We start from the raw sequence: 60,948 nt of genomic DNA on the forward strand, positions 1-60,948 counted from the left end.
GTGTGATATTAACACCTGTCGTCAATTGTACCATGTTCATTTATTCACTGTTACACAAGTCAATAACTGTATCAGCGTGATAGCTGGGCTGAAGTGGGTCTTACTAAAACAAAGTTTCTTTGGCTATTATAAATATGAAAATTTCATCAACAATGCCTTCTTGATGTAATTCGGATAATTTAAATTTTAACACTGTTGTTGCACAACCCCATAAGCTTTTAGCTTTAAACTTTATCAAGTATAAATAAAGGTATATCTATTTATGTCTCCATTACTGATCTAGTCATTGTCAGCAATGCACACCTTATACTGTACACCTGCACGTGAAATTAAGTGCGGATTTTAAAAGATCGTGGAGCAAAATAACGTAAAATTTAACATTTAACAAAATAGCATCTTAAAAGTAGCTTTTACTATGAAAAAAATAATAATTTGCAGTTTCTCAGTTTGTATTGTGTTTAAACGAAGACATCCTGATATAAACAGAAAACACCCGATTACATTAAAAAGTTCGCAAAAAAATAACATTTCAGTAGGAATAAATAAAGCACTTATCGATTTGAAGGTAATAACCTCTGTGCTTTCCCAGCGTAAGCTATTTTCTACAGCCGGAGATTTAAAGTTAGTTCGTTGAAAAAACTTAAAAGACATTTGCCGCATGTCCAAGAAGGTGCATGAAACGTTATCTGATTTTCACCCCAAACGATTAAATTTTTGTGAAACCGAAAAATGAAAACACAAAAAGGGGAAAATGTTTAGCTACTTTCCCTTGTACGATTTAACTGATTTGAAATATAGTTTAGATGACCCTTAGCTAGGGAGCATGTTTTGTTGTTGTTGTTGTTGCTGCTGCTGTTGTTTTGCGACCGCCTAGAAAATATTCATCTTTGTTTTCGCTCATAAAATATTGTATTCCAAACTTAACCCTTATCAACACTTGCTAGTTGACTCGAGATTCTTCCTATCAGATTACCTGACCGGAACAGAAGTTTATATAAACGTATATACTAGTTTTTATCTGACTGCATAATTAATTACTTACTGCTTCTATGTGATTTTGCATAATTACATTTCAGATTAAGATTTCAGATTTTATTATTTCACACTATTTTCAAATATTTTTCACTACCACACACTATTTTCAGAAATTTTTTAATTAAAATAAAGAAAATATTACAATAATAAAGCCAAAATAAAATGTGCTTAGTGACCAAAGAAGCATATGCTATCAAAGTTATAATTAGAAACTGCCACCAATAAAACATGGCTGTGCTCCAACCTAGTACGTACATATATATACTTCAGTTAATCAATTTCACTATGTTGGCAGTTCTTTGCCTTTCATGGCATTTCAAATTTTATGACTCCCACAAATTTATTACCTGCGATATGGTGAGTTAGATAAGGAAGTTTAAAAACAAGCTTAAATGACTAAAAACGAGTTTCACTTTGTCTTTTTTCTGACTTGATGAATGTGGGGTTATCTTCCAATGCAGCAGTTATCCTTATGTCCCGCAGAGTTATTTTCTCTTGTTCAAATTTTTCTTTGTTGTTTGTGTTATATGTTGCTAACCGTTTGCTGCTACACGAACTTGCAATTTCTATGAATTCACGACGGAAGCTTTGAACAAATGTCATACAAATGATTGGGTTTATTGCTGACGAGAAGCAAAGCAAGGACGTCCCTATAAACCATAGCACTTTCAAAAGCGAACAAGACGCTGTAACTTTATACTGCAACATAAGAGTTCCAAACAGTCCTGGAAGAAAGCAAATATAAAATCCAACCATAACACAGAAACTCATCTTAATTGCTTGCCGTTTTCTCTGATCTTTCTGATGCACTGCTCTGCATTGAAGAGCTTTGTCTTGTCTTCGCAGAGCCATTGCTATGGCGCAGTATAAAATCGTTATGGCAACCAATGGCACTATTTGTAAAAAGATGGTTCGCACCTTCGTAAAAGTAATAAAAAATGCATTACTTTTTATATAATTGCAGACAATTTTTTCTTCTTGTATCAATTCATACATGTACAAAACTAAACAATTTCCTACCATCGCCACTACCCAAGTGGAAGCGATAGCAAAGGCGCGAAATCTTGACGAGATAAGGTGGGCTTTCATTGGAAACACCACCGCCGCAAACCGATCTAAAGCGATCTAAACGAGGCTTTGTATAGAAACAGTAATCGAAACATCCCTCACATAGGTAATCAATTTACAGAAGACTAGCCCTGCTGCTCCAGTGATATGCCATTGCGGAGAACTAGTCGCTATCTGTGTTAGTTCTACTGGGATGTCTATTAATGGGTAGGCAAGGTCGGAAACAGCCATATTGACTATAAAATAATTTATCGTATTTCTCAGGTCTTTACGTTTGTGCACGATCGTGATCAGTAGAGCGTTTCCAACCAAGCTGGACAACAAAAAAATGGAGTAGAGGACAATTTTAACGATTTGGACTAAAAAGGAGTTAAAAAGAACGTCACAAGTCATATTCTGGAGGCCTGATGATTCGTTGCTGAAATTTGTAGCCATGTTTGTAGCCTTATGCACTTTCTGGCCTGGAGATGATTAAGGTTATGAGAGAAAGGTTGAAGGAAGGCTTCGTTCTTGCTTGTCCATTTGATTAAGAATATATTTCTTGTTGGCCACTGATTTTGTGGATATTAAATGCTGCCTGCTGGATCAGTGATCTAACTCCAAACAATTTCAAAGCTATTACCAATGCCGCAATGTACTATTGTTCAATCACTTTCAAAAATCTGGAAAGAGCTACCCTTACTATTTACATGCAGAAATTGCAAATAATCTACTATATATATTTTAATCAAGATTTCATATTGATTATTACAAAATTTTAATGAAGTTCTATTCTAAAATGGCAAATTGTTTTTCTCTGTATAAATATTCCCCGTCAAGAAACGGAAATTTTTTTTTAATTTCTTCAAAACCAAATTATAGTGGACTGTATTCAGACCACGACTTTAATGATAAATCTATTGTACCCTTATACACCTGTCGTCAATTGTACTTCATTAATTCACTGTTGCACAAGTCAATAACTGTATCAGCGTGATGGCCGGGCTCCAAAACATCTTAATTAAGTTTAATTTTATGAAACCAAAATATAAAAACGAAAAAAGCGAAAATTCTTTCCTTGATTTACCTTGTACGGTTTAACTGATTTAAAAAATAGCTTAGATAAGCACTATTTAGCTTGGGAACATATCTGGTTTCCTTTGGTTGTTGTTGCTTTTTTGCAACTGCCTAGGTAATATTGATCTTTGTCTTCACTCATAAAATGTCGCATTTAACACCCTATCAACAGCTCGATCAATTGACACAGGATTCATCCCAACAGATAACCTCACCCGAGCAGAGGTTTACATAAAAGTATGGACTTTTGACTATACTTGTTTGTCATTTCTTGAATGCATCGTCTTCTAGATTTTACCTGATTGTACAATTGCTTACTGCCTCTGTGATATTGCATTAGTAACTATTACCAGTAAACAGGGCTGTGCTTTGACCTATAACATACATGTATAATTTAGTCAATAACTTTCACAATGTCGGCAGTACTTTAGGTCTCCCGGAAAGTTATTAGTTTTGACAGAGTGCCTTACATACAGAAGTTTAATAGTGAGGAGTATAATTTGCTAAAAACGAGTTTGACTTTGTCTTTCTTCTGACTTGCTAAATGTGAGATTCTCTTCCATTGCAGCAGTTATTCTGATCTTTTGCAGAGTAACGCCATCTTGTTCACATTTTTCATTGTTATTTGTGTTATATGTTGTTAGCCGTTTGCCGCAACACGAACTTGCAATTTGTATGAATTCACGACGGAAGCTTTGAACAAATGTCATACAAATGATTGGGTTTATTGTTGACGAGAAGCAAAGCAAGGAAGTCCCTATAAACCATAGCACTTTGAAAAGCGAACAAGACACTGTTATCTCATACTGCCACATGAGAGTTCCAAACAGTGCTGGAAGAAAGCAAAAGTAAAATCCAACAATAACACAGAAGCTCATCTTAATCGCTTGCCGTTTTCTCCGATCTTTCTGATGCACTGCTCTGCATTGAAGAGCTTTGTCTTGTCTTCGTAAAGACATTGCTATACCACAGTATAAAATCGTTATGGCAGCCAATGGCACTATTTGTAAAAAAATGGTTCGCACCCTCGAAAAAGTAATAAAAAATGCAGTATTTTGTCTAGATCTACAGACAATTTCTTCTTCTTCTTGTATCAATTCATACATATACAAAACTATACAATTTCCTACCATCGCCACGACCCAAGTGGAAGCGATAGCAAAGGCGCGAAATCTTGACGAGATAAGGTGAACTTTCATTGGTAACACCACCGCTACAAACCGATCTAAAGCGATCCAAACGAGACTTTGTACAGAAACAGTAATTGAAACATCCCTCAGAAAGGTAATCAATTTACAGAAGACTAACCCAGTTTTACCAGTGATACGCCATTGCCACGAACTGGTCGCTATCTGTGTAAGTTCTACTGGGATGTCTATTAATGGGTAGGCAAAGTCGGAAACAGCCATATTGACTATAAAATAACTTATCGTATTTCTCAAGTCTTTACGTTTGTGCACGATCGTGATCAGTAGAGCGTTTCCAACCAAGCTGGACAAAAACATAATGGAGTAAAAGACAATTTTAACGATTTTGACTGAAAAGGAGTTTAAAAGAAAGTCACAAGTCATATTCTGGAGGCCTGATGATTCGTTGCTGAAATTGGAAGCCATGTTTGTAGCCTTTTGCACTTCCTGGCCTGGAGATGATTAAAGTTATAAGAGAAAGGTTGAAGGAAGGCTTCGTTCTTACTTGTTCATTTGATTAAGAATATATTACTTGTTGGAGCCACTGATTTTGTGGATATGAAATTCTGCCCGCTGGATCAGTGATCTAACTACAAACAGATTCAAAGCTATTACCAATGCCGCAATGTACTGTTGTTCAAACACTTTCAGAAATCCTTACGGTTGTCATGCAGAAATTGCAAATAATCTATTATACTTATTTTAATCAAGACTTCGTATAGAATATTATAAAATTGTAATGAAATCCTCTTTTAAAATGGCAAATTGTTTGTCTCTGTATAAATATTCCCCGTCAAGAAACGGAAATTTATTTTTTTAATTTTTGAAAATCAAATTATTATGGACTGTATTCAGATCACGACTTTAATGATAAATTTATTGTTCCCTTATACACCTGTCGTCAATTGTACTTCATTAATTCACTGTTGCATAAGTCAATAACTGTACCAGCGTGATGGCCGGGCTCCAAAACATCTTACTTAAGTTTAATTGTATGAAACCAAAAAATGAAAACACAACTGAAAAGCGAAAATTCTTTCGCTATTTTCCCTTGTACGATTTAACTAATTCAAAATATAACTTAGATAAGCACTATTTAGCTTGGGAACATATTTGGTATTCTTTGGTTGTTGTTGCTTTTTTGCAACTGCCTAGTAAATATTCATCTTTGCTTCTACCCATAAAATGTCGCATTTGAAACACTATTAACAGCTCGAACAATTGACACAGGATTCCTCCCAACAGATAACCTCACCCGAGCAGAGGTTTACATAAAATTATGGACTTTTGACTATACTTGTTTATTTTTTTGATTGCATCGTCTTCTAGTTTTTTACCTTATTGTACAATTGCTCACTGCCTCTTAGATATTGCATTAGAAACGGTTACCAGAAAACAGTGCTGTGCTTTGACCTATAACATACATGTGTACTTTAGTCAATAACTTTCACAATGTCGGCAGTACTTTAATTTACGTCTTCCGCAAAGTTATTAGTTTTGACAGAGTGACTTACATACGAAAGTTTAATAGCGAGGAATATAATTAACTAAAAACCAGTTTCATTTTTTCTTTCTTCTGACTTGCTAAATGCGAGATTCTCTTCCATTGCAGCAGTTATATTTATCTTTCGCAGAGTTACTTTCTCTCGTTTGCATTTTTCTATGTTGTTTGTGTTATATGTTGTTAACCGTTTGCTGCAACACAAACCTGCAATTTGTATGAATTCACGACGGAAGCTTTGAACAAATGCAATACAAATGACAGAGTTGATTGTTGACGAGAAGCAAAGGAAGGCACTCACTATAAACCCTAGCGCTTTCCAAAACGAACAAGACTCTATAACGTTATACTGCCACATGAGAGACCCAAGCAGTGCTGGAAGAAAACAAATGTAAAATCCAGCAATAACACAGAAGCTCATCTTAATCGCTCGCCGTTTTCTCTGATCTTTCTGATGCACTGCGCTGCATTGAAGAGCTTTGTCTGGTCTTCGTAGAGCCATTGCTATGGCGCAGTATATAATCGTTATGGCAACCAATGGCACTATTTGCAAAAGGATGGTTCGAACCCTCGAAAAAGTAAGAAAAAATGCAGTACTTTGTATATAACTGCAGACAATTTCTTCTTGTTGTAGTATCAAGTCAGTAATATACAAAACAGAACAATTTCCAACCATCGCCACGACCCAAGTGGAAGCGATAGCAAAGGCGCGAAATCTTGACGAGATAAGGTGGGCTTTCACTGGTAACACCACCGCTACAAACCGATCTAAAGCGATCCAAACAAGGCTTTGTATAGAAACAGTTAACGAAACATCCCTCAGAAATAAAATCAATTTACAGGAGGCTAACCCCGCTGCACCAGTGATGTGCCATTGCCAAGAACTAGTCGCTATCTGTGTCAGTACTTCTGGGATGTCTACTAATGAGTAGACAAAGTCGGAAACAGCCATATTGACTATAAAATAATTTATCGTATTTTTTAACTCTTTTCGTTTATGCACGACTCTGATCAGAAGAGCGTTTCCAACCAAGCTGGACAACAAGATGATGGTGTAGAGAAGAATTTTAACGATCTTGACTGGAAGAGAGCCAAAGCCAAAGTCACAAGTCACATTCTGTGGGCTTGATGATTCGTTGCTGAAATTTGTAGCCATGTTGATAGATTTGTTCATTAGCATTGCTTGAGGATTTCCCGATAATTCTTGACAATGGAGGCAGCTACTGAACAACCAAAGACAGTCAGATCTCGTACTATTATTCCATGACCTGCGCAAATGGAAAGTAAGGTCACTTAATTACAAATCATTTTTTCAAATGAAAATGTACAAATGAAAAGTAATCTCATTTAATTACAATACGGTTTTTTGATCTTGCCTTAAAGGCCTTTTAAATTCAAACATGTAGAATCTTTTGTAATTTTAACGTTAATTAAAACAGATCTAAATTAAAACATATCTTCAATTGCCAATTCTCTGTAATATAAATATTCCCTGTCACGAAAAGGAAATATATTGTTCTTCTTTTATTTGAAATTAAATTAAAATATATAATAAACAAACCAAGATCATAAAAAGGTCATGACAATACGAATAAATAAAGCACTCACCTGATGGTAAATAATCTGTTTTTTCTTAGGTTAAGTTATTTCCTCCAGCATTTAAAGTAAGCACTCGACACGCGACAATCATGAGCTCTTTCGACATATCTACAAATTTCAGCAACGAATCTTCTAGCTTGAAAAGTGAGACTTGTGAAGTTTTCGATAATTCCTTGTCTGTTAAAATCACTAAAATTCTTGCGTACTCCATAATTTTGCTGTGTAGTTTAGTTGGAAACGCTCTTATAATCATCATTGTGTACAAACGCGAGGAACTAAGGAAGACCATAAACTACTTTATCGTGAATATGGCGATTTCAGATTTCGTCTTTCCAGTAACAGTCATCCCCGTTAGCTTGGTGAAGATAGCGATGGGTTCACTACAATGGCCTATCCCTGGAACAGCAGGATTAATCTTTTGCAGACTGAAAAGCTTTCTGGAGGCTGTTTCGATTACTGTTTCAACAGAAAGCCTGGTTTGGATCGCTTTAGATCGGTTTGTGGCAGTGGTGTTGCCGATGAAAGTCCATCTCATCTCGGCAAGATTTCGTGCCTTTGCTATCGCTTTCACGTGGGTCGTCGCGATAGTATTTAATTCCTTTTATTTATATGCGTTTGAGTCGACAGATGAAAATGGGGAAATAATTTGTAACAATTTCTACAATACTTCAAATTTAACTTATACAAGAGTGTATACCGCCCTTTTCCAGATCACACCATTATTAGTCGTGACGATTTTATATCTTATCATAGCAGTGACTCTACGAAGACAAGACAAAGCTCTTCAATGCAGAGCTGTGCATCAGAAAAATCAAAGAAAACGTCGAGCCATTAAGATGAGTTTTTGCATCATGGCTGCATTCTACATCTGTGGTCTTCCAATGCTGTTATTTTCTTTCTTTTGGGAATATGGAGTTAGAGTCTCTTGTTTGTTTTCAAAAGTATTATTGAATGTTGCTTCGGTGATGCTTTTCTTATCGTCAGCAATAAATCCCATCATTTGTATCACATTTGTTCAAAGCTATCGTCGTGGCTTAAAAGAAATCTTCAAATCGTGTTGGAACAGCCGTTTAAAAACAAATGACATGGCTACCGGCGAACAAGATGAAATCGCTCTTAGAGAGATCAATGTAAATAAGACGGGAGAAAATCTCGCATTTACCGAGTCCTAAACAAACCACAGAGTCGGTTGTGTTTGTTCTGCATTTCCGAATAAAGTTTTGTTGATTTCTTTCACTTTTTTAAATTCTTTTTTCCAGTTCTCATGTCATGGCAAGCTTTAACTTTGTGGGAACGACATTTATATGTTATTGTAAATGTAAAGGCGCAAGTGACTAAATGCATTATGTATGTATGCACAAAAAATCCCTTCGCAGTTATACCTGCAGTTATGGCCCTTTCTTGTAAAAATACAGAAAGCAACAAGAATAAGATAAATCTAGTGTAAGGACTAAAGTAAAAAGGAACAAACAGTTCTGGTCAGATTTCGCTCTGTCAGAAAGAATCCGGAGTCAATTAAAGAGCTGTCAAGGAAGGTTCTGTAAAATTTGAAAGTAATGCGAGTTTTTATGAACGATGGAAAGAGGAACATTTTTTAGAAAAGAGAAAAATGTGACAGAGGTCAGCAAGCAAACAAAAACAACACACAAAAAAATGAAGAAAAATTAATATACCTTCGTAATTTATTTTTTCCCCATGAACTCATGGTGTAACAAATCGTGAGCAAGTCTTTACCTACTTTAAGATGGCCCGAACCTATTTATTTACGTGATAGTTGCATTTTTGAGTCGCGCTTTTTGGCAGGAAAGATTTCACCGATTTCTTCGAATTTTTGCGTCCTGAATGAAAAATGTTCGAATTTACGGAAAATGGCATTCGATTTACAGTCGTAATAAAAACTTTTCAGATTTGAACATATTTTCAAAATCTAGTTTTTACCAAAAATGTCCTTAAATTTAAAACCCTATGACAGATTTTTCCCAGACTTTAAAAAATATGCCTCAAATCTTTCAAGTTTTGTATCAGGAAGTTTCATGACAATCCTGACCATGCAACTCGCTGCACGAAATACTGGTAAAATTTTATCTAAAAATGCTACGCTAATGCAGTCATGTCAACTGATGCACAAATAGCTTGACAGTGCAGCCGGACTAAGGCACGAGATTTAGCGATTTCGCGCCTTTTCTATCGCTTCCACTTGGGTCGTGGCGATGGTAGGAAATTGTTCTGTTTTGTATATTACGGACTTGATACTTCAACAGGAAGAAATTGTCTGCAGTTATATACAAAATACTTCATGATTTATTACTTTTTCAAGGGTGCGAACCATCTGTTTACAAATAGCGCCATTGGTTGTCATGACGATTTTATACTGCGCCATAGCAGTGACTTTACGAAGACAAGACAAAGCTCTTGAATGCAAAGCAGTGCATTAGAAAGATCAAAGAAAACGGCGAGCCATTAAGATGAGCTTCTGTGTTATTGTTGGATTTTACATTTGCTTTCTTCCAGCACTGTTTGGGTCTCTCATGTTGCAGTATAAAGTTACGGCGTCTTGTTCGCTTTGGAAAGTGCTATGGTTTATAGTAAGTGCTTTCCTTTGCTTCTCGTCGACAATCAACCCAGTGATTTGTATGGTATTTGTTCAAAGCTTCCGTCGTGAGTTCATACAAATTGCAACTTCGTGTTGCAGCAAACGGCTAACAACATATAACACAAATAACAATGAAAAATGTGAACAAGAAAACGTTACTCTGCAAGACCAGAATAACTGCTGCAATGGAAGAGAATCTTGCATTTAGCAAGTCAGAAGAAAGACAAAGTCAAACTCGTTTTTAGTAAATTATATTCCTCGCTATTAAACTTCTGTATGTAAGTCACTATGTCAAAACTAATAACTTGAGACGTTAAGTACTGCCGACATTGTGAAAGTTATTGACTAAAGTATACATGTATGTTATAGGTCAAAGCACAGCCCTGTTTTCTGGTAACAGTTACTAATTCAATATCACAGAGGCAGTGAGTAATTGTACAATCAGGTAAAAACTAGAAGACGATGCAATCAAGAAATAAACAAGTATAGTCAAAAGTCCATAATTTTATGTAAACTTCTGCTCTGGTGAGGTTATGAATCCTGTGTCAACTACTGGTCGAGCTGTTGATAGGGTTCAGAATGCGACATTTTATGAGTGAAAACAAAGATGAATATTTGCTAGGCGATTGCAAAAAACAACAACTACAACAACCAAAGAAAACCAAATATATTCCCAAGCTAAGTAATGCCTATCTACTGAAACTATATTTGAAATTAGCTAAATCGTACAAGGGAAAATAGCGAAAGAATTTTCGTTTTTTTTTTCACTTTTCGGTTTCATAAAATTAAACTTTAGTAAGATGTATTTTAGCCCGGCCATCACGCTGGTACAGTTATTGACTTATGCAACAGTGAATAAATGAAGTACTTCACGACAGGCGTTATAATCAAAACTTACATCAGGGCACAACAGTTCTTTCATTAAAGTCGTGTGCTGAATATAGTCCACTAGAATTTGATTCTAAAAAATAAAATAAAAAATCAATTTACGTTTCTTGTCTTAATATTTATATAGAGAAACAATTTGCCATTTTAGAATGGGACTTCATTAAAACTATATAATATTCTGTATGAAATCGTGATTAAAATACGTATGATAAATTATTTTCAATTTCTGTATGACAAACATTAAGACAGCTCTTTCCGGATTTTTGGACGTATTTGAACAAAAGTACATTGCGGCATTGGTAATAGCATTGAAATTGTTTGGAGTTAGATCACTGATCCAGCGGGCAGCATTTAATATTCACAAAACAGTGGCTCCAACATGAAATATATTCTCAATTAAATGGACACACAAGAGTGAAGCGTTCCTTCAAACTCTTTCTTATAACGTTAATCCTCTTCGGGCCAGAAGGCTATTAACATGGCTACAAATTTCAGCAACGAATCATCAGACCTTCAGAATGTGACCTGTGACGTTTACCTGCATAACTACTTCCCAGTGAATATCTTTAAAATTGTTCTCTACTCCATTATTTTGTTGTCCAGCTTGGTTGGAAATGCTCATCTGATCGCAATCGTGCGCAAACGTAAAGAGTTGAGAAATACGATCAATTATTTTATTGTCAACATGGCGGTCTCCGACTTTGTCTACCCTTTAACAGTTATCCAAGTACAACTGACTCAGATAGCGACCAGTTCTTGGCAATGGCGCATCACTGGCACAGCAGGGTTAGTCTTCTGTAAACTGATACGTTTTCTGGAGGATGTTTCAATTAGTGTTTCTATACAAAGCCTCGTTTGGATCGCTTTAGATCGCTTTGTAGCGGTGGTGTTACCAATGAAAGTTCATCTTATCCCGTCAAGATTTCGCGCATTTGCTATCGCTTCCACTTGGATCGTGGCGATAGCAGGAAACTGTTTAGGTTTGTACATATACGAATTGATCGACGACAGAGAAGAAACTATATGCACGACATTTTACAATAATAAACTTTTAGTTAAAACTTAACTTTTCCTTATTGCACCATTGGCTGCCATGACGATTTTGTATTGCGTTATAGCAGTGAGTTTAGTAAGACAAGATAAAGCTCTTCAATGCAGAGCAGTGCATCAGAAAGATCAAAGGAAACGGCGAGCGATTAAGATGAGTTTCTGTATTATGGCTGCATTTTACATGAGTTTTCTTCCGATGTTATCATTTTTCCTCATAAGGCAATATGAAATTGCAGTGTCTTGTTTATTTTGGAAAGCGCTCTGGTTTTTAGCACCTTGCGCGCTTTGCTTCTCGTCAATGCTCAATCCAATCATTTGTATGTTATTTATTCAAAGTTATCGCCATGGGTTAAAAGAGATTTTCAATTCGTGTTTGAGCAAACCGTTAAGAACACACAACATGGAAACTGGCGAGCAACAGAAAATAAATCTTCAAGAGATAAGATTAACTTTAGCAGAATATTGCACTGAGGTAGAGAGTCGAAAGGAAAGACAAACTCAGCCTTGAACTTGACCATTTTTAATCCCAGATAACATGTACCGGTATTAGTCTCTTCTCTGTCATTTTCAAAACTCGCAATATATAACTGAAAATTGAACTGAAATTTGAAAATGTCATGAAACGCGAATTTAATGTTACGAAAAGTTGCAAAAAGCTATTAGAAAAACTGTGATTAAACAAGACTAGGAAGCATAAGGTTGGAGAAATAGAAACACCACGCATTTTTTACGGACATATTCAGAGAGGTATGGGAAAGTAAACAGATTCCTGAGGTGTGGAAGACGGGACTCATTGTCAAATTGCCTAAGAAAGGTGACTTGGGACAATGCAACAACTGGAGAGGCAGCACATTGCTCCCTAGTACCAGCAAGATCTTAGGAAGATCATCCATACAAGACCGGAAGCTGCGCTAGACGAGCACATCAAACAGGAACATGCAGGTTTTCGCCCTTTTCGCTATCCACTGGATAAATCACTATCCAGTGGATAGCGTGGTTTGTTTTGTCAGCACTTATCCACTGTATAGTGATTTATCCGGTGGATAGCGTAATCCACCCTTTGAACAACTGGGCCCTGGACGCTCATGCTCTGAACACATATTCATCCTGAGGCAAATCCCAGAGCAAAGTAAGGAATGGAACACCACTCTGTATGCCAACTTCATTGAGCTGGAGAAGCCGTTTGATAGCATCCACCGGGATTCCTTATGGAAGATCTTGAGGCACTATGGAATCGCCATCAAAGCTGGTAAATTGGTAAATGTAATCAAGATGCTGTACAATGACTGCAAGTCCCAGGTGATCTGCAACACAGTGCTGACAGACACCTTCAACGTGACCACCGGCGAGAAACAGGGCTGCATTCTTTCACCGTTTCTGTTTTTGCTGGGAATCGATAGGACCATGAGGCAAGTGACTGAACAGAAGACGAGGGATCAGATGGACGCTAACTAGTATCTTGGGAGACCTTGACTATGTAGACGATATTGTGTTGCTCTCTCATCGATACCAGGACATGCAGGTAAAGACCAACACCTTGCCAACTACAGCAGGAAGCTTGGGCCTCGAGATCAGTACCAAGAAGACCAGACATTTGGGGATGAATAGCAGAACCAGCGAAGCCATCATGCTGAAAGGGGAAGCAGTCAAAGAGGTTGAATGCTTTACCTTCCCGGGTTCAAAGGTGTCAACCATCAGAGATGGAGAGGAAGAGATTCTAGCTCGGATTTCAAAGGAGAGTCAGGCTTTTGCCTCTCTTCCGCGGAGCACTTGGAAAACCAGAAACATCAACCAGAAAACCAATATCAGATTCTTTAAGAGAAATGTCTTAAGCACTCTTTTGTATGGTGCAGAATCCTGGAAGATGACCAAGACCATTAGCCACAAGCTAGAAGTCTTCCAGAACAGGTGTCTGCGAAGGATTCTCCACATATTTTGGCCGAACAAAATCTCAAACTATGAGCTGAGTAGAACAACAAGAACAGAGCATCACACAGCATGTGCATCACAGCAAGTGCATCACACCAAGTGCAGCGAAGGAGATGAAGATGGATTGGCCATGTCGTTCGTATGGCGCCTATATCCCTTCCGAGAGTCGCCCTTAGCCAATTGCACTAACTGCACGAAGAAGAAAAAGCTAAGCTAAGGAAGCATAAGTTCCATTTGATAAACATCTGACAACTTTTAATTTGAAAGAAGAAAGTGGATGTCCACGAACAACCTTTTACAGTAGTCTAACAGGATATTCATCATCGTTGATGGATGTTGACTGGCCAGAAAACTGGCATTGTAAACTTTAAAATACTGGAATGCGATATTTTTTTTGGAAATGAAAAATTGATTAAACTTTTAAAACAAAGAATTTTAACACACGAACAACTGAGCCCAAGACAATAACAATACATCTTTTGCTTTTGCCCTCAAGGCCTTTTTAATTTTATACATGTTGAATCTTTTTGTAATTTCAACGTTAAATAAAAGCTATATTTCTAAGTACAAATTCTCTGTAATATAAATATTCAATGTCAAGAAACGGAAATTTGTTCTTCTTCTTTTTTTTCAAATCAAATGAAAATATATAACAAATAAACCAAGATCACAAAAAGGTCATGACAATATGAGTAAATAAAACACTCACCTGAAGGTAAATAAACTTTTTTGTTTTCTCAAGTAAAGTTACTTCCTACAGCATTTAAAGCTAGCACTCGAATAAAACTGGACGGTGTCTACTTTGAGTTCTGCAGAATAAAACAACGAAGTTTCATTTGAAGTTTATAAACCCGAACAAGAAAGCACTTTCGTTCTATGATAAATATATACGATTTAATTATAAATCAAAATCCTTTTGATGATTTTTTTTAGTATGTTTGTTTGGTTTTTGCTAATGATGCTGCCGCTGTAATTAATTCACTAACCTCCGTCACATTTTTCCTTTTTTAAAAATATTCGTCTTTACCTATGTCTTTTCCAGGCCCGATGATTCGTTGCAAAAGAGGATCAAAGTCATCCTTTCTTGTTCGTTGCTAAAATTTTTAGACATATAAATGCACGAATCAGTTTGTATCTTCGCTTGAGAATTGACTTACAATATTTGACAATACTGAAAGATCGATTGGTTTTTGCATGCCAACAATCGGCAGAGTTTTCAGAAGTTGTTGCCCAAACAACGCCGCAATGTACTGTTGCAATGAATCTTGCAGTAAAGACTATTGTCTTCACTGTAAGATTCCAATTTTACCAGACTGAAGTTTTTTCGCCAAGTAATTAAAATTGGAAATTCCTTGCCTGGAGAACTTAAGTACATTGCCAGTTCTTTTTACTTTTTAATTTATTCCTTTTTTTATTTTGCTTTTGCCCTCAATGCGTTTTTAATCATGTTTTCCAATGCAATCCTTTGTGATTTTAATGAGTTATATTTTATCATTGCAAATATCCCCGTCGCGCGGTCGTAAAAAGGAAATTGAACATCTTTCTTTTGTTTGAATCAAAGGATATTACCGCTTCTTTGGCTGAAAGGTAAAGTTGAGTGACTAAGTTCCCATTGTAACACCTTTCATCAATTGTACTTCCTTTTAATTTCAGTTCTTCCTTTAAACGTAACGCCATTGAACGAACTGTACATGTCCTCTCAAGGGAAGAAAAAAATCTTATAAGAGTGGTTAATAAAATTGCAAAAACTAGTGAGTGAACCTGGACCAAGGAAGAATAAAGAATCTTGCCTACATAAAAATTAAGATTTTCATTAACACTGAAGTCATGTTCGGCAGTGCACTCGACCTTTTTACCTACACACATTTATTTGGGATTATTTTAAATAAAATTACAAACAAATCAGCTGCAAATTAATTTTTATTTTTATTTTTTATCACGTGCACGTTCTAACGAGTTTTATTGTAAGCTCTTGGGTGTTGCGTGAATAAATTACTTTACTTACTTTATAAACTGATAGAGAAGAGACTTATACATGTAATTATTTAAAATGGTTAAGTACAAGGCTGAGTTCGTCTTTCCTTTCGACCCACAATCTCAGTGCAATGTTCTGTTGCAGTTACTCCTATCTCTTGAAGACTAATTTCCTGTTGTTCACCAGTTTGCATGTTGTGTGTAGTTAACCGCTTGCAACAACACGAATTGAAAATCTCTTTTAAACCATGCCGATAACTTTGAATAAATAACATACAAATGATTGGATTGAGCATTGACGAGAGGTAAAGTAAGGAAGGCGCTAAAGACCAGAGCACTTTCCAAAATAAACAAGACACTGTAATATTATATTGCCTTATGAAAAAAAATGATAACATTGGAAGGAAACTCATGTAAAATGCAACCATAATACAGAAACTCATCTTAATTGCTCGCCGTTTCCTTTGATCTTTCTGATGCACTCTGCATTGAAGAAATTTGTCTTGTCTTCGCAAACTCATTGCTATGACGCAATACAAAATCGTCATGGCAACCAATGATGCAATAAGGAAGACGATGGTGCGTACTCTTGCGTAAGTTCTTACTTAAAGATTATCATTGTAAAATGTCGTGCATATAGTTTTTTCTCTTTCGTCGATCAATTCATATATATACAAACCTAAACAATTTCCTACCATCGCCACGACCCAAGTGGAAGCAATAGCAAAGGCGCGAAATCTTGACGAAATAAAGTGAGCTTTCATCGGTAACACCACCGCTACAAACCGATCTAAAGCGATCCAAACCAGGCTTTGTATCGAAACACTAATTGAAACATCCTCCAAAAAGCTTATCAGTTTACAGAGGACTAACCCAGCTATACCAGTGATACGCCATTTTATAGAACTAGTCGCTGCCTCTGTCAGTTGTACTGGGATAACTGTTAAAGGGTAGGCAAAGTCGGACACCGCCATGTTGACGATAAAATAATTGATCGTATTGCTCAACTCTTTACGTTTGCGCACGATTGCGATCAGAAGAGCGTTTCCAACCAAGCTGGACAATAAAATAATGGAGTAGAGAACAATTTTAACGATTTTCACTGGTAAGTAGTTATGCAGGTAAACGTCACAGGTCACATTCTGTAGGCCTGATGATTCGTTGCTGAAATTTGTAGCCATCTTAACCACTTGCACCCCCTGGCCTGGAAAAGATTAAGGTTATAAGAAAAATGTTAAAGGACGCTTCATTCTTGTTTCTCCACGTGATTAAGAATTTACTGATTTAGGATACACTGATTTTGTGGATATTTAATGCTACCCACTGGATGAGTGATCTAACTCCAAACAGTTTTAATGCTGCAATATACTGTTGTTCAAAGAGTTCCAAAAATCAAGAAAGAGCTGTCTTAACGTTTGTCATACAGAAATTAAAAATAATCTATTAGTGGTGTTTTAATCAGGATTTCATATAGAATATCATATAATTTGAATGAAGTCCTATTTTAAAATGGTAAATTGTTTCTCTATATAAATATTCCCCGTCAAGGAACGGAAATTGATTTTTCAATTTTTTAAAAAAAAAATCAAATTATAGTGGACTGTATTCACACCACGACTTTAATGAGAAATCTGTTGTGCCCTGATGTAAGGTGTCATTTGTACACCTGTCGTCAATTGTACTTCATTTATTCACTGTTGTACAAGTCAATAACTCTACCAGCGTGATGCCTGGGCTAAAATTCATCTTACTCAAAGTTTAATTAAGGCGAAATATTCTTTCGCTATTATCCCTTGTACGATTTAACTAATTTCAAATATAGTTTCAGTACATAAGCATTACTTAGCTTGGGAATATATTTGGTTTCCTTTAGTTGTTGTCGTTGTTGTTGTTTTTTTTTTTTGCAACTGCCTAGTAAACTATTCATCTTTGTTTTCACTCATTAAATGTCGCATTTTAAACCCTATCAACAGCTCGATCAGTAGTTGACACAGAATTCCTCCCAACAGATATCATCACTCGAGGCAGAGGTTTACATAACATTATGGACTCTTGACCATACTTGTTTGTTTCTTGAATGCATCGTCTTCTACTCTTTACCTGATTGTACATTTGCTCACTGCCTCTGAGATATTGCATTACAAACTGTTACCAGAAAACAGTGCTGTGCGTCGACCTATAGCATACCTGTACACTTTAGTCAATAACTTTAAAAAATGTTGCAGTCCTTTAATTTGACTCCCGCAAAGTCATTAATTTTGACAAAGTGTCTTACATACAGAAGTTTAGAATATAATTTGCTAAAAACGAGTTTCACTCTGTCTTTCTTCTAACTTGCTAAACGCGAGATTCTCTTCAACTGCCCCAGTTGCTCTTATCTTCTGCAGAGTTATTTTCTCTCGTTCACATTTTTCTACAGGTTTTTGTTTGTGGTGTGTGTTATATGTTGTGAACCGTTTGCTGCAACACGAACTTGCAATTTGTATGAATTCACGACGGAAGCTTTGAACAAATGCCATACAAATGACTGGGTTGATTGTTGACGAGAAGCAAAGCAAGAAAGCCACTACAAACACTAGCACTTTCCAAAGCGAACAAGACTCTATAGCTTTATACTGCCACATGAGAGATCCAAACAGTCCTGGAAGAAAGCAAATATAAAATCCAACAATAACACAGACGCTCATCTTAATCGCTCGCCGTTTTCTCTGATCTTTCTGATGCACTGTTTTGCATTGAAGAGCTTTGTCTTGTCTTCGCAAAGCCATTGCGATGGCACAGTATAAAATCGTTATGGCAACCAATGGCACTATTTGTAAAAAGATGGTTCGCACCCTCGAAAAAGTAATAAAAAATGCAGTATCTTGTATAGAACTGCAGACAATTTCTTCTTGTTGTTGCATCAAGTCAGTAATATAAAAAATAAAACAATTTCCAATCATTGCCACGACCCAAGTGGAAGCGATAGCAAAGGCGCGAAATCTTGACGAGATAAGGTGTGCTTTCATTGGTAACACCACCGCTACAAACCGATCTAAAGCGATCCAAACAAGGCTTTGTACAGAAACAGTAATCGAAACATCCTTCAGAAAGGTAATCAATTTACAGAAGACTAACCCTGCTGCACCATTGATACGCCATTGCCAAGAACTGGTGGCTATCTGTGAAAGTGCTACTGGGATGTCTATTGATGTGTAGACAAAGTCGGACACCGCCATGTTGACGATAAAATAATTTATCGTATTTCTCAACTCTTTTCGTTTATGTACGACTTTGATCAGGAGAGCGTTTCCAACCAAGCTGGACAACAAAATGATGGTGTAGAGAAGAGTTTTAACGATTTTGACTGGGAAAGAGTTAAAGCGAAAGTCACAAGTCACATTTTGTGGGCTTGATGATTCGTTGCTGAAATTTGTAGACATGTTGATAGATTTGTTCATTAGTATTGCTTGAGAATTTCCCAAAAATTCTTGATAATGGAGGCAGCTAGTGGATAACTACAAACAGTCAGATCTCAACGTTCTTAATTATTCCAACACTTTGAAGTGTTGTCCTGTACAAATGGAAAGTATGGTCATTCAATTAGAATACAGTCTTTTTGCTCTTGCCCTTAAGGCGTTTTTAATTTTACACATGTAGAATCTTTTGTTATATCAATGTTAAAAAAGCCATATTTTTAATTGCAAATTCTCTGTCATATAAATACTCCCTGTCAAGAAACGGAAATTTATTGTTCTATATTTTTCAAATCAAACGGAAATATATAACAAATAAACCAAGATCACAAAACGGTCACGACAATGTACGAGTGAATAAAGCACTCGCCTCCTGAAGATAAATAATCTTCTTTGTTTTCTCAAGTAAAGTTATTTCCTACATCATTTTAAGTAAGCACTCGAAAAAAACTGGACGGGATCAGTTTACTTTGAGTTATGCTGAACAATTAACCCCTGATTAAAACAGCGAAGCTTATGAACCCGAACAAGAAAACACTTCCCGTTTATAAATACGATTAAAGTAAAAAATAGATGATTTTTTGAAGTAGGTTTGTGTGTTTTAAACTTATAATGCTGCCGCTGTAGTTGATTTACTAGCTTCCTTCACACTTTTTTTCCTAAAAAATATTTGTCTTCCCAATGTTTTTTCCAGGCCCGATGTTTTGTTGCAAGAGAGAGTCACTTTTATCTTCTCTTGTTCGTTGCTAAAATTTGTAGACATGTTAAAAAGAACGAAATTGTTTTTATCTTCACTTTCATTTATTTATTTCTTCACTTGAGAATTGGTTTACATTATTTTACCATACCGGGACGCATGAATTGGTTCTTTCATGCCAAACAATGACTGCCCTTGCCACCGCTCTTAATTTTTGTAATTAATATTATCTGCATCTTGTTTTATAACTTTAGCTATAAGTAATTAACTAGATTTTATAACTATAATTTTTAACTATAGTAATTAATTAGATTTATTGTATATACATATATATATATTTTTTAATTTAAGATTTTTATCGCCATTCTTTTTAGTTTTTAGGGTTGCGCCCCGCATGGGTTACTATTTTCCCGTTCGCGCAATTCCTTTTTGGTCCTTTTCTTTTCTTTTATTTGTAAAATTTTAAGACCAATAAAGTTGATAGACGAGTTTTCAGAAGTTGTTGCTGAAGCAACGCCGCAATGTAACGTTGCGCGATATCTCACAATGAAGACAATACTAACGTCCGTCGTGTTGAAATTAAGAAAGAATCTGTCAGGAAATCGAGTATAAATATTTACTTAAGTTGGACAAACTGAATCGAGTACCAGAATAATTTAAACCAATTGCGATATATTTTACCCTTTTTAAAAGCTATAGATGTAAGTAGTTATCCGTGATAACACCAACAACAATTTCTTATCAGAGCCTGAGAAAACGAATTTCAATGAAGATCACAAGAACCAAGGCATGTAAACTATAGGCAGAATCAAGAGAGGATGGCAGAATCTCACTTGTGGCTATTTTGTAAAATCGTCTTTGAAGCGATTCTAATCAGTGTAATTTAGTGGAACTTCGAAATTTGTTGTCGATGTTTGGTGTAGTTAGAAATGATTTCTTTTTATTTGAAACAGTAAATCAAGAGTCTTTAGATGTAAACAAATTTGGTACATTTTTTCCGATTTATACTCGAAGTCCTGGCGAATTTCGGACTGACGTTTTTTCCTTGTAATTAGAATTGAAAATTCCTTGCCTGGAGAACTCAAGTACATTGTCAGTTTTATCTATTTTGCTTTTGCCCTCAATGCTTTTTGAATCATGTTTTCAAATTAAATATTTTGTGATTTTAATGAGTTATATTTTATCATTGCAAATATTCTCGCCATATCAGTCGGAAATTGAACGTCTCTCTCTTTTGTTAGAATCTCAGAATATTACCGCTACTCTTGCTGAAAGATAATGTTGCGTGATTAAGTTCCCATTTTAACACCTGCCATCAATTGTACTTCCTTTTAATTTCACTGCTCCATTTAAACGCTATTTGAAGAACTGTACACGACCCCTCAAGGGAAGAAAAAATCTTGTAGGTGCGGTTAATAATATTGCAAAAACCAGTGACTGAACCAAGTCCGAACCTGAGAAGAATAAAAGTTCTTGGCACTAAACAAATTGAAATTTTCATTAACACTGAAGACATGTTCAGCAGTGCACTCGACCCTACATGCATTAATTTGGATTCGTTTAAAAAAAAAAGATTAAAAAAAAGTCAGATTCAAATTACCGTTGGATAAAAGTTCTAGTGAATGAAACCTTTACAAAGTTTGGCCACTCCCACAAAAATACTATGCACTTTGTCAGCTTTTACTTTTGATGTTTTTAATGTTTACACCTGCTAAATTTTCTGATACCAAATACATCCCTGATAAAAAAAAAGTTCCTTTAATAATGTTCAGGAAAAGACACGACAGCATGAAAAAAAAACACTCATCTGAAGGCAAAGAAAATATTTGTTTATTATTTTGTAAAGTAGGTGAAGACTTTCTCAAATGATTCTTTACTCTTTAAGTTTATGGAGGTCAAAAAAAATTATGCAGACGCAATTAGCTTCTAGAGAATACTAAATGACCTTTTTTTTGACCATTTTTTATGTGTGAGTGAGGTTCACTTGCTTGCTTACATTTGTTGATTCTCTGTTCTCTGTGTCATTTTTTTCTTTTCTAGAACATGTTCATCTTTCCATCGTAAATAAAAACTCGCATCAATTCCAGACTTAACTGAACCTCATTGACAGCTCTCTAATTGACTCCGGATTCTTTCTGACAAAGCGGAATCTTACCGCAAATGTTTGTTCCTTGTTTCGCTAAATTTTAATTTATCTGATTCTTGTTGCATTTGATTTGTACAAGAAAGAGTCACTTTATATGTATACAGCGTTATATATACTGCATTCAGTCACCGCTTGCACCATTACATTTACATCTAAATGACCTTAAATGTCGTTCCCACAAAGTCATAACTTGCGATGACGTGAGAACTGGAAAAACAAATTAAAAAGTGAAGGAAATCAACAAAAAAGTATATTCATAAACGCAGAACAAACACAAGAACGACTCTGTGGTTTGTTTAGGACTCGTTAAATGCGAGATTTTGTCCCGTCTTATTTACTCTGATCTCTCTAAGAGCGATTTCATCTTGTTCGCGGGTGACCACGCCATTTGTTGTTGTTAAACGGCTGTTCCAGCACGAATTGAAGATTTCTTTTAAACCACGACGATAGCTTTGAACAAATGTGATACAAATGATAGGATTGATTGCTGACGATAAGAAAAGCATCACGGTAGCAACATTCAGTAATACATTTGAAAACGAACAAGAAATTTTAACTCCATATTCCCAAAATATAGCGAATAAAAGCATTGGAAGGCCACAGATGTAGAATGCTGCCATAATACAGACGCTCATGTTAATTGCTCGACGTTTTCTTTGATTTTTCTGATGCACTGCTCTGCATTGAAGAGCTTTGTCTTGTCTTCGTAGAGTGATTGCAATGATAAGATATAAAATGGTCACGACTAATAATGGTGTTATCTGGAAAAGGGCGGTATACACTCTTGTATGGGTAACATTTGAAGTATTGTAGAAATTGTTGCAAATTATTTCCCCATTTTCATGACAGTCTTGCTACAATTAAGTTTCTTTTTTTTTCACTACTAGTACTGTGGCTAGAATTTTCAGAACATCTACCTTTGTATGAAATTCTGGTTACTTTCTACTATTTGCATAATTGTTACGACATTTTGCTCGCACGTCAATGCGACTGTTTGAGGTCTATTACAAACTCGATTTTTAAGCTAAACATTCCCTGCTAAGAAATGCAAATTTAATATAATTTCTCTCTTTTACCCGAAACAGGTAGCGTAACCCCGAATCTTAATATGAATCAGTTGTGAAGAAGTTTTTATTTATTTATTTTTTGAAGAAGTCGATCTGTACCGCTAAAAGAAACCGAGTTTCTGACGAGTTATTAACAAAGACATCGTGAAAAGCCTGGCTTCCAATAGAGCCAGTATTTTAATTTCGTCCGGCCCTCAAGCTTGGGGAACAACCATGAAGTGTTTAATAGCATTAAGGCAAACATTAATTATTCTTCACCTACAACAGCAAGTGCCGAAACTACCAACACCGTATTTGAAAAACAAGTTAGCTGTGTAAGCACATGATAACATTGCCAAACATTGCGAAGATATTTATGGCCACGAAAAATAAACACCCTTCAACACAAAGGTGTCCCAGCTTCACGAGCTTTCACTATTGGTAATTTTATAAAAGTTATCGACTGTCGATTTGTTCTTGATAAGGGGCCTATTTTATAGTATATTATGTGTGAAAAAAGCTCGGCCAGTTTTATGATGAAGCCCTTGTTACATTTTAAACTATAATTATTATTATTATTATTATTATTATTTATTATTATTATTATTATTATTATTATTATGTTATTATTAGTTATATGTTTTGTAAATAATTCACCTCAATTTGTGATATTATAACTTGTGTACATAGAAGCTTAGAGCATGTATTATTATAACTTTATTTCACGCAATATTAAAAATACAAGCACCGATAAAAAGGATTAAGGATTAAAAAAAGCTATATAAAAAGGTACAATGTCTTTGTAATGATACAATGTCTTTGTATTATTATTATTATTATTATTATTATTATTATTATTATTATTATATAAATATAATAATAAAAATAACTTTATGTGGATAAAAAGGTTCTAAAAGTTAACTATTGTTGTTGTTGTTATTATTACTTTTATTATTATTATCATTATAATTATTATTATTATTATTAATGTCTAGTTACCTTAAATATGTAAGTTGCCTTCTTCAAATTATCATTATGACTATAATACAGCCTAAATATTGTACTAATGTAGTGTTCTTGAAATAGACCAAAACTTAATTTTTCCAATGATATTATTATTTTGCCTGACCTTCTTCAAAAAACAAAAAGGAAAAAGAAAAAGAAAAAGAAAGAAACAAATATGTTTTAATAATGTTATCGAGTTACCCCCATTCAGACCCAGGGCAAGTTCCCAGCTTTAGAATCTTCCAGAAGGTATTCGCCCTTCCAAGAGGTACTCGTCCTTTGCTCAGCGAATAACCAACGCTCGAAACGTCAGCTTTTCAAATTCGCCACTGCGGTGTATTTACCTCAGTATCGTCATCAAGTTGATAATCATCTCAGTGTTTCACTTGCTGGCTGACGAAGCGCAACAGTTTTTGTAGACACTTATACCTTTACTCGCCCTTATATTCCCTACAGTGTATGACGAAAAGTGAACTCATCTGCGCCTCGTTGCCTATTTGCGAACAGGAAACTCGACTTAATGCTCTAGTAGCTAAATCATCTTCAATTGACGTAAGTAGCTTTGTTATAAATTGTTTAATTGATATTCATAATAAACCTCCGCGTCGGTGGTCAACATTTGAGCATATTTGATTTCTTATGCTGCACACTGGTATTGCACTTACGACATTAAGATGAATTGTAAGTGAACGGATAATGCGCTGAAACTGTACACGGATTTAAAAATAATGTTTGGAGTCGAGCTACATTTGGCACTGCTGTTTTGCACCAGAGGTAGGTGAATGTAATCTATTGTGTCAAGTTCACAAATGACACAAAACTCTACTTTAGGTCACATACTGCATGTTTTAATTATTTTCGTTTCTGCATGGTGTATCCAAATGTTAACTACCTAACTATTATTCGCTGAAGTGGAAATGGTGAGTTGTAGCAGCGTACATTCGCCACTACAGACACTGAGATGAAAAATTGTTTTTGTTCAAGCCATCTCAAAAGCCTGGCCTAAAGCTATAAGCTTTATAACTGCAAAACATGTAAGCCCTTGATAAGACTGGGCTCTGTGAGTCTGGCGAGGGCATTACTGAACAGCAAAACACTGAAACCGATTACCCCCTTAGTATATTTCGTGTTACCATTGCCATTATTGAGAGTAAACAGGCCAACCGGAGTGTTATAATGATTTTTCAGAATGGCGGCCACTTTAGGGTTAGATTGAATAGCACTCCGATTAGTTTCTTTATGGTTAGCTCTCAGTAACAGTTACTATTACTGAGAGCTAACCGTATACCAGGAAATAGTCACACGATACTCAGGGGAAGTCGATGTTCCGCTTGTGATGGCAATTGGTATGGAAAATTGTATATCTCCGAAACTTTTGATCTGACCTCGGAATCTCGAAAGTCTGTGCAATAAGTCGTGTCTATGTGTATTTGTTTCCGTTCTGGAGTCTCGAACTTTTTGCCGCAAGGTCACGGAGTCTCATATTTGTTTGCTTTTTACCTGAGGGTCACGGTTCAAGTAAAGTTTAGGAAACGCGTACGTTCCAATTTCTAGCAAAAGAGATTTTTCTTTGAGCGACACAGCCAAAAATGATGCACTTCCCTCTAAAGGGGGTGGATGAATCACTTCAAGTTTTCCCAGCCCTTGAGTCCTGACTAAACCAACAGGATATTAATATACTGCGAACATTTTATGGTCAATAAATGATCCAGTAATTTGAAAATTGTAAAACTTGAAATAAACCCAAATTTGGTTCCCTCAAATTGTATCATTTCGTCTGCGTGTTTTTCGAACAGTGCAAAGCTTTAAAAGTATTGTCATACATCGCAAAACTTCAAAGGAACCAGTCGATCGAGGGAGACAAATCGCCCAATGAGTTTCTTCAATTCAGTGATCAGACCAATAGGAAGCTAGACTGAGTGATTACGATTTAATGGCTAAACATTTTCAAGTGTTTTCACAAAGTATGAGAGGTTTGTTTGTCTTTTAAAAGAAGGGAATGTGTTTTTCAAAGCTGATACGATTTGGATTTTAGTTTTCATTACAAAGAGAGGCTAATGTAATAGTTAGCCGACCTATCCAAGTTTTTTAATAACTATTCTAGAGCAATTCCTTTTTAGTTTATTGAGATTATTATGTGATTAGGGCACGCAGGAGGCAGTGGCAACGCCACATCTCATCAAAGGCACGACAGACAGACTCATTATCAGCAAGTTATAGTAAATTTCTTTGTTGTCTGTTAATAGGTTTCACTAAAGTTGAATCACGCTACCCAACGAGACTCAATGTGAGTCACCACAAAGCGCATGTTTGATAGCTAGTAGCGTGCTCCATTGCAAAAACAACTAGCTAGCTAGTCCTTAAAACAAACCCAAAAACGTCTTTTGGTTGTCATGTTTTTCACCGAGGAAAGAATAGGCAGTAATTTTGTTGGACGTATTTGAATGTTGGTAAAACATGCGGCAAATGCTCCGGTTGTTCGAGGATTGTATTGAGGAAGCGAATTTGCGTTCTAATTTAATATTTCAGCTTGTTATCCACGAACTAATTGGACTCAAACTACGTAGACAGGACGACACGGTAGTGATACAGGCAACAACGTATTTCAATTTGCGGTGCGACAATGTTGCGCCACAACAAGTTGAACGAAAATGTTGCCCGTATTATTAATTGGCCTTAAAAACCCTAAGTTCAGAGAAATGTCGTGTGTCACTAAGTTAACGATATTTGCATTTAAATTATATAACATTAATCACACTTTAAAGCTGACAAATAGGACATCACTGAAAGGGTTGTGATGATGGGTAATAATCTCCAGTAGTGATTAAAAAGTAACTAAAACAAGAAGTAAACACAGATGAATCCTTCTAATTACAACATATATCATTATTTAATGGCAATGCTGCTGCAGAGATATGTTGTTGTGTCTCTTCTTTTATTACACCGCAGTTGCTTGCATAGGCACTTTTTACGGATGACTTGTCTACGACTTCCGGCCTTGAACACTTTTGTGAAGCTGACAATTTAATTACCTTGCGGTCGGGTTTTTACAAAAACTTCATGACGTAAATAAGTTCTTGTTATCCTTTTGAACATTCTCGATTTAGTTGTAATGCTGGAAAACAACATCAACATTCGATGAATGGTTATTTCAAAAACTGTGTCTAGTTACTGTATCTACTGAATCAACCAATCAATGAAAGCGGTCTATGGACCCGGTTCATGAGGGTGTCCATAAACCGGGGGCAAGTACTCTGGTTCACCCTGATGATCTCTATAAAGAATAGTGAGCTCATCTGCGCCTTGTTTACTATGTTCGCACAGAAACTTCGTATTAGTTTAGTTGTTGAATCACTTCCAAGATAAAATTGTTCGATAGTAGCGTAATTGATATTCATAATAAACTTCTGCATCAGTCACCATTTAAGCATAATTGGTTCCGTATGCTGCACTTTCGACATTAAGATGAAGTGAATGGATTAATGCGTGGATACTGTAATTTAACGACTTACGAAATGATAGGACTGAAGCGATATTTTACATTGCTGTTTTGCTACAAAGGTAGGCGAATTTATTGCCTCAAGTTCATAAATGACATCAAAGGACTTAGGCTACTTACCGCTTTTCCAAAGTGCAGCCAGTTCGTCGTTGAAATGTTAGAAATAACTAACAATTATTCGCCAAAGCCTTAAGGTGAATATTCTGTTCGTCGCTTTTCACCGACACTGAGGTTAAAAATGTTCCAGTATACACCAAGCAAGTTCGATAACCGGCCCCAAAACTAAAATTTTATCCGCAATGAAAAAATTAAAAGTCTTTGAAAAGACTGAACTCTGAGCGTCTGGTTAGGGCATCACTGACCTGCGAAAAACCTAAACAGCGAAACGAAACATCCTATCATCAAAACACCTACTATCCCTTAAAATACATCGTGTTACCACTACCATTATTGAAAGCTAACCGTAAACAGGCTAACTAGAGTGCGCCTCAAACTAACCGGAGCACGCTATCATAAGGTTTTAACAAACCAGGCGATGCTTTTGAAATACATTTTTCATTATAAACTTGTTTCGGATGAAACAACTTTTCGCAAAACAAGTGAGTTCAAATATGCAATAGATAACTAGAAATTGTGAAAATAAACTATAGTTAAAGCATGAAACAGGAAAACAAGAGGAAAAGGACAAATATATACAAAAAGGAATGTAAAAAGTGAACATAAACTCACTTGCATGTTCAATGAGGGCTGTTCCCAAAGAATGTGTATGACTTCCTTGGTATTTAATAAATAACGTGTGGAAGCCTAGTAAAGAATTCTTGAAATAATCCTCCTTTGGAAAGAAGGAAACAATGTTTAGAAAATCTAAAGTATTGTAAGGTATGAGAGTGTTTGAAGCTGTTTGTCTCAGGAACAAATGCTCAGGGATGCGTGTCATGAAACGTCTGTTGATTTCACCAACACACCAGGTGCTACAGCCTGCCAAAGACATGATCTTTTAAAACAATTCTCAACTAAGTACGAGGGGAACAAGGTTTTACTCAAATATTGTTAAAAGATATCTTATTTTGCCTCTACTTCCTCACAGGATGCCGTTCGCAATAAAGATTGTTTATGTATTTCAAATTACCGTATATTGGCCCCCTTTTTCAGCATACTGCAGTGTAAAATGTTTAAAACCTTTTGCACCGATTTAGGTAAGGTTTGTGTTTACACTGTTGAAAATAGGGAGCTTGTTTGGTGTAAAGGGCAATCTATAAGTTTCCTTGCGCAGGCTGTAGCGCTTGTCAATCATCATCATTTATTTATTTTATGTGTCCCCTATTAGTAGAGAGTGTTTCACTCTCGGCTAGAATTCCTTTGACACATTAATAAAGTTGTTGATTGATTGATTACTGGTTGGTAAAACCACCAGACACCGCCACTCGCATCCGTGCGCATTTGTGACAAACACTGTTGTTATCATTTAACATCGTTTTAAATACTAGTTTTTATCACACTTTATAACCTTATTTAATTTACATTCATGCATACTCAATTATGAAGGAAATTAACAACAAATTCTGAGGCTATTAGCAAAGTCTTTCAAAACCTCTTTTGCGCGAACAAGTCAAGAACATATTCCATCAGTTTAACAAACAGTAGAAAAGCAGCGACAAAGAAACCATCTAGGTGCACGGGATTGACGCGTAGTTGTCCAACTACAGGTATCCAATTACATAACGTTATAATTGAATAGCTGTAATTAGACACCCACGTGCCAATTACGTGGCAAACAGGAGAGCCCACAACCAGTCAAATCGAGAAATTTGTTTTGACGCTATTAGTAGTAGACTAGTAGTAGCAGAAGCGGTAGCAGTAGCAGTAGCAGTACCAGTAGCAGTAGCAGTAGCAGTAGTGATTGTAGTAGTAGTAGTAGTTGCGGGCCCAAGAGAGGCCCGCAACCCTAATCTTGACAGTGACCAGCGGATTGCGTTTTACGCGTGCGCGCCACGTTTATAAACCAGGACCGAACCGGAAGTTGAAAATTTTTGTTCTTCCACTAAGCACGATCGGAATGCGAAAATGTGTTAATAACGACAGTTTGTCGTAAAACCGGAAGAGAAAAATCTGTTCTCCAAGAGCGATATTTTAAAAACAGCTTGTCACATTAGATAAACCTTCCGTGAAGGCGTTATGTGTTGCTTTTGAGAACATTTGATGTGGTTGTATCACAGATAAACCACGGTAAAGCGAATGATTCCAACAATGGTTATTGTCGAGAAATTCGTTAAAACACTGACAACATAGCGAGTTTACCGACTGAGAAAAATCACATCTAAATTCACACTGCACCGCGTGCGAAACGCGTTACTCAGAATAATTGTCTATTGTCCATTTGATCATTTCAGTCCTCCTTGTTCAGTCGTTTATTTATCGGCACTGCCTACCAGTACCTTGTCTAAGTGCGTCAAGGCCCGCACATTCTAACCTGTGGTTACCACTAGTAGTAGTAGTAGTAGTAGTAGTAGTAGCAGTATCAGTAGCAGTAGCAGTAGCAGTAGCAGTAGCAGTAGCAGTAGCAGTAGCAGTAGCAGTAGCAGTAGCAGTAGCAGTAGCAGTAGCAGTAGCAGTAGCAGTAGCAGTAGCAGTAGCAGTAGCAGTAGCAGTAGTGATAGTAGTAGTAGTAATAGTAGTAGCAGTAGCAGTACAGTAGCAGCAGCAGTAGCAGTAGCAGTAGCAGTAGCAGTAGCAGTAGCAGTAGCAGTAGCAGTAGCAGTAGCAGTACAGTGATAGTGGTAGTGGTAGTGGTAGTAGTAGCAGTAGCAGTAGCAGTAGCAGTAGCAGTAGTACTAGCACTCACGCTAGCACTGGCACTATAGCACTAGCAGTCTCTGGACCCGGTTTATGAAGGGGTCCATAAACCGGAGAAAAGTAGGTGCCCGGAAAGACCGGGCACCTAAATTGAAAACCTGCATATAAAAGCTGCTCGGCAGATACATGATGTTCCCACCACCTATGATGATCACCAAGTTCTAAAACGTGTTAAATGGCATAACCTGGCCTATATGTATAAGAAGAAGGTGGCACTAGAAATGTTTAAAGTGGTAACTATGGAACACAGACTATCTTCTTACTTTGAGGTTACCAAATCAAGCAGGAGGGGAAATTCGCTTAGAATGAGACAAATGAACACTGAATTTGGCAAACAATCTTTAATTTTTAGAGGGCCAGTAGTCTGGAACAGTCTAAATGAAAATATCAGAAAACCTGTAAATATAAATCAATTTAAAGCTGCCATAAAGAAATGTAAAGCGATAGACAATGTAAGTTTTATTAAAGGAACATGTACTAACAATAATAAAAACTTAGAAGATTTTGTGTATTTTTAAACTCTATATTATATTTTTAATTTTATTATGCATGTGTATTTGTATTCTAGGTAATTTTTAAATAATCATGTTATGTATATTTTTAGTAATGCCATGAAATTTTAAAAGAATATAAAGAACTGTATAAGTTATTTTCTATTTTTTATCTGTAATTAAGTTTTAAAGGTCCACATCAGCCCTAGGCTGCCATCTTTATAGACCTTTGTTTTCAAATAAAGTATGTATGTATGTATGTTGTATGTATGTATGTATGTATGTATGTATGTATGTATGTATGTATGTATGTATGTATGTATGTATGTATGTATGTATGTATGTATGTATGTATGTATGTATGTATGTATGTATGTATGTATGTATGTATGTATGTATGTATGTATGTATGTATGTATGTATGTATGTATGTATGTATGTACCGGAAATTTCCGTTTACCATTTGACGCAACCGGAGTGTTCGTTCATTGAGCAAGGTCAACCATTGAACCAGACAACGCTAAAATTTACCCGTTGAACGGATTTTTTTTCTAAATTAGCGAGAATCTTTACCTTGAACTTTCTTCAAGGTTTCATGAAGATGGAAAATAAAGAATTGAATCCCGAAAATTCGAACCTCCCGCTAACTCGAGCCTTTTTTAATTTCCCTACAGGTCATTTTAATTTCTTACTTATTTTACCTTCGATATCTCGAACCTTGTTCGTTTTCCCTTGAAGGTTGGAGTTATCGGGATTCAACTGCAGAAAAGTTTCACCCTCGATCGCCATGTCTTTTTTGTTTTTTGTTTTTTTTTTGTTTTTTGTGATCTAGATCCAAATGGAATTTTTAAAAGAAACAACTTCTTTCCGTTCCGTTTACTTGATTTTGTACTGTTCCATTCGTCAAAAAAATCATATTTATTTAGGGGTAGCTTCAAATTATGAAGCTTACACTGCGATGTATCGAAATTCTGATGACAACACCTAAACTAATACCTGCTTTTTGACAGTAATGTCATCAGGTATCGAGTAGTTAGTTGCATAAATCAAGGGAGTAATCGGATAGGATGACTGTGCTTTTGCACCAAGAAAACGTACCCGCAATAAAGAGTTGGTCGTATTATCGGGGTGGCCGTAAGGGGACGCGCCAACGTAGCAAAACCCTTGTACTTGTATTTTCTCCGGAAGCACCCGTTCAGTCAATGGTATCCTGTTTTTAATGTTCTTGCTACAAAATGAAATAAATTAGATGAAATAAATAAGCAAGAAAATTTGTACATATATATTTAGGTAACCTTACTTCAGTTAACATACACCCGATCATTTAAATGCCATAAAGTGAAAAATAACTTTTTTCTTTCTAGTTTTTTTTAGTTATGTCCAGCTGACCAACGCAGTAAAACATGGTAAGTACATATATTATACAATGTGGTGTCCACATCTAGTTTTGGTAACATGTTCGTTAAACCTTACAAATACAATCTAAACGGCTCGAAGGTTTCAGCTCGATTTTTCAAAAGTTTCAATACATGGCACCTTATGTACGGAATAACAACTTGTAATTTTGTTTTCCATTGTTATGCCACGCCCCTATTGCTAAACAAACTACTTTTGGTCCTAAGTTGCATAGGTCTGTCACTTCTGTGCGACTTTTCTTGTCTCAGTAATAGTTGTATAGAAAATGTAAAGTGTATATGCAAAACTGAAATTATGTTGTTGCTATTCCTGCCTTGTCTAGAGTGCTCTTTTGACGATGGTTTATGTGAAGATTGGACACAAGATCATTTTGAAGTTCTAGATGATTTTTTCCATGACGACTTTGACTGGACTAACGGGTTTGGTCCTACACCTACGGAAAATACGGGACCTGCCTCTGACAATAGTGGAGAAGGTTATTAGCTTACATTTCTTAGTTCTAAGCAGATAGTTTATATTTATGAGCAAAAAAAAACTCCTAAAAATGTTTTAATATCAATGTTGAAACATCGACATAGTTTGTTAATGTATCAGATTTCGAAATAAATACCGTATTTTCTCAATTAAACGCCCCCGGCGTTTATTTCAAACTTAGCCTGGTGGACCCGGCGTTTATTTGAAGCCACCGATCAATCGGGGCCCGGCGTTTTTTAACGAAGCGAAACTTTCTGTTATTTTTCAAGTTGATTTATTATTACCCATCCTCCAATGGCTAGGGCCAGTTTGTCAAGGCGGAACAATTTTTCCCTTTGTCCCGCCCCAACAAACTGTCCCTGGGTCTCCAAGCATGATTATTAACTAGTGGTAACCACATGTTAGAAAGTGCGGGCCTTGATGTACTTAAGAGAAGTTAGTGGTACGAGAGTGCATAATTTTAAATTGCGAAATGCATTCATGCTGAAGTTTTTGAGAAGTTTGCTTTAAGTTGTCATTACTGTGGTAATTGAGATATATTTGTGTTCCTGGTGAATGAGGAATTATTCTCATAATTGTTTGTGAGAACACAACAAGATTTATTGAAAATTGCCAAGTTGTTGAAATGAACATAACAAAGATAACCTAAAAATGATAAATCACTGGACAAAAGAAAATTATTTCGAGTAACGTGTCACGCAAGAAATGCATGATTTTATCGTTTCCAATTGCCGCGAACCAATCAGAATTGTTTTTTGATTGACAGTTTTGCGAAGTGTAGTCGAGCACGCAGTGTGAATTGAGATGTGATTTTCCTCGATCCGTAAACTCGCTATGTTGTCAGTGTTGTAAGGAATTTCCCGAGACTAACGTTTGTTGGAATCATTCGCTTTGCCGTGGTTTACCAGAAATAAAATACAAACAGCGGCAATAAACATAACACATGGACTACGCATGGTCTGAAAAAAGAATCTAAAATTTACTTGACGTTTCGTAAATTTTAGATTCTTTTTTCAGACCATGCGTAGTCCATGTGTTATGTTTATTGCCGCTGTTTGTATTTTATTTCTGGTGAAATTGAAATGGCCAAGAAACAAGAGCGTTTATGCCGTGGTTTATCTGTGATACAATCACAGCAAATCTCTGAAATCTTCTCAAACGTAATGTTTGCAATCTTCCACGTGACAGAAGCCTCGATCTTATGTGACAAACTGTTCAGATTGACACATTTTTCGCATTCCTATCGTACTTGAAGAACAGATTTTTAACTTCCGGTGTTGCGACAAAATGTTATGATTGACACATTTTCACATTCTGATCGTTCTTGGTGGAAGAACAAAATTTTCAACTTCCGCTTTGTGCTGGCCTTTTATTAACGTGGCGCACACGCGTTAAACGCAATCCGCTGGTCGCTGTCAAGATTAGGGTTGCGGGCCTCTCTTGGAACAAACACCGGGACCTCGATCAAACGCCCCCCGCGTTTATTTAAAAATTAGCAGTTTTGACCCGGCGTTTAACCGGGGCCCGGCGTTTAATCGAGAAAATACGGTAATGTCCTTTAGCATCATATTTCATATATTATTTGTAAGCAAGCTTGTTTAACAAATACGTGGTACTGGTTTTTTACTTTCTTTTGATTTTTGGTGACTGGATATTCGGATTGAAGTTATCAGCTCTGTAGACTGAGCATTCAGATAGAACAGGGATATATAACAAACACTAAGCTTGAATATTAAGTGTATAACGATACAGTAGTATTTATAATTTTGTTTCAATCAAAGATTGGCAATACCTTAATTAGAAATGTTAAACTCGAAAAATCTTTGCAATAAGTTAGAGGGCTAATCATTTAGTGATATGCTTTTTATGTATATTCAGGTATCAAAAGTAGTATTTTTTTTGCTTGTAGGTCGCTACATGTTTATTGAAAAATCTCTTCCTCGAAAGTGTGGGGATAAAGCCTTTCTGAAATTTCAAGTGCCGGCGGCTGATATTGGGAAGTCATGTCTGACGTTTTATTACCACATGTATGGAGAATCAATAAATACTCTTAATGTCTATAACGGATATACAAAAGTTTTTACTCTTTCGGGAAACCAAGGCAATAAATGGCAGAAAATGCAAATCACCATGACTTTGGAAGACTACGTAAGTTACGTTTCCTCAGTATTTTTTTTAATTATTTAGGGGGTTCCCCCTGCTGACTATGGCTACATCAGGGGGGGGAAGAAACTTCCTTTGTTACACGACTCAAAAGCGGTGCCGGGCAACCGAGACTGCGCAGTAGCTATCGAATAGCTTGACAAAGTTCATTGTTTAGTTCGCATGATTTGGTCTTAACCGTGTACAAAACACAATAGTAAAACATTCTCACTGTACACAATTGCCCTGACACGGGAAGCTAAGTTATGGGAGGATACCCGCGACTGCCAGGGCAATTGGCGTGTAGAATGTAGGATACAGCAGTGATCGACCGCCACCAGGGGAGGTGGGAGGGGCGAAACTTTTACCGTCACTTCACCGAACTCCGTTGAACTGGCCACGAGGTGACTGAAACTGTGATATTTGAAGCGAAGGTCGCAATGCATCATGCTACTAGTGCGCAGGTGCAACACGCCGGAATTTAACGAACTTAAGCCATTCCCGCGTGACGGGCTAATTATGTATGCAGTGAGAATAGCTATTTGCACTTTGATTGCTTCTTTGAAGTCTTCTGGACATCAAAAAACGGTGACCAGTCTGGCAAAAGTAAGGCTTGTGAATTACACTAATTAAAAATAACTCCAGTGGTTCTGAAATTATTTCCCATTTTTTGGTTGTTAAATTTCAACCGTGACAAATTTTTCGTTTGTTATTCCACGCTGCCAAAACATTATCACTGACGTAAGACATTAGGTGAGAAATTGGCTGAAAATGCAAAAACATCTCAGCGGCGTAAAACATCAAACGCAAACACCGCGACTACACCGTTTCCAGGCACTGCTATGTATTCAAAGAAAAGTGCCGACTTTCTCCCCCCCCCCCCCCCCCGAGCTACATAATAAACAATTACTGGATGAGATTTTGTAAAACCCGGAATAAACAAAATCGAGGAAGGTTATGTAGGGGATGCTATTTCCGCCAACATTATTGTTTGGTTATTATTAGCCACTTGTCAGTTATTTTTAGCTAGTACCTTTTTGTTATTAGACACCATTGTCTTATAATTAAGCATTCTTTTTAATTATTAGGCACCAGTTTCTTATTAATAGGCATTACTTTTTATTATTAGGCACCAGCTCCTTATTATTGGGCTTTCGTTTTTATTATTAGGCATTATTTTTAATTTTTAGCCACTTTGTTTCATTATCAACACGGATTTTCTTTAGCAACACTTTTCGCGCCTTTTTCTGGTGATCAATGAAAATTTAACGCGGTTGCCTGTAGTGTAGTCAGAAGGAAAGACAGAAGGGTGATATTGTGAAGGGTGCTGTAAAATATCCTCTTTTAAGAGCCGTAAAGGCCATGGAAGGCCTTGAAGACCATGGAAATGGCGATGAAGGAAAACAACAGCGAAAACAGTTGTTTCAAAAGCGAGTGAGTGCTCTCTTTTCAAAACAGAACAGTTATTCCCAAACGTGTACGGCGAGAAGAGATATTCGAATAAAAAAACCGTTCGGCTAAGAAGAAAAAGAAGGAGAAAACCACTATGTGAAAATTTAATTTTGTCTACGTGTCCGTTAGCTGCGCCGGGTTCAAAACCACGCGGGATCGACGTCTCACAGAAGCAAGGCTTATTTTCCATCACAAGACTGTGCATCCAAACGGAATGAACATTGACTCTGCTTTTCTGTGACATTACAAGCGCGCGCTTATGTATGTCGAAGACGCACTTTGATTTGTTTAAATCTATGAGCGCGTGCTATCAGTTAACGGCATTTCTATGCTGATGAAGAGATAGAAGTCTCGAAACGTCCGAGAAATTTTGTATTTCAGCACATTAACAAAAATTTTTAGTTTAATTTTGTCATATCATACATGCGCTACCCAGTTTTTTCCTGATTTGTGTTTTGCGAAAAGTTATACGCCTGGCCGATAAGAGCCGGGCCGAAGTGCCTTGCGTGCAGGAAAAAAGAAAACTTTTTCTCGGTGGTTTGGGGGAGGAGAAAATTGCCCTTCCTGTAGACGGCAATTTTGCTCGCCTCTATTCTGTTATCGTTGACTCATTTCCGAAGACCTCTAAAGCAGGTGGCTTAGAGCTCATGTATGCGGAAACAGGTAAACACGAATTGCACATCACCCCAAACGGCCCTCAAGGAAACAATGTGCAGTATATATCACAGTTTATAGGTCAAGGAAGGGTATTTAATTTTTTCCAAGAGGGCACGGTAACGAATCCTGCAATCTGATAGGCTGTTAGCGAGGGCAAGATTTTCCTATCTCTGCCCACGGGCCACGCTAAGCTTTCGTGAGTTTCATTTCGCGGCGAGACGAATGAACCCAAGACAATTTTGCTCTCCAAAATCGATGTAGTCGCTCACCAACCGTTGTAAATTTAAAAGGGAAAACTAGCAGTAGAAATAAAGGCCTCGCGGTTCTCCTGTACTCTCTCCTCTCGCGCCTGGGTTCAACCCCTTTGTAGGGCACAAAAGGGATAGTTCAGGGACTGGACTATCCAAAACCATGTTTTTATTTCTGCAAGTTATTATCACTAATACTGTTGAGAACATCACTTTTCATTTGCTCGCTTGTCTTGTAGAGAATTATAATTTTTTTAGTAGCTTTAACTAACGCTGTCAAGTTTTTATCCCTTACTTACCACTACCCTGACTGACAACAACTTACTATCACTTTTTTTGAATATTCCATTCAACGCAAATAAAAAAAGCGAGAGAATCGGATTTCTTTTTCTTTCTTTCACGAAGAACATTTGTGAAGCCACCGATGACTTCATGTTTGAATGATCCTGAAGTTAAAGTATCTTCTAAGCTTTCTCGAAAATCCTCGGCAAATTACGTTAATCTTCGGAGAAGTTCGAAAAATGCTCGGAAACATTTGTGTGGCTTTCAAAATGAACACTCGAAACATCTTCGGCAGGGGGGGGGGGGGGGGAAAGCAACTTCCCATATATTCTCTTATATGAAATCTGAGCGATGCTCTCACAACTTGCAAAGCAATCATCGGGGCGGTAGTCAGCGGATGTCTCTAAGGCGCATGAGCAGCTCCTTTCTTTGTGAACTTGCCAAAACAATAACAACATGGGACCAGTGAGAGAGTTCGATTTTTTTATGTATATAGTAATAAAAAAGACTTTCTAAGTTTTGTCTTTAAAGCAGCGAAAATTTCTCCGGAAAGGTTCTTGGTGTCAATATGTGTTGTTTGTTATGAAATAAAACCATCACGGGAATGGTAATGAAAACGTGGCGATCGAATATTCCCGCGCCGGTCGGAGCTATTGTTCTTGCTCTATTGTTTCGAGGTTGTTTTTTGACTTGGTCTTTCTTTGTTTTACTTCATTTACAATCCCCATGTGGGCCAGTTGAAAATCGTGGTACAAACATTTGCATTTCAGCACGGAAAAGTAGCACGGCATCACAAAATTCTGCGTTCTTAAAACTACACGACGATGACGAAATTTTCGGATAAACACGCTGCTTTTAGATTTTTAGTTAAGAGAATTGAACCCCTTTATAATAAGTGATTCCACGGCATAGCAGCTTCCATTTCGCGCGAAATTAAAGATTGCCTGTTGCATCATCATCCAAAAACCGCTGACTACATCGTGAATTGATCGCTTTGCAAGTTGTGAGAGCATCGCTACTCGGTCCCAGACCTCGTTTCTTTCCCCCCCCCCCCCCCCCCCTGCATCTTCGGTCTTGAAATTGCAAAAAACTGCTAGGAAGTTGCTCGAAAAAAAGTTGCTCGAAAGATGAAAAGTTTCCCAAAAGTTACCGATCATCTTTGTATCAGCCCTATTCAAGAGTAAAACGAAAGAAATCGATTTTTCATCTTCTACTATCCAAAGCTCAGTCGTTCTATGTGCCTTAGATGTTGGTTTTTACTGGTACTTAGGTTGTGTTCGAAGGGATTAGTGGACTCTACGACACAAGTGACATTGCCATTGATGACGTATCTATTGTCGATGGAAGCTGTCCAGGTATACTTACACTGAACAATACTTACATGGTTACCTTGGTTACCTCTTATTTCGTTTTCTACTGTTAGTTGGAAAAACGCCATCTATGTCGAATGACATAAACGCTAACTGAGAGTAAATTCGAATTTAAATGCAACAAAGTGGATGTAAATTGAACCATTTTATCTCGATAGCAACTACTTATAAAAGGCCTATTTTTCTGCTTATGAAAAAAATGTGATATCAAGGCTTGTGAACAATTGATTACTAAGCATTTGTTGCTGTGCGATAAGCTTAAATGAATTAGTATTTTAAAATAACGTTTTATTCTTTGAGTTTAGTGGTTTGCGGCGTCAGACCAATTATCAAGAACAGAATTGTCGGCGGTGCAGTAGCAAAAAAGAACAGCTGGCCATGGCAGGTGATGTTGAGACACACTCATGGATGTCAGTTCTGTGGCGGGTCATTAGTGGATCCTTTCTGGGTGGTGACAGCAGCTCATTGTGTGGTCGGGGAATATCCTGCTAATATCAAAATAAGGTAGCTATAAATTTAATTTAGGTTTTTAAACACCCTAAGAATTGCAATATTTGAGCTGCTTAGCCGTTTTCGTTGACGCGTATCGGCTAGCATTTTTGCGGTCAATGAAATATGAGCTCATATATATTATTGCTAGTTTTTAATAATAGGAAATATATTATTAGAGCATGGTTCCAGTGTTTAATCGCTTTATTGCTACAGCTCTGTTTCGTATGGTAAAAGAATGATCACACTCTTCTGGCATCTCTCACGAATGACCGTTAAATCTCAATGCCTGAAAAGTTGACCGCTCTCTGAAAACCGTTCTACACGAGCATTTAACGAAAGCGATTAGGTGAGGACGACCACGACGGTGTGGTGATGATGATGATGATGATTGATGATGATGATGATAGATGATGATGATGATGATGATGATGATGATGATGATGATGATGATGATGATGATGATGATGATGTGGCATTTATACAGCGCATTTCCATACGTCCTAATACGCTTTGAAACACTTTGCGGAGGACTTTGACCAGAATGCATTAAGCAGTTTACAAAGAATGAGGAAATTCTTTTGCAGTTGTCCTCAATGCAATTTCTGAACAACAACAACAACAACAACAACAAGCTTAAAAAAATAAAATACTAAACAATGATTGGTTCTAAGAACTACTTAACAAGTGTCAAGTGTCTGTTTTTGCCAAGTGTCCTTGGCATAAACAGACGTGACAAAGCACGTCATTGACACTTATTAATTAGTTCTTAGAACCAATCATTGTTTAGTATTTTATTTTTTTAAAAAAATTATTTGTAACGATCCTTTTACTTTATCGCATTTTCTTTGAGTTTGTTCGTACCACGAGTCAAGTTCGAGTCACGAGTCAAGTTCGAGTCAAATGTTTTATCTCACCTTTTTCTTTTTTAACAAGATCTTTTGAATAGAATTATTACTGTCCAAAAATGTCGCAGAGGTAAATTAAGACCTCGTCAGCGCTAACAGTTTGGTTTTTCACATGACAAAGTTTTCCGATGCAGACGCGATCGCGAAGACCTATTTGCATTTTGAAACGATATAAAGCTTTAAACTACCGGTATTCCTTGCTCCGTCATTCAATTCTATGTTTATAAAACTTTTCCGGAATGAATTTCATCGCCTTTCTATATGCTTTTGCCAGTGGCTTCTTAGCGGCTTTTCTTGGGCGACGAGAAATTTTTTCCCCTTACGCGAAATTGACATCGCGTTCTATTTCGAAATTGTATTGTATTGTATTTCGATCTGTTTGCTGTCTTAACCTCGCTCGAAGGCTTTCCTGCTGGCGGTGAAGTCGAGAATTTCAAGTCGACGTGGAGGTAGGTGAAGTTTGTTTTCGCAATGTTTATTTGTTCATGACGCCCCAAACTAACTGGTTTTCTTTATAATCTTGTATATCCGAACTGAGCGCGCTAAAGGAGGTAATTTTTGGTAGAATTGATGTATAGGAAATATTCTTTCCACTAGTATGGTGGCCCACCATTATCATAGTAAAATATGTTAGGTCTTGCAAAGAAAAGGGTGAGAAATGTGAAGAAACGCAAAATAAAAGCAATCAAAAAAGAAAAAAATGAAAAAAGTATAATTAATATAAGTATAATTAATATGATTAAAAAAATAAAAATAATAATGATTTAAACACAAAAAATATTTAAAAAAATATACAATCGAAAAAAAAGAAAAAGAGGAAAAAACATTTAAAATCATTGTTAAAAACAACATTGGAAATCAACATTGAAAATCAACATTGGAAATCAACATAGGAAAAAAGTTATTTCCACGTGGGTCATCGTTATCATAGACCAGGATGCTTTGCACGCATATTCAACATATTTCATCCATAATTTAAGAGAGCACCCGGAAGTCATTAGAAGCTCCTGATACACCAGGGTTGTCTGGACGGTACTTGATATGTGCAGTAGGTGATAACCAAAGTGTACATATTGTGAGCACCAGAGAGGAAAACGCAAAGGAAACAATTCATTGATTATAAGCCAAAGCAGTGGCCCATCGATTGCCATCGATTATTATCGATTTTCTCAATCGATAACAATCGATAATAATTTTTTTCTGTGAGTTCGATTGTTATCGATTACCGATTTCAACCGATATCAATCGGTGATTAATATCGATAGGAATCGATTGATTTCCGATATCGATTTCTATGATTGACTACGCCTGGAGAATTTCAAGGAGAAGCGCAATTCAACTGCCCTTCGGACTTTCTAGCCCCAATCGAGACAATGAAACGTACAAAACCGAAGCAAGTCAACGAAGGCGTTGGAAAAAAGATAGAAGGGCCTGAAAAGTTACTAATTTCGCAAGAAAAAGAAAGAAAGAAAATGAAAAGCCCACAACAAGGGGTATTTTCAGTTAGTCACCCATCCAAGTACTAACCTCGTCCAACTGGGCTTAATTTCGGCGATCGGACAAGAACCGTTGCTTTCCATGTGGCAACAGTAAGAGCGCTTAAATCAACTCATAAAAGTTAAGACCAGTTTTGGCAGGAAAGCACCGAATTTTCCAAAAGATCCATTTTAACCAGGTATTTCTTTTTTTTTATTTGCATGACTCTTATAACCCTTTGTCTCGTCTGACACTGATACCAAGGAAAGCATTGGTTTTCGTCTGATCGCTGAAGTTCTCGTTCCGCCGTTACTCTCCAGTTACTAACAACCATAAAGGGTTACGGCACCCAGCGACATCATTGTGCAAAGGTTGACAGCAGAACCTGAAAACAAGCAAAAGTTTCGCCCGGTACAACTGGGAGAATTCGTGGAGTTTTCCAGGGATGATTTTACAGATTTTACCCTTGAAAACCTGAAGATTGCTTGCGCGGAACACAAATATCCAGACAATTATTTTGCCGAGCAATGCCTTTCAACTGTATAGGAATCAAGCAAGCTTTTAAATAAGCGTGACCTTTGCCCACTTTTGTCATATTTTAGACCTCACGTCACGATTGGTGTTTGTTTATACTAATATTTCGGCCGCTGCTTGTCTGTTCGCTTACGCAGGCAACGTTAGCTAACGTTCAAGTTCCCTTGATATGTGCTTTCTTCGACTATTTTGCTTGTTTACAAGCAGAAGTAGGAGATTAGGAGTGATGTGGGCAAAATTTGGAACATTCTTGTCTACTTTCAAGGGACTTTTTTAATTTCTCAAGGGACTGTTTTAATTTCTCAAGGGAGTTCTTTCCGCGTAGTGGGCGATGAAAGGGTCTCTTATTATTATTGCGTCAACACTTCCGATCTCGTGTTAAAGACGTGACTTGTCACATATTCCGCTGTAGGTGATGAAAGGGTCTCTCATTAGTATTGCGTCAACAATTGCGATCTCGTGTTAAAAACGTGACTTGTCACATGTATAAACGTTATATAACAATTATTTTTATGCGTGAGTATCTCAAATCAGATATTTTCGCGACAATCGATTGCGTTAGTCACGCTTAACACGAGTGAATAATCATTTATTCGCGTTCTCAATTCAAAGGATTTCTTTTCGGTGTGGGTGAACAATGCGTCAGTCAACACTTGAAGGCAACGTATAAGTCGCGCTAATATTTAACCTAAAGGATTTGTTTTCGCGACAATCGATTGCGTTAGTCACGCTAAACACGAGTAAATAATCATTCGCGTTCTCAATTCAAGGGAGTTCTTTTCGGTGTGGGTGAACAAAGCGTTAGCCAACACTTGAAGGCAATGTATAAGTCTTTCACAGACTAAAGCGACGCTAATATGTAACCAAGAACGTAAGAACGCAAGTTTGGACTGGTACAAGCGTCTAACACACTAAAGGAGCGCTAATATTTAACCTAAAACGATTAAGAACGCAAATTTGTACTTTTACAAGTCTTTCACATTCGCGACAATCGATTGCGTTAGTCTCGCTAAACACGAGTAAATAATCATTTATTCGCGTTCTCAATTCTAGGGATTTCTTTTCGGTGTGGGCCGGGGGTGTGGGTATATATGAAGAATGTATTGAACCGCTGAACTGTTTGTTTGCTTTATTAGGCCGGAATAAGCGTATACGCGACACGAGTACTACAGTATATTCAATGTGTTTTCGATTGGGTTTTCTTTGGCTCCTTAATTTGCGGTTGAGTTTTGTAAACAGCGCGTTGTTGACTTCTAGGTTTCAGTTTTAATTTAGAATGTGATGTGGAAGTGTAAAGTATTCAGGTAAGCTAAGTTATTTTCAAGACTTCCACTCCTAAACAACATGAAAAGCGTCTTTCACCCTTTAGCAAAACACTACTCCATACCACAATTGACAGCCAACAGATAGACCATAGCAAACAAGAACATTGAGAAGCTTGAGAAGCTTAAAATCGGGCGCTTTGCCTTGAAAGGCAGGGTTCAGTACAGCAGAAACCACGAAGCAGTTACTTAAGTAGCACTCAGTCCGACTGTGTTTGTGTAAGTCACAGGGCTTGCATGAGCTGTATTAGTGTGCATAATATAATATCTAGAACGTTGTCGAGATTGCATTATTACTTAATGACATGATGGTTTCAATTTATAAATGTATCTCACAAAATACAAATAAACGAGTGAAGTAGACGACTAGACAATGTAAAGTTTTAAGACTTAGCAAAGTGCAGTGTATTGGTAATACTGTAAGGTGCGGTTTCACCTGAAGGTCGTGTGCTTTTCGGTATTTTCCAGGCATTGCACTTTGATGGGACAGTACTACAACTGTTTACCGGGGAACTACTATTGTCAAGAAAATGATCACAACTTGTTGATGAATGATTGAACATTTGTTTCATACCATTACTGTAATAGCAATTGATGAAGGCTTTTAGTCCTGAACCAAAGTATAAGGACTGGGAAATACTGAAACCCATTATCAGCCACCTTAAACGGAAATATCTTGTTGGTGTTTCAAGGAATCCAAGGAAACTTCACTCATCCCATGTATCTATGTATTGCGGTATTTTGTAATTTTTTGAGTGATTTTTGGGGATGTTTGGCAGGTGATAGTTTTTTTAAAAGAATTAGTAAAATTTAGACAACTAAGAAATATTGAAAATTTAATGTGAATTTAACATTGGAATTTGAAGTTAGAAATTGGCAGACGGACACCAAACAGTCCCGTGACATCCTGGAGTGTTTTTGCATGGGGGTCAACTGTGTGATGATGTTTCCATTTTTTTCTTCAATCCCCACTGATAAAGAACTGTTGTTGGTGTTATGTTGGTGTTATCACATGTCAAGCCTTTAACAAGGTATGAAAGAACACAAGGATTTAAATTATTCTGGTGCTCAATTTTTGCGTAACTAAAATTAATGTTACTCAAATTCCTGATGGATTCTGTCTTAAACTGTTACGAGCTTAGTATTTCCAAATTATTGCATGTCAATGTAAGGCAAGACAAGACATGCCTTGGTTCTTATGTAATTCTCTTAAAAACACATAAGATATTGACTATAATTTTGTCTGTGCTATGGCAATTCACAGTGGGGTGGTCTTGATGTGTCTTTAAGAGGCTCCGACTGAGAATATGAAGAATCGTTGGACAGGCTGGGGAAATCGAAAATCTTAAAACTTTGCCCGAATAACACCTTTGGGGAACTATGTTCGAAAATATTATTCTCATCTTCTAGGAATTTATGGTTTTCGAGAAATTAAGAAAAAACGAAAATAACGGTTTTAGCTCATTAAATATGCAAAAAATATGCGTAAAAATGGCAAAGTTCTCGATATTCCTATAAGAGCAACTTTCAATGCTTTGAATCGAAATAAACTTAGAATAATAGCTTGACCTTTCTTCTTTCAGGCAACATAAACTTTCAATTTTTTCCAGCTATTTTGAGGTTTCCTTCGCCTTTTAAAATATTGCTTTATCAAGCACTTCAGGAAAGGGCAAAAATTGAGAAACTTTGGAGGCCAAAAAAGCACCTTGATATGTCCGATAACGAGTCAAAATAAACACTGTGCAAAAGCTCAATATCTCTTCTGTTATAATATCAAATAAAAAATCTGGGTACTCAAGATTCACACAAATGAGAAACGAAAGTTTACGACCTCCTCGTGTCTATTTTACATAAAGCTAATTTTTGAATTCATCCTCCGCTAAGTGATCTGGCCCGCTAAATTTAAATTTGGGAGCTTTGATTTGCACAAAGAAAGCAAGATTAAATTTTATTTGATTTTGTTGACGTCTAATGCCTATCAACAGGTTATATAGACGCGAAGAAAGAAGAAAAACAGTAAAATTATCGACTGAGCTCATTTCGTGACCTGCGTCACGTTATGAATTTTCTTGTCAATAACTGAATTAAAAAGATCGGAGGAAAGATTTGTTTGTTAGGACTATTACATTTCAAATTTAAGATTAAAGATGAAGATAATAATATCATTCACTTACCTGAAATTAGGAATGATTTGTATATTTTATTTACTCGCATAACTTACGTCAAAAATATAAATCGTGTAGTTATTATTAATTTAGAAGTTTACTTTTTACTAACATAAACGTACATAATTATTAAAACTATGATGGACATATGTCGCTGTTAGATCCGTTCAGTTGCCATTAATGGAAATAAAATACAAAAAGGTTTCTCATTTTGTTTTAAAACAACTATATAAAAGGTTTCGATCGTGCAAAATCCATTCATTCATTCAGATGTACATCACAAAATTAGATTAAAGAGACCGAACATGTACACAGCTACAGGACCCGGCGCCAGGACATTTAACACAAAGCACGAAATTATTCGGCTGAAATTTAAAAATAGAATGACCCTTTACAGTTGTGCCTCTCTTGTTGGTGGGGCTTGGTCCAAGCCCAGAAAATCCAGAATGTGTTCAGTTTATCACAAAATTTTCAGCAGGCATGAGTTAAATTTTGCGTGTGATATTTCCATCGCCTGTGCTCATTAAAATCAAGCGTCCGGGCACGACTTCAAAACAAGTGAAATCTTGGGTTTTAGAATGCGTGTTAAGTTAAAGCATAGTTAGTGCAACAGTAAAAAAAACTAATACTCTGCCTTTGAAGGCGCATTTAATACTTGTGATAAAATTTTACTTATTTGCTTGTAACTTGAAACCCGAGACGCTCTTTCGCCAGCGAAAGAGCGTGTTCTTGTATTTATGACAAACTGTCATATGTTCTTGGCATCCTTGCGCTCCAAAAATTCCAAGGTATCGGATAGTTAAGCTTGCATTAATTCAGTTACCTAAACATAGATGTGGTTCAAAGAAAAAAAATTACCTTACCTGTACGGGCAACTAACAATTTTCCTTCGCTATCGATGCTTTCAGTTTTTGTCAGACAAGATGTAACAAAATTTGAAGTGCGCTTTTGCATGGTAATTTACAAACTGGACAAATTCTGGATTTTCTGGGCTTGCACTCCAAGCCCCACCAACAAGAGAGGCACAACTGGAAAGGGTCATTCGATTTTTAAATTTCAGCCGAATAATTTTGTGCTTTGTGTTAAATGTCCTGGCGCCGAGTTCTGTCGCTGTGTACGTGTTCGGTCTCTTTAAAGGGAATTATATAAAATTAATTTAATTTTGTGATGTGCATCTGAATAAATGAATGAATGTTTTTTGCACGATCGAAACCTTTTATATAGTTGTTTTAAAACAAGATGAGAAGCTTTTTGTATTTTATTTCCATTATAAATGACAACTGAACGGAAACTAATAGCGATATATGTTTATAATATTTATGTACGTTTATGTTCATAACTGAAGTCAACTTCCAAATTAATAATACTACGCAAGTTACGGCTTTGACGTGAGTTACCCGCCAGAGTAAATAAAAGGTACAAATCATTCCCAATTTCAGGTAAGTGAATGATATTATTATCTCATACTTTAATCTTAAATTTGAAATGCAACTGAGTCCTAACAAAGAAATCAAATTCAATTGTTGACAAGAAAATTCATAACGTGACGCAGGTCACGCAATGAGCTCAGTCGATGATTTTACTGTTTTTTTCTTCTTTCTTCGCGTTTATATAACCTTTTGATAGGCATAAGACGTCAACAAAATCAAATAAAGTTTAAACTTGCTTTCTTTGTGCAAATCATAGCTCCCAAATTTAAATTTAGCGGACCAGATCACTTAGCGGAGGACGAATTCAAAAATTAGCTTTATGTAAAATAGACACGAGGAGGTCGTAAACTTTCGTTTCTCATTTGTGTGAATCTTGAGTACCCAGATTTTTTATTTGATATTATAACAGAAGAGACATCGAGCTTTTGCGCATTGTTTATTTTGACTCGTTATCGGACATATCAAGGTGCTTTTTTGGCCTCCAAAGTTTCTCAATTTTTGCCCTCTCCTGAAGTGCTTGATAAAGCAATATTTTAAAAGGCGAAGGAAACCTCAAAATAGCTGGAAAAAATTGAAAGTTTATGTTGCCTGAAAGAAGAAAGGTCAAGCTATTATTCTAAGTTTATTTCGATTCATAGCATTGAAAATTGCTCTTATAGGAATATCGAGAACTTTGCCATTTTTACGCATATTTTTTGCATATTTAATGAGCTAAAACCGTTATTTTCGTTTTTTCTTAATTTCTCGAAAACCATAAATTCCTAGAAGATGAGAATAATATTTTCGAACATAGTTCCCCAAAGGTGTTATTCAGGCAAAGTTTCAAGATTTTCGATTTCCCCAGCCTGTCCAACGATTCTTCATATTCTCAGTCGGAGCCTCTTAACTTGTGGACTGGACTGGACTAGTAAAACGCGGACTAGTAAAACGCGGACTTGTAAAACGCCTCTAGACACTTCGAATTCCTTGGCCACAATCATCTTACGGCTCTTCAATACATAATGTCTCAAAAAAACAGTAACCTCAGAAAGAAGTCAGAAGCAAATAAGGTCGAAAGACCGAATTTGAACATATAACGGCAAATATTCTAATGTCACGAACGTAGGAGTCGTGTAGGCCCGTCACCTTTATTTACCACATACTGCCCCCAAATTAAAACAGTACCCTCAGAAAGAAGTCAGAAGCAAATAAGGTCGAAAGACCGAATTTAAACATTTAACGGCAAATATTCTAATGTCACGAACGTAGGAGTCGTGTAGGCCCGTCACCTTTATTTACGATTGACTGTTGATTTCTGGACGGGCCCCGTTCTACCTCGTGCGAGCAATACAAACGACTGCACTCAACAGACGTCAAGTAGTGGAAAGAAAGAAACATATGCACACAACTTATAGCATCAATCCCGTTGTTTTAGTAGGGGTTTGCAGAACGAACATGTGCTATACTGCAAAAACATCTCCACGCTAAAACAGACCATAGAGTGCTCAAAAAAGCTAGAAATATGCCGTCGAAGAAACACACAAGAGCTTCAAACACAAATTGTTTCGCTCGCTAAACCGTTTAGTTTTATCCGATTTACAAGCGCTTGTTTTACAAGTCCGCGTTCTACAAGTCCGTGCTTAACAAGCCCTCGTTTTACAAGTCCGCGTTTTACAAGTCCGCGTTTTACTAGTCCTCGTTTTACAAGTCCGCGTTTTACTAGTCCGCGTTTTACTAGTTCGCCTTTTACAAGTCCGCGTTTTACCTGAGTCCGCGTTTTACTAGTCCGCGTTCTACAAGTCCGCGTTTTACTAGTCCGCGTTATACTAGTCCGCGTTTTACAAGTCCGCGTTTTACTAGTCCGCGTTTTACTAGTCCAGTCCAGTCCTCGAAATACAGTATGCCAAAACTCCCCGCCCTCTAAAGATAAGTCCTTGACGGTTCTTGTCGTTTTTCGGTGCCTATTCATCTTCGGCATCTTTCTCATCCACCTCTCGTTCTGTCCTGTGTCTGTCATCACACGAAAGAAAAGCTGATTCTCAAAAAATCTGCCACAAAAGGAAATTGACAAAAACAATATGAAAACCATATATCGAAAGTTTCTTATTCTAAAATTTTATCATACGTCTTAATTCAGAGCTACAAAGAAGTTCCTCCTTTTGAGTTATTGATACTGTTCTTACAGTACCTCTTTCCACTAGCGAACTTTTACAAAATTCCTTCGCGGCGAAAAGGTAGCGCGAATCCAGAACAGACTCCAATCGAGAGTGGGTTAATTCTATATTACTATTAATTAACTATTACAACATTCATTTTTAAAATAGTTTCCCAAGCCGACTAAGCTAACTAAACGTCGAGTGTATCTTTCAGTAAACAAAACATGCCGTTATGACGCCGGAAATCCAGCTCACGCATACTATACCCCGTGACTCACGCAAACCTCCGACTTACGTGCTACTACAGTCATTCCTTTCTAAACATTTTTTTTTTTTGACCACCACCGTACCTTTCTACCCAAAAAACTCATGAAACCGCCCGGTTTTAACCTGTTTTAACCTTTCAAAAATTAGAGCGTTCGAAACTAAATAAGATCCGTAATCACAAACAACATACAGCCGTTTACCAGCACTCTTTAAAACTCCTGAAACCCTTCAAAATCAGGCAAAATAAATCTTTGAAATAACCTTTATCAATGTTTCTTATTTTTTATTCAGTTCTATAGAATGCCTTTCATACACTACTGTCAAACAAAAATTTCAATTTCCTCAAAGTTTCAAGACAAAAGAATAACAAATATTTCGTGCACAATGTAATTTGATTAAGCCAATATTATCACGTCTAAAAATACTTCAAGCAATTCAGTGAAAACCCGTTTTTTTTTTCGTATCAACGAAAACCACTTTCGAATAATCAATACATGAAAATAACAATAAGATCAAAAGGAAGAAAGGAACCTTTCTAATTATTTGAAGACTTTCAAAGCCGTGATATTATGCATCCAATCCGCGATAAAATTTAATTACAACAAAATCCAAGTTCTCATTTTGAATTCCATTTTTTTCAGTTGATACCTTTATCCAACTTGTGAAAAATTCCATTCAAGTTCCTATTAATACTGTACATTCCCAATGTTTTGCTCAGGTCTTCAGAAGCGTCTTACTAACCAAATCTAAAATAATTCCAAAACATGCTGTACAAACATTCTACTCTTTGTGACAAACGACTTGACGACCAATTGTTCAGAAATGAAAATCGACACAGTTCTTGCTAAATAAAAAAAAAGTTTTACGGCGGAGTCAGGCTCAAAAAATATACCGCAAGATCACACCCCCATTCATAGTCAGAAACCAGCAAACCATCTAGTTTGCTAAAAAAAACACTGCGTGACATCAATGACGTTACCTTTTTCATTTACAAAAATAACTTTAACTTGTCAAAGTAAGTGCAATTTCACAATGGTGAATATCAGTACAGTATGGGGCCCAGTTCTCGGCCGGGTCCAGTTCTCGGCCACTTTGTGTTTAACGCGTTTTTCACACTCCAGTTGAATCAAAAGAAAAAGGTATTTCCTTCAAACGATAGACTGATTCATGTGCTTTAAGTATCTTGAGTTTGATCGTTCAATTCGATATAGAAAGCTCACACGTCGAGTTTACGCGGAGGTAGGTGAATTTGCATTCCCGAAAAAGTTGTTTGTTTACGGCTCCAAATTCATGGATGTAGTTAAATTCGTATTTTATCCAAAAGCCCCCACCATACGAGCTAATTTTTGGCATGTGAAACGTAGAATAATTCAGCTTTCTGCTTTAGTTAACTTTTCGTTGAACCGTTGTATTTTTTGGTCTTAATTTACTTCGAAATTTTTTCTTGCGACGTTTGCGTATTTGCCAGTTCTCGGCCACCCTGCTCGCTATCACAGCTTAGCGCTTGGTTTTTAATATAATTTCATCTGCTGCTGCCAGAATGAAAGAAATAAATGTTTTAAAAATAAAGTTCAATCTTATCTCTAAGTTTTGAGCTGACTCTTGTCTTGTCTATTATTTCTACAACACCTAAATCTTTCAAGACCTTTTCACTGCAAAATAAACCATCTAAATGCACGGGTCACACAATGCGGTTTTGCCAGAACCTGCACATAGGCAACTAGGCGCGTTAAAATCCTTCTTTTCTAAAGTAAAACAAAGCATCATAAAAATAATTTGGGATCGATATAGTATAAATAGGTTTACAGAGTGATTTTATGACTGTGAAAACTAATTGAGCATTTTTTTTACAGATAATTACGCACAAGCTTTTTAGTGGCCGAGAACTGGGCCAAGGTGGCCGAGAACTGGGCCCACAAATGGAGCTTTTATTTTTATTATTGCTCGGGCAAATTAATTTTTGACCGGTCGATAGCTTTACACCAAAAAGCTGAATAATGTAGCTAGCTCTGGGAGAAATTTCAAGTTCCTGCGGTTCTTCTGAGGTAAGAAATACAAGTTTACGTCAAAAGTGGCCGAGAACTGGGCCCCATACTGTACTTTGCCCCGTAAGCTTTTTTCTCTGTCCTTCCGCCGAAGCAAAAAAACACAACCTGATTACACATTAACCCAAAAGTCGACCAAGTGTGCCTGCAACGATTTCCTGTCAAAACTAAAATGAAAACCATTGCGGTATGCGTCACCCGTAGCGGTTTTGTAGCAACCCCAAGCTATCCCCGTCTTTTTGGCCGCGCCAGGAGACTACGCTCTAGGACGACCAAAGGGTAAACTATAAATCGGCCACGCCCGATTAAATAGTCGTAGTCTCATAGAGACCTTTGATTAAATACAATTTTTGTGTCGTTGAAGTGGAACCTCTGCTTCAGTTGTGAGTTTAAATTAATACAAGAAGGAAACTGTAACGATCAAATTCACTGGGATGCCAAGGAATGTTTTCTTTGAAAAGCAGCTGCGAACCGAAGAAGGAATCAGCTCTCGCAATCGGCATTGAGAACCAAATCTTGCTGTTCCTGTACTTCTGGTACAACATTTTGCATGTAACACAGCAATTAAAACCGGCCAAAAGACAAAAACAAATAAAAAAAACTTGACTCGTGGTACGAACAAACTCTTTTTTTTCGCCCAACCCCTGAAGATTTTTGACCGATTGCACCAAAGCTATGGAATGACTTGCCCATTGTAGTCAAACAGTGCTCCACAGTTGACTCTTTTAAATCGAGACTTAAAACTTTTCTTTTTAACAGCGTTTATAGTTGATTAGGAATAGAACTTAAATTGTAAAAAGCAATGAGACTCCGTCAGGGTCTAAAATGCGTTTTTTAAGCACCTTTTTATTATTATTATTTAGCCGTCAGGATCAATTTGCCGTCTATATTTTCCGTTTTAACTAAGTTACTGATCCAGGTCTTTAATAGATCCGGCACCACTCATCGGTTTGACGCTGTGTTATTGCAAATTTTTATTGCCCCCGCAGAGGCACCTTAGAAGTCCCCGCGTAGATAGGTTAAATGTGTGCATTCAGTGAATGGTACCGGGAAAAAAATCTCGATTTTAGTCAAAGGGGCTCGCAAAGGATTGCCCAAATGCTCGCAAAGGATTGCCCGGAACGTTCAGAAATGAGCAACGGAAGTCAGTGCCGCAAAGGACAAAAAACGCCGTCGCACTGTGATCAAAGGAAACATCGGTTGCTTGAAGACATGGCTGAAACGTGTACGTAAAATTGAAGTGATATTGAAAATGACATGGAAAACACGACAGGCGTATCAGGGACTGAGAGTTTCTTATCTTAGTCAGCGACTGAACGTCGTGAAAACAAGCGGAAATCGTTTTATACATCTTACGATGAGTAATAAATAAAAGCGTGAGCTTTGTCATGCAATACAAGGTAATACGTTTCGCTAACAAACTGTCAGTTTATTTGATCTAAAGAGTGGGTTAATAAGGATAAAAAATTGTTTTCTCAAATCTTTGAATGTGCCATATTTTGTGGAATTTTAGGCTTTTTGACCTGGAAATTATTGTAAGTTTATTTTGAATGTTATAAGCCCGGGAATAAGCTTGCGTGTTGTCACCACGAATAATGTGTTATGTGTTATTTCCGCTAGGTAAAATATTCTACTTGAACCTGCGAATTTTTTTAGGACATAACGGTGTCATACAACAAGAATTCCGCAGCAAACAATGTCGTGACGTACATGGCACAGTAAAAGAGAAGCCTGTAGTCTATCGGCATATTTAAAGGCGACAAAAGACTCCACTTATCTTAGATTATTGCTTTAAAAGAAATTATAAAAAGGCGGGGGCAGCTTAGCGAGAGCTATTACTAGTTATAATTGAAATGAACGTTAACGTGATCAAAGGGAGCGCGAGGGGTCATGGGAAGGAAGAAAAAGAACCACCCCTTGCGCACCCCTGGGCCGCGCTTCTCTCGTTAATATTTATAGTAGCAACAGAGAGGCCACTGGGGACGAGTCAGGTGAAGATGCAGGAGACAGGGCCTACGTTTATCGTCCTTATCCGAGAAGACTAAAATGTCTTACCATTTACCGATGTCATCGCAAAGGCAGCACATTCTCCTCAGTTAGGAGGAGGAATACCTTATCTTAGGAAATTTTAACGCTTCCTGAAATTAACGCGAAAAATTTAAAAAATTCGCGTTAATCTAATGGAGCGTTAATTTCCATGATTTTGGCCCCAATTTCTCGATACAGTCCAGACGTTCTTGACTCCAAAAAAAATCATCGATTAAAATCTGGCTTCTTTCCGATAAAAAAGGAAATGACTTTATCAGGTAATTTGCGTCTAGCGACACATGATTTCGAGCCTTCCAACCAAAAGCAAGTGCATGGCCACTATAAACAACATTTACATTTTTCTTTACATTCCATACCTTTTTTCAGACTGGGAGCTCACTACAGAAATAATAAAATTGACAAAGTTGGAACAGAGCAAGACATCGAAGTTGCAACCATTATCCCACACAAAATGTACAACGAGCTGACAAACAGCCATGATATCGCCCTTATTAAACTACTGCGTCCTGCGGAGCTTGGAGTAGGCGTTGGTCTTGTTTGCTTGCCAGATATCGCCCATGAGCTTCCATTTGACAACGATAACGAAACATGCCGAATAACTGGTTGGGGACATACAGCTTTTGGGGGTCCCAAACCAGACGAACTGCTTGAAGCGTCTGTACCACTGGTGTCAGAACCACGATGTACGAAATCCTATCCTGGCCTAATCGACGATTCGATGCTGTGTGCTGGTTTTGATGATGGAGGTGTTGATACTTGTACGTATGACAGTGGCGGCCCTTTGGTGTGTAAGTTTAATGGCACCTGGTATCTTGAGGGAGTGACAAACTGGGGGTACAAATGTGCCAAACCAAGAAAGTATGGAGTATACGCTAATGTTCGACATTTTAAGAAGTGGATATCAGGAATTATAAATGCACCACATGTACAGAAACGTAAGTACAACATGTTTTTATAGTATAAACAAACAAACAAATGATTACATTATAATTTGCCCCACTAGGGACTGGCTGTCGATAATTTTTCTTAAAAATTCAAGAGAGTCAACTGGCCTGCAATTCAAAGGTCAGTTTGGAAGTGATATGATATTTTCTTTTATTCCTTTTTATCGGCAGTTAAGGTCGCGGGGATTACAATGACCATGAATATATTCATAAAGCAAAATATTGATATCATAAATGTTTGAAAGCCGATTCTGCTAAAACCTTACAGGGATATTGGCGTGAATAATGAAAGTGCATATATAAGGATCGTTTTTTATTGAATGTTCCACAGTTAAGTTAACTTTTTTGAAAAACGTGGTTTTGTGTCTAAGTTTTTTGCTCTAGAAGAACACAAAAAAGTTTAATTTTACCACTCAGTGATCAGTCAAAATCTCTTTTCTGTCATGCATATCGGACTCAAATTTTTTAATTACAAGTTTCATTGAGTTATTAGTTTTAAAAGGCTCATCCTCGGTGTAAAAACCTGTAAAACTCACCAGTGACGTAAAACAAAGAACAAACAAGGCAACAAAGAACCTAAAAACCATACAGAATTAACAGGAAAACAATAGCTCCAAAACAAAGGAAAATTTCACAGGTTTTTACACCGAGGTAAACCCCTTTATTAAAAGGCGCAAAATTATCACAGTTGTTTTATCATGCGAGAATTCGAAGTCATCAATCAGGATCTTTCCTTCTAAAGCTTATATAAACTTTTGGCGTCAGATATGACAATCTACAATACACCTAGTTTACCTCCCTGCCTTGTCAGCTCATGAAGTTTTTTTCCGTGCTTAATTCGTGGACACAAAATTGCTTGTTTTTACCCTTCCGAACGCTTTCTGAGCAAACACGAATGCAAGAACTACAGAGAACTATAAGTATGGTAATTTTCTAATTTTAATCTACGGGTTTTGCAGATAGAACAATGCATTGCAAAGTAGAGTATTTTACCAGAAAGCGCTTTCACATGCTATTATTGATGTAGAAACATTGCGGAGGCTGTCCATAAATTTCGCACATTTTTGGTATCAGTCGTTGCACTTCGTGCATAAATTTTTCATAAATGCATACCAATGATATAAAGCTCTTTAATGTGACATGACCCCTGCCAAAATTTTGCCTTATGAATTTATTCATGGCAGGTATATCCCGCGACCCGCGAATATGTTGCGGCCGACAAGTAACTTTTTGGTTTATTTTGTTTATTTGATCATTCCTATGAATGCGTTTGTGTCTACCTCCTGTCAAAAAACAACAACTAAAAAACAAAGCAGATCATTGGCGCCTTTCATCGACATCGTTATAGGTTTTGCAAAAACATATACCTAATTGTGACAAAAATGCTCAACAGTCAATTGGAAAACAGTTATTGATCTCTTAGATCAGCAGACTTATTTTACTCTTATTGTCTTGAATTGACATGAAAATACCAAAACGATCGTTTTAAAACTAAAATGGAGGTCTCAAGAAGTCGGTGGGCGAAGGGCGACTGGGTCACGTCACCCCCTGCTGACTGAGGAAGGCGGCTGGTAGCTGACTCGTCCCCAGTTGTCTCGTATGCGAAAATTGCAAGACGCGAAGGATGATGGGAAGGAGGAAAGGCGCTTCTTCTTCCTTCCCATGATTCCTTCCGTGTTCAGCAGTCGACTCAAAACGAACTCAAAAGACGACTGGGTATCCAGTCGCTTCTCTTGCTTTTTGGGCGGCGCGCAAGGCATCAAGGGAAGGACGAACTTACGTCCTTACCATCATCCTCTTCGAACGTAACGAAAACGAAAAAACGAGTAACGACTGGGTACGAGTCTGGGACGAGTCAGGGCTGGTAACCTGTGGTAGCCTGCTTATAATCTCGGCTATAATGTTCCATGAGTTACAAAATTTTCAATCGAATGATCACGAAGGTTCATCATTTCATTAGCGAGGAAAAAGTATTTAAAAAAAATGAACTTCGAACGTATTCATATTTCCAAACTGTGGAACAGGAAGGAATCACCAGCGAACTTTCCGTGGCACGATATCATTGCAAGTATCTCCTCTCGCCAATCACTAGCCCAATGCACAAATTTAATCCGTTTACGCGTGACTATTGCTTATCCTTACGTCATTTGAAAAAATCTCGTTCCCTGATCTCTTAAAGACTGCGGCTAATTATACTAGCGCTTTAAGTCCTAGATAATGCTCAAACTTTAGGAACAGCAACGGTTTAATAACATTTAGATAAACATTAATTTCTTCATCTGTAACAGCAAGTGCCGCAATGTAACTGCGAACGCGGACGTGAAAAAACACTCCAGCTGTGTAAATCGACCGAACGCATAAAAAAGAAATAATTTAATACTATCGCAACGACCCAAGTGGAAGCATTGCAGAACGGCAATCTGCCGAGATGAGATGGACTTTCATCGGTAACACCACGCACACGATAAAGCGATCAAATAAGACTTCGAGAAACAGTATCGAAACAGCCTCCAGAAAGCTTTCAGCCGCAAAAGATATCCTGCCGTTCGGGAAAGGCGTTCCAACTAGCACCCAACTAACGGGGATGACAGTAATGGAAACACGAAATCGAATCCCAACCAGTAGTCGTTCTCAGTTCCTCGCGCGTCACAATAATGATGATAGAGCGTTTCCACAGAAAAAAGGAACACAAGATTATATCAGAAACCACAAGTCTCGTTCAAGCTAGAAGATTCGTCCCGGATGAATTTTATTTATATGCGATTATGGAAGCCTTCCGCCTATCCTTCTATAATGAGAGAAATTCTTAAAAAAACACAGATTTTTACCAAAGACGGAAAAAATCAATATTTTTTTTTTGCTGTTGGCGCTGCCGCCCAGTTTAAGTTATAAATATTTTTTTTTTTCATTTTTATATTTACTATTCTGCATCCTACAGTTTATCGACTCTTTTAATTTTCCTACAAATGATAATTCCGAAGGCAAACACCCTAATAAATTAATTAATTTCTCTATTTTACCCGAAACAGGTAGCGTAACCCAAATCTTGTTTAACGTCTTTAGAAGTCATCTTGAAAGAAGTAAAAGAAAAGCCTCGCCAATACATTTTAATTTTAGTCCAGTCCTCAAGCTTGGGAAAACATAAGTGTTAAATAGATAAGACAAACATCAATTCCACAAGTGCCGAATACACGACACGGTACGAAAACACTAGCTTGTAAGCACATGATAACATTGCCAAATATATTGCGAAGATATTTATGGAAAAGAGAAAAAAAAACACTCTTCAACCCAGCTTTGTGAAAGGTGTCCCGGCTCCACAGTTCTCACTTTTGATAATAAGGCGAGGACAAATCGCCCAATGCTGGGAGGCGATCAAGGAACTCCATCATCAAACGAAAAGAACTGAAACTAGAAGCACTCTTGTTTTACTTTTCTTCCACCATCTTTGATTGTCATGTGTGAATCGTCTTTCGCAGCGAGAGCATCGCACGCGTTTTTCAGTGCTCCGTTAAACGCATGAACGAACTGACATTCCCAAGGAAGAAAAAATCTAATCGGAAAAATAATAGAACCACTGGACTAAGAAGAAAAAGATCTGCAAAACCTAAACCGATCGACCTAACCTCCGTGTTTTCTGCAATAAAAAAAAGTAGGTGACCCAACATTTTCCCAGATTTCACCTATTTTTGTATTACCGCCACAAAACTAAAATAGAAATATTATAAAGACGAGAAATAAACCGCGGAAGGTGCTAAAAACCAAGCTCCAAAATAAACAAGGCCGCATAATGCCTAGAGGAAAAATGATAACATCGGAAGAAAACTCAGTAAAATCGCCATAATACAGAAACTCATCTTAATCGCTCGCTGTTTCCTTTGATCTTTCTGATGCACTCTGCATTGAAGAAAGTTGTCTTGTCTTCGCAAACGTACTGCTATGACGCAATACAAAATCGTATGCAACCAATGGTACAATAAGGAAGACGATGTACGTATTCTCTCGTAAGTTCTACTAAAAGTGTATATTGTAAAATTTGTGCATATAGCCTCTTCTCTTTCGTCGATCAATCATTATATACAAACCTAAACAGTTTCCTACCATCGCCACGACAAGTGGAAGGAAGCAAAGGCGCGAAATCTGAGAGATGAGGTGAGAGTAACACCACCGCTACAACCGATTAAAGCGATCAAACGAGGTAAGAAAATGAGAAACATCCTGCATAAAGTTTATCAGTTGAGAAGATCCCGTACAGGAGTGCATGCAGAATGTCGAGATAGTGTACTGGGATGACTGTAGGTAGAAAAGTCGGACACCGCATAAAAAAAAATGCAATCGCGCGAAGAAAGCAGGGAAGAAAAAGATGGGATATAATTAAGAAGGTAGCCCCACCCGCCGGAAATAAGAAAATGTTAAAGACCTTATTTTTTTCTCCATTTGATTGAGAATTTACCGATTTTGGATAAACTAATTTTGCGGATATTAAATCTGCCCGCTGGATCAGTAATCTAACTCCTAACAGTTTCAAAGATATAACCAATGCCACAATAAAATGATGTTCAAGGACTTCCAAAATTCCGGAAAGAGATTTTAACGTTGACAATAAATTAAATCTATACAAGTTTAATCATATATGAATATTTATATTTTAATAAAGTCCTATTTTAAAATGGCAATTTTTCTCTATAAACATTCCCCGTCAGGAAACGGAAATTGATTCAATATAGAATAAATAAGTGTCGATTAGAGGGCTTTAGACCAGTTATGAAAAACCTTTTGCTTTTTTCCCCTTTTTTCCGGTCTATATTATTCAAAACCGAGAAAACAGAAGAAAGCGTTTTTTTATTTCCCTTAGATTTAATATTTAAAAAATTTATAATATTTCTAGCTTAATTTTTTTGTTTTTTAATGCTATACTCTCACTATAAAATCTATTAACCTACAACAGCGAGTACACAGGATCCTCCCAACAGATAACCTCACCTGAGCAGAGGTTTCATAAAATATGTGCTCATTTACACTCGCTACCTCTCCTTATTCAAGAAATTTACCAGAAGCTTCGCGACTATAAAATAATATATAACCCATGGTTGACCCCGCAAAGTATTGAGATAAAAATTAATCTAAACGTATTTTTCTTTTTCCTCTACTCAAATGCGAGATTCTCGGCTCAAAGCACCAGTTGTTCTTATATCTCTGCAGAGTTACTTTCTCTCGCTCGCATTTTTCTTTGTGGTTTGTGTTATATGTTGTTAACCGTTTGCTGCAACACGAACTTGCAATTTGTATGAATTCACGACGGAAGCTTTGAACAAATACCTTACAAAAGACTGGATTGATTGTTGACGAGAAGCAAAGCAAGACAGCCACTACAAACACTAGCACTTTCTAAAGCCATCAAGACTCTATAATAACTTTATACTGCATCACGAGAGATGCAAGCAGTGCTGGAAAAAAGCAAATGTAAAATCCTGCAATAACACAGAAGCTCACCTTAATCGCTCGCCGTTTTCTTTTATCTTTCTGCTCTGCATTGAAGAGCTCTGTCTTGTCTTCGTAAAGCCATTGCTATGGCGCAGTGTAACATCGTTATGGCAACCAATGGCACTATTTGTAAAAGGATGGTTCGCACCCTCGAAATGTAGACAAAGTCGGACACCGCCATGTTAACATTCAAATAATTGATCGTATTTCTCATCTCTTTTCGTTTATGCACGATTCTGATCAGGAGAGCGTTTCCAACAAAGCTGGACAACAAAATGATGGTGTAAAGAATAATTTTAACGATTTTGACGGGAGAGAGCAAAGCCAAAGTCACAAGTAATTTGTGGCATGACTCGAGAATTTTAGAATTTATGGATTTTCATAGTATTCTATAGAATTTCCCAAAAATTCTTGATAATTATATATAATGGAGGCAGCAGTGGATAACCAAAAAAAGTCAGATCTCATTATATTCCACCTTTAAATTTTTCTTAAAAGAAAAAAATTTTTTATCTTGCCCGGCTTTTTTAATAGAATCAATGTTAAAAGCCATAGTTTTTCAAATTCTCTGTAATATAAATGCTCCC

The 60,948-nt window shown here is 37.0% G+C and overlaps 2 protein-coding genes across 2 annotated transcripts; one reads left to right on the forward strand and one right to left on the reverse strand.

Moving 5' to 3' along the window:
* Positions 1-18,180: 18,180 nt before the first annotated feature.
* LOC144664291 (QRFP-like peptide receptor) lies at positions 18,181-19,098 on the reverse strand. Its single transcript, XM_078525395.1, has one exon. It carries the CDS (start codon positions 19,096-19,098, stop codon positions 18,181-18,183), a length of 918 nt encoding a protein of 305 aa, XP_078381521.1.
* A 15,994-nt stretch (positions 19,099-35,092) lies between these two features.
* LOC144664292 (trypsin-like) lies at positions 35,093-54,891 on the forward strand. Its single transcript, XM_078525396.1, has 5 exons — positions 35,093-35,110; positions 36,389-36,538; positions 39,014-39,098; positions 39,419-39,617; positions 54,300-54,891. Exons 1-5 carry the CDS (start codon positions 35,093-35,095, stop codon positions 54,889-54,891), a joined length of 1,044 nt encoding a protein of 347 aa, XP_078381522.1.
* Positions 54,892-60,948: the final 6,057 nt, after the last annotated feature.

Source organism: Oculina patagonica, chromosome 8 (genome assembly GCF_052425735.1).
Source record: "Oculina patagonica isolate OP01 chromosome 8, crgOcupat, whole genome shotgun sequence".
NCBI lineage: Eukaryota > Metazoa > Cnidaria > Anthozoa > Scleractinia > Oculinidae > Oculina > Oculina patagonica.

What these genes read in the sequence shown, in the direction of transcription:
- LOC144664291 (XM_078525395.1), bottom strand. Translation starts at nt 19,098, where the DNA reads ATGGCGGTGTCCGACTTTGTCTACACATCAATAGACATCCCAGTAGCA.
- LOC144664292 (XM_078525396.1), top strand. An exon ending in AACAGTTGTTTCAAAAGCGA is followed by an intron (nt 36,539 to 39,013) that starts GTGAGTGCTCTC and finishes ACTGGTACTTAG; the next exon opens with GTTGTGTTCGAAGGGATTAG. An exon ending in CCTGCTAATATCAAAATAAG is followed by an intron (nt 39,618 to 54,299) that starts GTAGCTATAAAT and finishes ACCTTTTTTCAG; the next exon opens with ACTGGGAGCTCACTACAGAA.